This window comes from Lactuca sativa, chromosome 6, assembly GCF_002870075.4.
Source record: "Lactuca sativa cultivar Salinas chromosome 6, Lsat_Salinas_v11, whole genome shotgun sequence".
In the NCBI taxonomy this organism is placed as follows: Eukaryota; Viridiplantae; Streptophyta; class Magnoliopsida; order Asterales; family Asteraceae; genus Lactuca; species Lactuca sativa.
Window position 1 is genome coordinate 13827904 of NC_056628.2, and position 72089 is coordinate 13899992.

Sequence of the window (72089 nt, forward strand, 5' to 3'; positions counted from 1 at the left end):
TGACTATAACTAAAAGAGCGAATGGTGAAACGGATGGTTGAAAACCGAATATTTATAGCAAGTCTAGAGCATATGAAGATTAACAGGCATACAAATTGGTTGGTAGATACTGTACCCTTATCCAAGTAATGGCACATGAAGAGACGGTTATAGGGATCATCATTAGGACTAGCATAACCGTCAACACATCACGTCAGAGTTAATTAAGGGGTTTCGTGCCCCTATCTGACCATAACAACTATAATATCGCTCTTACAAAGTTTGCATCCCTACTCCATCGAATACGTAGAGATACAAACTGGGGGGGACTTAATGGGGTATAATCCGGTAATACCTTTATCCTTTCCTAAACATGCCGAACCGACATGTTCGAAGATGCCCGAATCATTAAACACCGAATTGGCATAACGACTTTCGAGGAAAAGAAAGAACCGAGGGAAGGTACAAAGTGACGTCAAAACAGTAATGGCAGTATCTCGAAACAATGAGGATACAACCTGTACGAGGATACGTGATCAAGAGATCCTGGTACAGCCACACGATAGCTGTATAATGGTATGTATAGTACCAATAGTCGTACCTTTGGGCGTTATACCATAAATGCGATAAGATGGCATGTCAGGATCGATACAGGAAGAGCTTGCCACTTCCTATACCACTATAAACAGACGTCTCGACACATCAAGAAGGTAAGTACACAAAATCTACTTCTTACTCTCGTGTATAATCCATCGAATATATAGCCTCTCGCTAACTTAACTATCGGAGAATCGTCTGATATCCCTCTTGGTCGGTTACTTACGGTTTGTTTGTAGTCTTCAGGTTAATCTTATTCCCTGTGGAGATCGGATCCTTACATGGAAGATGGAAGACGAACCTAATGACACATCAGACGTCAAACAGATGCTCATATAATTCATTAGGTAAGGTGATTCTTCCAGATGATTGTTGAACTAGGGTATCTGAGGATTGGTTAGGTCAGATTACACATATATTACCTAACAATGTTGTTTTGTAGGAATAATATTATTTATTATCATTAAATTATTATGGGCTTAAAAACCGTATTGTAACACCCGAAATCAGAAAGGTCAAGAAAGGAAAGGAAAACCATAAGTTAAAGAGGGTCGACTCGTCGAGTCTAGGGAGAAACTCGGCAAGTCGGAGCGGGATCCGGGTGTAACGTAACTGACCGACTCGGCGAGTCGGCAAGTGGACTCGACGAGTCTGGTCTGGGTTGGGAAACCCTAATTCCGGGACTTGGTACCCTATTTAAGCATCTTATTCTCTTCCCTAGGGCTCATTTGCGACCCTTATAGTACAGAACCCCAAACCCTAGCCACCATAACCGTTTTTGGAGCAATATCTACCCTTGGTGAAGTAATTTGGACCTTGGAAGAGAAGATATTCATAGTGGTGCAAGAGGAGGCATTGGATCCAGAGTTGGTGGAACTTTTTAGAGCATTGGAGGTAATGAATCGTTATCCTTGGCTTTCTCCTTTCTAGATCCATCTTTCATGGAGTTTTAGGGTTTCTTTGAGAGTATGTGATGAGAAGTGGGTGCACATGTTAGATCTGGAGTTGAAACTCCATATCTGAGCTCTATTTGGACCAAAGATGCAGAAAGCCCTGTTAGTTGATATGCAAAAGCCATTCCCCATGAGTTAAGTTCCTTTCTAGCTTGGTTTTAGTATTATGAGACAAGAAGCACGTAAAGGTAGCAACTTTATGTTGCTAATGGACTATAGGAACCCAGATCTATTGTTTGGAGCAAAGGAGTAGCTCTGTGACTCGAGATCATGAGAATACACGAAAGGACTCAGCGAGTCGGGCTAGATACCAGACTTAAATCGCATAGCAACTCGGCGAGTCACATGGGTGGACTCGGCGAGTTGGATGAAGATAGGAAAGAACTTGACGAGTTGGAGGAACAACTCGGAGAGTCTATTGAAGATTGCCTTGGACTCAGCGAGCCTGTCTTGGACTCGGCGAGTCAAGTCGCGAAACCACAAACCCTTATAGTTAAGACTCGGATCAGTGAGTTGAGTGAAGACTCAATGAGTTGGACAGGACCGAACTCGGAAATCAGTAGACTCGGCGAGTCGAGTCGAGAATGAAAGGGGTTTCTGAGCTTATGAACTCAGCGAGTCAGTAGGCTGACTCGGCGAGTAGGGTCAACGTGGAAGATTGACTGTGACCATAGTTGACTTAGTTGACCTTTGGAGGACTGTCAGACTAAGTGTCATATTGATATTGGTAGCTCGGAGAGTTAGAGGAGCAGCGGCTCAGAGGGTTGTCGGTTAGCAGACAGAGGGTTATTAGCAGAACTCAGCAGTTCAGGTGAGTTTCCTTCCAGTAGGAACGGGTCTAAGGCCACAATGCCGGCCCGTCTAGCTAGCAGTAGTTTCCGGACTTCGGTCTGATGCATTAGTTAGTATGTTTGATGCCTTCGTGGCTCAGACATGATTTATGTGTTATGTGTTCCGGGCTACGGCCCGATGCAGTATGTAGTTTATGTGTTCATGTTAGTGGATATGTTTATGCTATGCTATGTTCAGTCAGTTTCCGGATTTTGGTCTGATGCAGAGGGCAAGGCCCCAGTTAGTCCGGACTTCGGTCCGATGTAGGGGACAAGGTCTCAGTTAGTTTCTGGACTTCGGTCAGATGCAGAGGGCAAGGCCCCAGTTAGTCCGGACTTCGGTCCGATGCAGGGGACAAGGTCCCAGTCAGTTCCCGGACTTTGGTCCGATGCAGGGGGCAAGGTCGTAGTTAGTCCGGACCTCGGTCCGATGCAGTGGGCAAGGCCCATTATGTGCTTTATATGTTTGTATGGTATGTGGTAGTTTAGGGGAGCTCACTAAGCTTCGTGCTTACGGTTTTCAGTTTTTGGTTTCAGGTACTCAGTTTTCAAAAGAGGAGCTCGGAGAGGTTGCAGTGCACACACCATAGTCAGTTAGTCTGGTAATGTTTTACTCTGATAATGAGATTATGTTTTGAGTTGATACTCGGAAACTATGTTATGACTTGTGATACAGTTTTTATAAATATGGTTTTAGTAATGTTTTAAAAGAAATTTTTAGTCATGATTTTGGGTCGTTACACGTATGCATCTTACCAGGTTTTCCAAACCCGACGCACTCATTTTTATGCATTATAAGTAGTGTAACCAAGGCTTCTATAATCTAGTTAGGATGTTGAGTGGAATGAAGAGATGTGCTTATAATAAGTAGTTTTAGCACCTTTTATATTTACGTTTTAAAGTATGTTTGGATATGAAAAATGACATCCTAAAAGTTATAATAAAATGAAATAACTTTTGATATCTCAAAAATGTTTTATTTAATTGGGAATTTCCGCATCTTAATTTATTAAAAGTGTAAAGAAAATATTTTAATTGGTTCTGAAGCTGAGTCAAGACGCCCCATATTAAAGTTAACATTTTTGCTTGATAGTTGAGATTGAATAAGCTTCCTGCCAGGGTTAATTTGGAGATGAGAGGGCTTGCTATCCAATCTCTTTTGTGCCCCCTATGTGATGGTGGTGTGGAATTGGTTATTCACATTTTCTTTGCTTGTGACATAGTTTATGGTCTTACGTCTTACATTACTAGATGGTGGAATTTTCTAATACGTCTTTGTCCTCTTTTGAAGATTGCCATTATTGGTTCTCTATGCTTCGGTTATAGAATTATCTTAAAGGGTGTTTGGATGTGTTGTTTTTGACGATGTGGTGGATTATTTAGATTATATAAACAACTTCTTGTTTTTTGATAAAAAGTAGAGATTGACGGATCTTTTCGACAAGATTATTACAAAGTCGTTTTTTTGGGATAATTATAGGAAGAAGGGCTTCCATAAATTGGATTGGTTGGTTCCAAGATCTAAACATTGTTATTTTCTTAATGTTCTGGTATTGATTCTTTGTTTTCCCAACTAGTTTCTTACTAGCCTGGTGTTTTTATAATACAATTACCCTTAAAAAAGATATATAGAGAATATAGAGGTATTTGGTGTTTGTGGTGTGGTTTAAAATATAAGTGATGTTTATTTATAACGGAGAAAAATAAAAGAAATTAATTAATCAAATTCCTAAAGGTTGGTAATGGTAACAAAAGGAAGAAATGGTGTTGCGAAATCGACCATGCGGGAGGGTCACCGCACACTAGATAAGTAGACGATGCAATTTTCATCCTACAACGACAATGAGATCTTACATCACAGTGGTGGTGTACATTGGATGATGTATACCACTATACCTACGAGCCTTAAGTTGGACTTAGAACTTAAAATATGTTAGAAATTTGGGGGTTTCAGAGTGCTTGAAAAATCCGAGAATCGTGAGATCACTTTCAAATTGAAGGATTTCAGTGGTACTCCCAAAAATTCAATTGGATAAGACTCATAAAAGATGCAAGAACACAGAAGAAAATTTATTATGATTTTCTATGTACTAGAAATAATGACCAAAAAACGAGATTCAACTTCCATGTATGAAAACCACCAAAACCGTCCCAAGACAATTTTAACAACCAACACCGAACTGTCTCTAAAACTGTTATAGAATCAGGTTCTTAAAAAAGGGTAAAAAACGGGTTAATTTGAGAAAAATAGAATTTTTGATGCATTTTTAACAAAACAACGTAACCCAAATAAAAATTTCAACCAGAGGTTCTGCCCCTTGGACCCCGCTACCAGGGATGGTGCCTTCGGATTCTCGTTTGTTTAGACTTCGCCCTTAAATAACAGTTTATTTTGAATCTTGAACAAACTCAAACAAACGTCCACCCCGCACCACCAATTCTTATGTAATGTTCTTCAAGATTACATTTCATCAACAAATTAATCTATTATTTTCAAAAGAAAAGTTGCCATATAGTTGTAGTTGTAAATTTAGTTACCAAGTTAAAAAATAAAAAACCTAAAACCCTTTCATCAGGAAAAAAAAAAATAGACAAAACTTCAAAAATGGTCCCTGTGGTTTCCAGAAATATCAAGTTTAGTCCCTAAGTTCAAAAAACCTCACAGATGGTCCCTGTGGTTTCAAAACTTTTAACAAATGGTCCTTCCGGCTCACTTCGTTAGCATTTCACCGTTAACTCATTTTTTAATAAAATATTGCAGGGGTAATTTCGTCATTTCAGTTGTAACCTCTTCTCTTTAATATGAAATGATTACTTGCTTGCACATCACTACCCGTCCCTCTCCCAAGAAGATAACCAGTTACAGGTTTAGTCATCGGGTTCATTCCCATCGTAGAAGCAAGAACAGAAATTGGGATTTAGGGTTTTAAGCTGCAGAAATTGCAATGGTGCTATCAATATGGTGTTTTCGAGAAAAATTTGTAACCGTGGAGGACTTAGGAAAAACATACGGTACAATACTACAACAAAACTTGTTTTTTCTTGGTCTATTGTGTTGACGTAAGGAAATCATTGATTTTACTCTTTCTTTTTTTTGTGTTTACAGAAGGTTATGAGAACTATTTCACGTTGAAGATACACTACAGTGGTGTCTTCACCAAAGCACCTGGAAGGAAATACGTTGATGGTGTTGTAGCATATGTAGATTATGTTGACACTGATTTATTTTCAGTTCATGAGCTTGACGACATGGTTCGAGAACTAGGGTACAAAACTGAGCAAACCCTTTACTACCATTTCTGTATCCCTGAATACCCTTTGGACTATGGCTTAATGCCTTTAGGTAATGATCAAGATGTACTTAAAATGGTATCATATGTCCCTAAACACAGACTTATTAGGGTGTATATTGAAACTGGTCAGACAAGGGTAGGTAGTTATTACAAGTCTCCTTCTAAAGTTGTTATTGAAGAGTTGGAGCCTGATAGTGTGTCACCTGAAATGAATAGAAAGAAACCTTGTAGGAGAGAAGCAGGCTCATGTAGTAGAAAGCTTGATCTAAACAAGTCTATGAACCCTGATTATGAGCAGTCACAAGTGTTAGATGTTGATGAAGGCCATGATTACTCAAAGAGTATTCTACCATTTATAAGGTCACAAGGTAAACAAAGTCATGTCATTCAAAAGGAAGTGGTGAATCATGAAATTGAAACTCAAGAAGAAGTGATCACTAGTGCAGTTGAAACTGAAGAACAATTGGGAACTTACCATGTACAGGAACCAAGCTGCCAAGCTGATAATGGAGCTAATACTACAACAGTTGATGACTATGAACCATTTGTAGAGGATTACTCACTTTATGCTGATTATGATGCTGAGTTTAATGTTCAAACTTCATTTGAAAAACAACCAGAAGTGGATTATCTAGAGGGTATGGTGAGTGATGATAGTGGAGATGCTTTCTACTCTGAGAGTGGCCATGGTTCTGAGGATAGTGGAGATGATTCTGATGACAGTGAATACAATGTGGATGAGTCTAACATACAATTTGATGTAGATGTAGACATGAGTGAATTCCATAATGCTGTTGATGTAGATGAACATGGAATCTTGAACAATCATTCAAAAGATGATGGGATTGGAGTGGTTGACTTTGATAATGAGTTGGAAGTTATTGCCACTGATGATTATCAATTTGCAGGATTTCATGAAGATGATAGGAAGAGACTGCTAAAAGAGTTGAGTAAGTCAAGTACATGCTCACATGGAGAGGTTCATGTTAAACCATTTCAGATTGGTCAGGTCTTCAAAACCAAGGTTGATGTTAAAAACTACATGAACTCACATGCTGTAGCAACAAGGAGGTCTTTATACCTAGCCAAAAATGACAAAATCCGGATTAGGGTGAAATGTAAAGGTGTTGTAAGTAAGCCTTCTACAGGAGTTGATAGTGGTGGGCCCTCAACCAGAAGTAGGGCAAAGTGCAAGGGTAAAGATGTAATTGCCAATAAAGGTACATGTCCATGGGCAGTCCAAATATCGAGGGCTAATGAAAATCAGGATTGGTTGGTGAAAACAGTACAGGATGAGCATAAATGTTTGCAAACAAGGGCGGTTAAAGCTTGCACTTCCAGATACGTAGCAAACTTAATTGTTCAACAAATACAGAGTAACCCTAAAATTCCAGTGAAAGCTTTACACGAAGAGTTGTGCAAGAAACTGGAGGTAGGAATGTCATTGCAAAAGGTCGCTAGGGCAAAGTCAATGGCTGAGCGTATCATTAGTGGGGACTACCAAGTACAGTATGGATTTTTGAGGGATTATGTGTTGGAGCTACTCAACACTAATCCTGGTACAACAGTTAGGATTGATGTGTATCCAGAAACCTCCCTGTCTGTTACCACAAGAACTTTTAGAAGAATATATGTCTGTTTAGGTGCATTGAAGTTAGGATTCAAATCTGGATTAAGAGATTTTCTAGGTCTGGATGGTACTTTCATGAAGGGCCCTTACCCTGGGCAAGTGTTAACTGTTGTAGGGTTGGACTCAAACAATGGCATATACCCTGTAGCATATGCAGTGGTAGAGACAGAATCAACAAGTAGCTGGACCTGGTTCTTGGAACTGTTAGGAGAAGATCTGGATCTGGGACCAAATTCAAACTTTACCTTCATTTCAGATAGACAAAAGGTGTGTACCACCTAACTTTTTTATTACCTTTACTAAATACATTTGGTTAACTAATGTTGATTACATTGACTTTTGTTTAGGGAATAATACCAGCAATGGAGAAAGTATTCCCTAGTGCAGAACACAGGTTCTGTTTGAGGCATATCCAGGAAAACATGAAGAAGCAATGGAAAGGAAAAGACTTAAGTGACCAGCTTTGGGAGTGTGGTAGAGCAACAACAGTCAATCATTTTAACAGAGCAATGGATGAGTTGAAGAAGATCAATGCAGAGGCTCATGCTTGGGTGTCTAAGATCCCAGCAAACACTTGGGCTAAATCTCACTTTAGTGGTAAGTTTCTAGAAATTTATTGAGAATTGTTAATCTTCCCTTTTGTGTGTTTACTATATGTCTAATTGTCTTCTGTTAATATATATATATTATTCAGGAAGGGCACATACTGATTGTTTGTTGAATAACCTTTGTGAGGTATTCAATTCAAAGCTAGATGAGGGATAAACCTATTATCACTTGCTTAGAGTATATTAGAGAGTATCTCATGAAGAGGTTATGTGTGGTGCAAAAGGAAATAGATAAGTGTGAAGGACTTCTAACCCCTACTGCAACTACACTGTTTGAAAAGATTAAGGCTGATGCATCAAAGTATGTGGCTAAATACAATGGGGCAGGGAAGTACCAAGTGGCAAGCACATGGCAAGACCAATATGTGGTAAATTTGAATGATCACAGTTGCAGTTGTAGGTTTTGGGAGATTACAGGTTTCCCATGTAGACATGCTGTTTGTGCTATATGGGACAAAATTGAAAATGGTGAAAATGCCCCACATGTTGATGAATGGGTCCATCCTTGCTATAGGTTATCAACATGGAAAGCCATGTATTTCAACAAAATTGATCCATTGAATGGACGTACAATGTGGCCTAAAAGTGACTGCCCATTCACTTTACTTCCACCAAAACATAAGACACATGTTTGTATTTAAAGTACACAAAATATATAGTATACATGTGAACATGGAATGAATTCAATTTTAACTATAGTATATCAACATGTGTAGGTTGGGAGGCCTAAGAAGAAGAGAAGAAGGGGTGTTGATGAGCCAAACAGCCAAGCTGGTAGATTGAGCAGGAAATATTTGGCAGTCACTTGTTCAAAGTGTCATAACAAAGGGCACAATTCCAGAACATGTAAAGGGCAGGGAGGCAGTGGTGAAGTTGGAGGAGGCTGAAAATTGACTTTTTAGTGGTTATTAGGATGTTGGTGTTGTAGGTATTTAGAAACTTATGTAATGTGTACTTGTTTGAAGATGTGTTAAGAACTTGAAAACTTTGCATGTAATGGTGTGTATGCACTTTTTGGATCATGGTTGTGTTAAGAACTTTATAACTTTGAATGTAATGGTGTGTATGCACTTTTTGGATCATGGTTGTGTTAAGAACTTTATAACTTTGAATGTAATGGTGTGTATGCACTTTTTGGTGATGAATTAATATGTTTTGTGTACTACCCTTCACTTCACAGATCAATTAATAACAATGTACATTTGAATTGCAAATGAAAACCATCTTCAAGATGCAATTACAATACACTTAACAATTACATTTCAAAAACATTCAAGAAATTGAACAATGAACTATAACAAACTACATTCCATTACCATTACCATTACCACTGCATTACACATTAATCTGATACATAAACCAAATACAACACCACCAATTCCAAAACCACCTACATAAACTGAAAGCAAAAAAACCCTTATCCGATTAAAATAAAAAAAAACCCTGCAATGGTTACAAACCAAAAACCAAAACTCCATTACCATCCAAACCTTCAGAAGATATTTAGAGATTAAAATAATACCAAAAAAAAAACACCCATGAACAAAACAACATCAGCTGGTAGTTCCACAATTCTGCAGTTACAATGGCGACCCTCTCATCCAATCGATTCATTGATCTTATCAAACCTGGAATCACCACCAATGCCCTAGCACACATAGGGGGATCAGACCATCGAATGAAACCACATCTTTTACAGTTCCAAAATTGCCTTCCAGGGTTACGATCCGTCCATGAAGTGATCTTCGTTGCTTCATTCCCACATCTGCAAGTCACCATCTTTGAATCAGAAGCGATTGGATGTCGTGAAGGGTGCAACGGTCGAGCAACAGTGGAAAGGAGAAGAGATGATCGACTGATGAAGCTAAAGGATTTGCCCAAAAATCGGACATGCAATTTCTTTTAAAGAGAGGAGGTTACAACTGAAATGACGAAATTACCCCTGCAATATTTCATTAAAAAATGAGTTAACGGTGAAATGCTAACGGAGTGAGCCGGAAGGACCATTTGTTAAAAGTTTTGAAACCACAGGGACCATCTGTGAGGTTTTTTGAACTTAAGGACTAAACTTGATATTTCTGGAAACCACAGGGACCATTTTTGAAGTTTTGTCAAAAAAATAGCTATCATTTCATGGAAATTCCGCCTTACGACGTACCCAAGACGACTAGGGTTTCATTTTGGTACAAGATCTTCTTTCCTCCACGATTCGCCTACGGTAACCTCTTTGCTAAACCCCAAATCAAGCATTCAGAACCTCGAATCCAACCATGGCATCCCGAGAGGGAGATCCGGCGTTAGGCTATTTGACTCGGAAGGAAACGGAGGTCAAGCTTCCTCGACCAACTAGGGTTAAGAACAAAACCCCAGCTCCAATTCAAATTACAGCGGAACAGATTTTACGTGAAGCACGAGAACGTCAAGAAGCTGAAATCCGACCACCGAAGCAGAAAATCACCGATTCTACAGAGCTCGCAGACTATCGTCTCCGTAAACGTAAGGAATTCGAAGACCTGATTCGGAGAGTGCGGTGGAACAAGAGTGTGTGGGTGAAGTATGCCAAGTGGGAAGAGTCTCAGAAGGATTTCAATCGAGCTAGGTCGGTATGGGAACGAGCGCTTGATGTCGATTATAGAGACCATACAATGTGGTTGAAATATGCCGACGTTGAGATGAAGAATAAGTTCATCAATCATGCAAGGAATGTCTGGGATAGGGCAGTTACTTTGTTGCCGAGGGTGGATCAGCTGTGGTATAAGTATATTCATATGGAGGAAATGCTAGGCAATGTTGCAGGTACTTCAATCGTGTTTATTACTTTACTTCATATTGCTATGCTTAATTCCATATAATGGTATGGCTATCAGTATGTTAGCTGCATAATTTCTACATAGATAAAAACATTGAAAACTTTGCTTTAGAAACTGCTAACTCTCTTAAAAAGTTATTCATTATAAACTGTAATTGCTAGATTGGTACTCATTGATGATTACTTGTTGCACAACTTACATCGGGACTTATTCATGACTACATAGATAAAATCATTGAAAACACTTGGTTTATAGCTCTAAGCTGTAGTAATGCATCAATTAGCTAGTCCATTTATCCCTTATTATTACTGTGTATCACCCTGTTGTAAAAATTTATAGCGAAGTATGAAAGCCCATATGTTTCTTTAACTTCACTGAAATTGAAACCCTGGATTTCGATTTCAAAAACTTACACATATCATCAAACTTTTCACAGGTGCAAGACAGATATTTGAAAGGTGGATGGGGTGGGAGCCTGATCAACAAGCATGGCTTTCATACATCAAATTCGAGTTAAGATACAACGAAATTGAAAGAGCAAGATCCATCTATGAAAGATTCGTCCAATGCTTACCCAAAGTCACTGCATGGATTCGTTACGCCAAATTCGAATTCAAAAATGGCGAAATCACACGAGCAAGAAACTGTTACGAAAGAGCAGTTGAAAAACTCGCAGACGATGAAGAAGCCGAAACTCTCTTTGTTGCATTCGCTGAATTCGAAGAGAAATGCAAAGAAACAGAACGCGCGAGATGTATTTACAAATTCGCCCTTGACCACATCCCAAAGGGAAGAGCCGAAGATCTTTACAGAAAGTTTGTAGCTTTTGAGAAACAGTATGGAGATAGAGAAGGAATCGAAGACGCCATTGTTGGAAAGAGAAGGTTTCAATATGAAGAAGAAGTTAGAAAGAATCCATTGAATTATGACTCGTGGTTTGATTACATCAGACTCGAGGAGAGTGTTGGGAATAAAGGAAGGATTCGGGAAATTTACGAAAGAGCCATTGCGAATGTTCCACCTGCTGAGGAGAAAAGATATTGGCAGAGATATATTTATCTTTGGATTAATTATGCTTTGTATGAAGAGATTGATGCACAGGATGTTGGAAGAACACGCGATGTTTATAGTGAGTGTTTGAAGCTGATTCCTCATAAGAAATTTTCTTTTGCAAAAGTTTGGTTGTTGGCTGCTCAATTTGAAATCAGACAGTTGAATCTCTCTGCTGCACGCGCTGTTCTTGGAAAAGCAATTGGAATTGCTCCTAAAGATAAGGTTCGTTTTAAAATCATTGAATCAAAAGGAATTGTAATTTACTTTTTGATTTTTTTAAAAAAAAAATATATATTATTTAATAAATTTGATTAAACAGATTTTCAAGAAATACATCGAGATCGAGCTGCAATTAGGTAATATAGATCGATGTCGAAAGCTATATGAAAAATACTTAGAATGGTCACCTGAAAACTGTTACGCGTGGAGCAAATATGCTGAGCTGGAAAGATCTTTAAGTGAAACCGACCGGGCCCGCGCTATTTTCGAGCTTGCAATCGCACAACCTGCACTTGACATGCCTGAATTGCTATGGAAAGTAAGCAAAAAAAAAACACTCGGTATTAAAATATTCATAAAAATGGAATTGGATGTTTATTAAGTAACACGAGTTTGACTTTTGCAGGCGTATATTGACTTTGAAATAGCGGAAGGCGAATTTGAAAGAACAAGACAGCTGTACGAGAGGCTTTTGGATCGTACAAAGCATTTGAAGGTGTGGATTAGTTATGCAAAATTTGAAGCTTCTGCCATTGAAGAAGAAGAAGAAGATGAAGAACAACAGCAGCAACAAAAACATGATGATGAAAAGAAGAAACTTTGCATTCAACGTGCCAGAAGTAAGCGATTAACAGGCATTTTTTTGCTATTTTAAAAAATGATTATTGTAATGGTTTATTTAATTTAATTTTTTTGATCAGGTGTGTTTGAGAACGCGATTAATTACTATAGGACATCAGCCCCTGAGCTGAAAGAGGAGAGGGCTATGTTGTTAGAAGAGTGGCTGAACATGGAAAGTAGTTTTGGTGAGGTGGGTGATGTGGGATTGGTTCGGGCTAAGTTGCCTAAGAAGTTGAAGAAGAGAAGACAGATAGAAATGGATGATGGGCCTACTGGGTATGTGAAAAAAATTTGTTTCATTATTATTGTCAAAATTGGAATCATTTTCTGAAATGTTTTGTAAAATTGTAGGTATGAGGAGTATATTGATTACCTGTTTCCGGAGGAAACACAGGCGTCCAATCTTAAGATCTTGGAGCAAGCTTACAAATGGAAAAAACAGAAGATTGTTTCAGATGATGAAGAAGAAGAAGAGGATGATGATGATGATATGGATGATTAGTGTATCTCTCATTTTCTTTTCTTTTTTTGTTGGATTTTGGTTATTTTTTTAAGCACTTTTGCTTGTGTATCACATTTTGTCCCTATTATGGAATTACTAAATTTGTAATGATAGTAACTAAAATGAATATCATATTTTTTTATATAATGTGACAAGGTTAAAGATTCTTATTAGTTCCTGATGAACAAAAGATGAAATCCACAAAATACAGATAAAAGACGTATAGGAAGTTAAGTAAAACAAGTAGAACCTAAATATTGTTGAAATTAGAAGGTTAAAAAAGGAAAAAAGTAAAACAGCAGGGGGTAAAAGCATCATGTTTGAGGGAATATAATGAGTGGTAAAATCTGATTTCGTACAGAAATTAGAAAACTATAACAAAATTACAGCTGGGTCATTATTTTGACCCAATCACACAAGAACACCCACTCAGACGAATACAACAATCCGATGTACATGGAGCCATCTAATTCCGATTGCAAATTCATAAAATCAACATTCCGTGTCTGAATCTCCATCACTGTAAATCACTATTTCCTTCCCCCAATTACTCGGAATTATTCTCCGATGGCGGCATCGAAGATTCCGTCAGGTGTGGTGTCCGCATTTGCTCTCATCTTCGCCATCGCATTTCCCGCCGCCGTTCACGGCCAGCCTTTGGCTCCGGCGCCAGCACCTACCAGCGACGGTTAGTTTTCAATTTCATTATTCATTTTGTAATTGCCTTCTGCATTTTTCGCATCTGCAATTGCCTCTTGTGTTCGATCAAATGCCCCTGAAAGGATTTAGATCTTTTATTGCAAAATTATTCATCAATGGTAGCTGTCCAAGTAGTTGCCCATTCATCCCTCACACGATTAGCTAATAATATGGGCGAACCAGAAATTTTGGTTCTATAACTTTACCGATCAAGCTTTTGAGTTTTGATCTCTATGATCCACAAATCAAAATGATATAAACGAACTCAACCTAAACACATTGAATCAAAGGTTAAATACCGATTTAATGATCATGATATATAGATCATTACATTAGAACTGTCTTCTATGTTGTTAGCCATTTTTTTTTATTAGCAAAGGGAAGAATGACCAAAATGTCCCAAAGACTGTAGCTTGCAAAGATAGGAATAGGACAAACAAGTCTTTTTAGCACACTTGGTTTACATTTCGTAAAAGCATTGTTTTGATGAGTAAGTAGATTAGATGAAGATGATTGCTTGAAATCATGTTACACCCATTTTTCTTTGTTTTTGTTCACGCATATGATGCTACACATTTTGCGTTTAAAATGCATACTTGATGCTATAAAATATAAATTTGTGGATGATTTTAAACAATTCCTGTTTGGAAATTTTCATTAATGGGTGTGTTAACTTATTTGGGATTTAGGGACATCAATCGATCAGGGGATAGCATATTTGTTGATGTTGGTAGCATTGGTGCTCACATATGTCATGCACAATCTGGATTCCCCATTTACAGTTATCAGCTGAATGCAGGAAGAATTTGATTTATTATTATCATTATTGTTATTGTATGTTATTTGAGAAGAAGAGGAGATTATGACTAGTGATTTTGTAAACTCAAGTTGTCAAATCTGTTTGTAGAAATCCTTTCAATAATCGAACAACTAGAAGCCAAGAGAGAAGAGCATCAGGAGTTGTTTCTTTTTTACTTAATAAGTTAATCACTTAATTTAGACATGAATAAATGTTCGTCTTTTATTGACTCAATCTAGATAGAATAGTTTAAAGTGTTAAGACACAACTCTTTTAATCATTTCCCTTACCATTTTCTCCCACTCCCATGATTAAAATTGTCATTTAATTTTATTAAGACGGTTTACTAGGTCTAAAAAAGAAATATACTAACACTTTATTGAGACAAAAGTCATTATCTATTCACCCATTACTTATACAGAACTTACTAGGGAAAAGAAAGAAACAACCACAAGGTCTTAACTGAAGAAATGATTTCCCCTTATTATGAATCATACAAATTTGCAAAATTCAAGTAAATCTCATCAATAGTTTCTCATTTTTCATGCGTAAAGCATTGAGAATGTATGTAGCTTTAGAATATAGATCCAAAATCTTGTGTGATGAATACAAATACAATGGTTCAAACATTCATATTAATTAAAAAATCATCTCAATGAATCATGTCTAGTTAACGAAAACAAGTGTCAGCCCTGTTTTTCAGCAATGTTGTGGGTTTTTGCTTGTTTCTCTTCTGCCAGTGAGAACTTCTTCACTTTCTGCATGATAGAGGATGAAGATACATAACTTAATCATGGTGCTCAAACTTAAATCACAATGATTCGAATGTTAAATTGAATACGTTCCTATGTATTTATCAAACCCTATAGATGTTACGTCAACACTGAAAAATGATGAAACTAGGCAGAAAACACTGCGATCTAAATCCAATTTCTATTCCGAAAAACCGAAAGGGAGATCTTACCTTGTCTAGAACGCATTTTCGTAGGGAATTCAAGAGCGCGATGCATTTCTCTTGATCGAAAGATGAATTGGTGACGCAATTGAGTAATTCCAACGCTTCTTGTCCGCAAACAGCTTCAGATTTCTCCATCTTCACGGAGTTTACGAAGTTTTAGGGGTTTTCCGCTTCGAAGAACACTATACAACCGACTTAGGAGCGTAGGTGTGGGGTTTTGACTTTTGACCATACACCACAATAGGCGACCCCGGTGTAGTTTGAGTTTCCACGCACTATATTATTCTTTTCACTAGATGTATTTTAAATATATTTCTTTAAAGCATTTTATATTTTAGGATATTCACAAAAATAGTCATAAAAATGAATAATGTTTTGAGTTTCTGCAAAAAAAAAAATCATGTCCTAAATGTCCAGTTTCGGACTAAACTCTAAAGGGAAATAATGTCCAAGGATACAAAGATAAGATGAGATTTAAAGTGTTCGGGAAACTGTTATTCAAAAAACCTTTAAAAAAAATACATTTCAAATGTATTGTCTCTAACACAGATTAAACATAAAATGTATCAGTCTGACATTTCACTAAGTTGTCATGACTAATTCATGGTCAACTACTAAGTCAGCCTTGCAACATTATTCATCATCAAATCCATTGGTTTGTTCTTAACAAACATCAAAATCGAAGACAATAGTTTTTTTAAATACTCATTTGCTCTGTTACAAATGTTCCAAAAGAATTCATTTGAATGTTCACATAAAATCTGATGATGTTTCATCAAATAAAACAAATCGACTTAGGTTCACTCAATTATAAGAATCGTTTGGAACATGTTTCACTTCTGGAAACTATTTTTTGAAATGAAATCAATTTTCTTTATTTGCACAAATCAAAATAAGTTGGGACACAAAACGTAAAGAAAGTGCTTATATCAAATTCTTAAAGCATTAGATGGTATGTTGAAATCAAGTCCTCAATGGAATAAAAGAATTGTAAGGATCCAAGCCAAATTGCATGCTTTGTATAGAGGTGTATCAAAAGTAAGAACCCTAATAAATGTACTATATTTCTCTTTAATATATATCAATCAAGATCATATAAATTTGTATCCCAATAATTATCAAAGCAACTAAATGCATTAATTCAAAACACACATTAGGCTCCATCAACCAAATCTTATATTAGAACAATACAAAGAACATAAATGTTTTCTGATTATTTACGAAGTACTAATTCTTTAAGCATAATTAAAATATAATAACTTTGGGTCGATTAATTTTAATAGTATTAAAATGAATGAAACCTCATGAAAGTACTTTTTGACTTTCTTCAATAATATTTTCAATTTTTTTTAAATGTTTTACTAATTTTTCATCTATAAACATGAAACTTCCAAGAGAGATTCAGGATCTTTCTATTTCTTGTCTGCTTCTTGCATGTGTGAGTATTAATTAATTGTAGAACAGTAGAAACCACAGGGATCGGATCCAAACAGTAATTTAGTCTTGTTGTAAAAAATATGAAAAACTGGACCTAAAGTGCCGAAAATTGCAAATTATAGGAACCAAAAGTGTAATTTTTGAAAATTAAAATTTCAGGGACCAGAAGTCTAATTTCGGAAAATTAAATCTACAGGGACCAGAAATGTAATGCATTCAAATTAAAAACAGGGACAAAAAATGTTGTCCCGGAAAATTAAAACGATAAGGACCAAAAGTGTCGTTTTCTTATTTCCTGATTGCAAATTAAAAACTAGATGGACCAAAACTGTAATTCCGGAAATTTAAAACTACAGAGACCACAAATGTAATTTATGCAAGTTAAAAACTTTAGGGACCAAAAATGTTGTTCCGGAGAATTAAAACTGTAGTGTAGGGACCAAAGTGTCATTTTCTTATTTTCTGCAATGTGAAGGTTCCTTTGTTATGAATGCAGGGGAGGATATGGATCCATTTCTTTTATTTCGGTTCTTGGAACAGAGCTGGACACATCCAGATTGGTGATTATATTAGTTTTTAGAAAGAGAAATTAAATATCTTTTTATTTTTTACTCCTATAAATCCTCCTATCAAATTAAATAGTAACATGTGTCATATTAATATGGGTAAATGACACAAAAAACACTCTTTTTACACAGAAATTCGATTTTGACACTGTGTTTTTTTTTGTGTCAATTTTGACACTGTGTTTTTCAATTTGTTACAATTCTGACTACTTGACCGGTTAACCAGGTTGCATGCTGACGTGGCATGATGACGTGTCAGTTTTGATGACGTGGCATGCTGACATGATATGCTGACGTGTCAAAATTGAATTTTTTTCTCACAAAAAACACTAAGTTTTCATTTTTTTTTGATTTTGACACTACGTTTAATTTTTTCTTTCAACTTTGACACTATGTTTTTTTGTTCCAAATCGAACATCATTTTTTCCAATTTTGTTCAATGTTGACAATTTTCTATTTGAAACCGTATAAATATTTTTTTAATACATTTAAATCATATAAATATGTTTTTTGTTTCATTTAAAAACCATAGTTTTGTATAAATACATTTTTTTTACACTCAAACCATATTTTTATGTATAAATATGTATTAGCTATATAAAAATTGTATTTTATATTAATATGCAACTTTAAAATGTGTTTGAAGGTTTATAGGCGTGTAGTTGATCAAAATTTGGATATCAAGTTTGCAACCCATCAAATTTTTACATCTTATTAGAAGCTTATGGTTAGTTTGATTCTCATGATATAACTAATGCTTTGAATGTAAGAAAAAAAACACCTTGTATTTCAATAAAAATGTGGTTTTTAAACGAAAAAAATATGTTATACGGTTTAAAATGTAATAAAAAAATATATTTATACGGTTTCAAATGGAAAATAAACAAAATTGAACAAAATTCGATAAATGATGTTCGATTGGAACAAAAAAAACATAGTGTCAAAATTGAAATAAAAAATTAAACTTAGTGTCAAAATAAAAAAAAAGTGAAAACTTAGTGTTTTTTGTGGAAAAAAAAAATCAATTTTGACACGTCAGCATATCATGTCAGTATGCCACGTCATCAAAACTGACACGTCATCATGCCACGTCAGCATGTAACTTGGTTAACCGGTCAAGTGGTCAGAATTGTAACGAATTGGAAAACACAGTGTCAAAATTGACACAAAAAATAACACGGTGTCAAAATCGAATTTCTGTGTAAAAATAGTGTTTTTTGTGTCATTTACCCTATTAATATTTTAGAAAATAGAGAAATGTGAAGGATTATTATTACTTATTATTACTAGGTGTGAGACCCATGAATTACATGTGTTTATTTAAAAAAAAAATTAAATATAAAATTTTAACAATTTGAAAAGTTTGAATTTATAAGAAAAATGAGAATTTTTTTGAATTATTAAAATTAATAAGACTTTAATGTATTGAATACATTACATATATAAACCATTTATAATAAATACCTTACATATATATTACCTTACATATTACATGTGAAATTTTAATTTAATAAAATGAAAAATATAATAAAATGACAAGTGGAAAATAGAAAATTTAAAATTTTTAGAAAATGTCATGTATCCAAATGAAGGAGAAGAGAACATATGACAAAAAAAAACTTCATTTATTAGAGTAGATTTACCAGATTGTAATTAAGTTGATGGATGGTTTGTCAGAGACTTTTCTTTTGTAGAAACATTACTAATGCATAAATTAATCGTTAATATTGTCGAGTGTCCTAGTTAAAATTGTTGAAATTTCAAAATAAAAAATAAAAAATATAACCTTATTTTGACAAATAGTTAAGTAATGTGTTACTAGATAACAAACATTTTATTTGATAGACAATGCAACCACAAAGTTTAAAGATAAAGCAAAAAAGAAAAAAAAAAAAAAAAAAACATTTAACAAAATAAGATAAGGGTTGGAAGAAAAGGTGCACAAAAGCGGTCGCAAACCAGTCTAAACTGTTTTTTTTTTTTTTTTTTCGATTTGTTTTTTTTCACGTCATTATTCTTTTCAATCCGGACTTATTTTAGACAAGTTCAGTCTCTCACTCTTTATATTCAAAATTTTTGGTTCAGATTCATTTCTGTTTTTCTATGTATAACCGTTTGATCCGATAAATATATATTACTCCAATACAAAAGTCTTTAAAGAAAAATATTAATACATATATAACGAAGATGTTTTGAATTTAATTAAATAAAAGTTTTTTCCTGGTTTGGGTCGGTCTGAGAATGCCCTAATATTTTTTGAGACCTCTTTAGAAGAATTAGGTCTCTTTTGGTCTTGACCGGTCCATATCTTTGGGCAACCCGGTTTGGTTTTAGATCGGCTATGTATGCCCTTTCGGGCTTTCGGCACCTCTAGACTCGTCCGCATTGGACTGATGTTCAGTAGGCATGAGAATCAAGCCCAACAATAAATGAACTTCTTTTGCAAATTACATCTTCAGTGACCAATAGACCAAGTAACTGGAATTGGACTCGGAGCAAAACTTAAAAGTAAAATCAGTGCAACCATAAAATACACTCATTATCTCATCCAAACAAGTTTTGGTATCAAAGTCTAATCCAATCAATCTTTTAAAAACCGGTTTGAACCGGGACCCAGGAGAAAAAGCGGTTTAATTATCATCGGTTTTACGTCTATTTCTGAATCGGATTGAACTAACCGGTTTTTAGAAAAACCCGGTTGAACCGGTCAAAATAAATCAGTTAAACCGAATAAAAATACATTGAAAATAATCGTTTGCATAATAAACATTAGTGATTTTTTCAAATCTATTTAATTTTCTCTAAATAAAAACATATGGTAAATGTTATAAAGTTTTTTGATATGTTTGTATTTATCTAAAACTATATTTTTTTTCGATATTATACTTTATTCTCTTAGCGGTATTAAAATGTTTGAAAGGAAGTTTGTCCATAAGGAGTTGAGGGTTTAAATCTCAACATAAAAAAAAGTAAGACTTGGATGATATATGTGTGAATCGTTCAAGAAGAAACAGTAAAACTCGATCTCAACTCTTTTCAAATTAATTATAATCACAATCAAAAACTTTGATGAGACTATAGATTGGATCGCGAAGGAGTCGGCTGATAATCTTTTGGTGGTGTGCCCTATCGCAAAGGAGGCTATAGATTGGATCCTAAAATGGTGCGGAATACAACACCCGCAATTCATCGGTGTGAATGATTTTCTCAACTTCGCAGCTGTATGGGGCAATTGCCTAAGGAAAAAGGAGAAGGTTATGGTGGTACTGTATGCCATTCTTTGGTTCATTTGGAAGACTAGAAACAACAAGATATTTAAAAGGTTATATACCAATTCGGCTAAGATTGCGGACGAGGTTATCAATCATGCGTATTTGTGGTTTAAACATCGAACCTCGAAGGTGTGTTGTAGTGAGATTGATTGGATTTTCTCTCCTTTTAGCTAGAACTACGTATTTTCTTTGATTTTCATTTGTTGTACTCTGCCCGTGTTTTAGTCACCTATTAATCTCGTGATTTTTCTAATGATATTTGCCATTTCAAAAAAAAAAGGTATATATCAATCCCCCGGATTACAAGCTTTAGAGACTTGTACATTTTGACGACAAACATTTAAAAGCCTAGAAGTTAAAATAAGTAAATTAAATTTCCATTCGGTTGGAACTTGGATGAGCATGTACTGAGTTATGGGAACAAAGAGGGGCATCGTGTTAATGGTGGGGATGGACGACCATTATTAACCCCCCAACATATTTCCACGACACTTGCTTTTCTTTTAATAAATAGATCAAGTTCCAATGCAATCCTTATAGAAACATTTTGGAATCCAATATCGTCGTCAAAAATATGTATAATAAAAAGGGGCTTGTTTAAGTTAGGCTAAACCAAATGGTGTGGTAATTACGATTGCACGATTGCACCTAGTCAGAGCCGATTCAAACATATATGGGGTCCGGGACTAAATGAAAAAAAGACCCCTTAAAAACAAATATAATAAAGATTCAAAAAATATCAGTTATTCTTCGATATAAATACGTTCAATTAGCAATAACAAGAAATTCAAATTGTTTATCTATTGAACTAGTTTGAGTTTGAATCAACCTTAGACCTTAAAAGTCATTTAGATAAGATTTTTTTTATATATATACATTATATATCGCATAGTTTTTGGGCCCCCTGGAGACGTGGGCCCTGGGCGGTCGCCCGGGTTGCCCACCGTCTGGACCGGCCCCGCACCTACTTCATGGAGCTCGGCGTGTCATGCATAGATCGCTCTCAAGTTCTGCAAGTGAAGTAAAAATGTCGTGAATGGTGTGTTTGTGTTGTTTCTCTTTCATTTGCAAAGCATGTGGTTGAGTTTGGCTCAGGTGGGGAGGCAAAGAGGTTGAGACGGAGCTCGACATGCCCGAATCACCCTTATAAACATGACATATGGTCTATTAAATTCATATGAATTTGAATGTCCATAATTATTATATATTAACAATTATATACGGAAAAAGTATTCGAAAACAATATAATTTATATTGATATGATAAAACTGAAAAAATCTTTAAAAAAAAATGCATAAATATGTAAAATAATTTGCAAGAAAGTCATTTAAAAACATCCGCTCATAGTTTGATGGGTAAAGCAAGTGGCAGTCATTTCTTCTTTAAAGGAAATCATGAGTTTGAGTCTCAAAATGGTTTCAATCAGAGGATAACCACTGACCCCCTCTCATCCTCATGGGGTGTTTAATCTGGATCGGTCGTTAAAGATTGGTTGGTTGAGGTCATGGTTATAAAAAAAAAGCATTTAAAAAATATAATTCTACAAAAACTCATAAAATACAATATTGTAAAATAAGATGTAAATATAGTTGTAAGAAACCTAAAAACCATCTTAAAAAGGTGAGAAGAAATTGTAAATTTTTTTTTGGATAAAGTTGATAATAAGAGTTAAAACATGTGTTAAAATTATAAGAGAAAATTCAAATAAAGTCTTCGTATTTTTGGTCAGTTTACGATTTAATTTTAAATTAAATTTTGTCTACAAAAAACAAACAGATTACCAGTTAAAACTTCAAATAACCCTTCGTGACCGGTTTAACAGATTTAGCCGGTATTTCTTTTTTCATTAGTTGATCAAAATCTTGAGTTTTTTCTAAAGATTGTGTCATTTTTTACCAATTACTCTTAAATTAATTATATTATATGATCTAATTTAATATGTATCATTCCCTATCTTCTTTCTTGTGCTCCTTTTTAGGCTCAATGTGTGTTTTTGTCGTCGTCGTCAAACCCAACAACAAAAAACTCACTCACAAGCATCGTTAACTCCATCAATTTTCCAAAATCATCCTTTCATAACTCTGCAATCATCTTATAATCTCTAAATGAAGAAAGGAGAACTATAAATGTTGAGTGTCATGTGTGAGAACTACAATGCTTTGCAAAACCATTTGACTAATTATGAATCTGACACCATCAGATAGCATCACCAAAAACACCAAGAAACAGAAATCGGAAAACCCTATGAACTCATAAAAAATGAGATAGGGAGCTCCGAAAGCAGTTCAAGTGATGAAGATTCTTGTAAGAAACCTAGACAAGAACAAACCCTTAAGGCCAAGATTTTTAGGGTATGTGTCTGCATAAAAGCTTTAGATAAGAGCTTTGTAAGTCCTCTCCTGATCCATTCTATATACATTAAAGAATGTTATTTCTAGTATTTGCCAAGATTTGTAAATCTAAATGTTATATTTGTTGTAAAGAGTTGCTGAAGAATGGATATCAATGGAGGAAATATGGACAAAAAGGTTACAAGAGACAACCCTTCTCCTAGAGCGTATTTCAAATGCACTCATGCTCCAACCTACCCAGTCAAAAAGAAGGTAAGAAGCCACTGCCAACTTCTATATATATATATATATATATATATATATATATATATATATATATATATATATATATATATATATATATATATATATATATATATATATATATATATATATATATCTTCATTTCAAAACACAAATCTAAATCGAACTTCGAGTTTCTAAATTCTAATATGTTTTCGTTGTTTAATCTTGTTCGGATTAGGTTCAAAGAAGTGTCGAGGATCGGTCAATCTTGGTAGCAACTTATGAAAGAGAGCACAACCATCCAAACCAAGCTAAAAACGAGCAAGGGGGTCATGTTTGAACTGAACAGTGGCCACCACCATTATCAGTTCAATCCATGCTCGGCTTCCCTAATCTCATTTAGGCCATCGAGCTTTAAAAAACTCAACATGGTAAAAAATAATATAACTTTCAGAAAAACCCAAAATTTTGATCAGTTAATGAAAAACGACGAGATACAGACTAAATTTGTGAAACCGGCCACAAATGATCATTCAGAAGTTTTAGCCGGTAATCTGTCATTTTTTATAAACAAAATTTAATTTAAGATTAAACCGTAAACTAACCAAACTATTATGACTTTATTGGAGATTTCCCAAAGTAAAGTTAAGGTGCCGTACTTGGAGTCTAGGTGGAACGTATTTGGAATGGATCGGTTATTATGATTCGCACAAAAGAGGAACCATTATTGTTGAGGTTCGAACATCTGACCTCATGGTTGTATAAAGTAGGGATGAGATTTAGAACCGGAAAACCGGACCGGAACCGGAACCGGAACCGGAACCGTTAGAACCGGAATATATAGAATCGATTCCGGGTTTAAAAATTGGCTTTATCCGGGTTCCGGGTAATCCGGGTTTGGGTCCACCGGGTCTAAAATCCGGAACCGATTTTTGGAGACGGAACCACTTTTAGGGCTGGAACCAGTTTTTGTGAAACGTTTAAAAGATGCATATCTCATCAATTTCAACTCCGATTGACATGCGGTTTTTTCCAACATGTAGTTTAGAGTTTGTACATGATTTTAGACTATAAATTTGCCATTTCTAGTATTATATTCATTGACTTGCAGTCTTCCAAAGTCGAGATATCAAAGCTGAAAGTTTTTAGTTTTTCAGTTTTTTTGTATTCGGTGAAAGTTGTAAAACATGCATATCTAATTCGTTTGAAGTCGGATTGACATATGATTTTTTTTCAACATGTAGTTTACAGTTTGTACATGAGTTTAGACTATAATTTGGTCATTTTTGGTTTAACATTCAATGATTTACAGCCCTTCGAAGTCGGGATATCAAAACTGAAAATTTTCAACTTTTCAACTATTTGTTTTTGTACTTTGTATTATGTGAAAATGTTAAAACATGAAAATCTCATTCGTTTAAATTCGGATTGACATGCGGTTATTTCCAGAGTGTATTTTAGAGTTTGTACATGATTTTAGACTATAATTTTGGTTTCATATTTAATGAGTTACAGTCACCCAAAGTCGGGATATAAATATGAAAAATTTCAAAGTTCAACCGGCTAAGTAGTAAGTAATTACCAAAAAATTCCGATTTTTCCGGGTTTTCCGGTTCTAAACCCACTTTATCCGGTTCCAACCTACCCACTTTGATGTTTCCGGGTTTTCCGGTTCTAGACCCACTTTACCCGGAACCGAACCGGAACCGGTTCTTATATACCGGTCCGGTTTCCGGTTCAAGAAAATCTCGTTAACCGGGTTCGGGTTTTCCGGGTCCGGGTCCATCCTGTCCGGATTTGGATCCACTTTCATCCCTAGTACAAAGCATACCAAATCACTAATGCAACCATTAATCATTGTTAAGCTTCTAACTAAATAAATGTAAAATAATATTAAAATATTATTCATCGTCTAATATCACATTTTGTGAAATTGTAAGGAATATAGCAACTCATTTTTTTTTTTGTCTTATAACGACAAGAGAAAATGCATATTCTAGTAAAAAATGCTAATAAATTTTCATTTAATAACCAAAAATTTACTAATAGCTAAAAATGGCCAATTAAACGGTAGCCTAGAATAAGATGCCTACGGTTTCGTCATTATACTACGGTTTGACCTCCTATTATATATATATATATATATATATATATATATATATATATATATATATATATATATATATATATATATATATATATATATATATATATATATATATATTTTTGGATAAAACCGTAACTAAAATTACTCACATACGGTATGCTCTCAAAAAAACTATCGTTTCAGATTTGGATGAATATCATGGTCATTATATACAAAGCCATAAGTGAGACCAAAAAACCTACTGTTTCCCTCCGCCACCTAATGTTTCATTTTTTTTTGGGGGATAATGACTTAAAATAGGTAATCTATTTTTTGATTTTTACATATTTGGTCACTGATTTTTTTTTTCGTCCACATTTACCCCTTTAACTTGTTAAACTGTACATATTCAGTCCTTATGACCGGTTACTTTAGGTCAGCCGGGAAAAATGACTTAATAGAGTAATATATTTTTCATTTTGTACACATTTAGTCCTTAACATTTTTTGGTTTCAAATAAGTCCTTTTTTTTAGAGTAAATTACACGAATGGTCCCTATGGTTTGGGGTAATTTGCACGCTTGGTCCCTAACTTATTTTTTTAACTCGGAAGGTCCCTACTGTTTGTTTTTGTTACGCGCTTAATCCCTACTGTTTGTTTTTGTTACATGTTTGGTCCCTATCTTACCTAAAAAGACTATTATTTAAATAGGTAAAAATGGTGGGGTGGGTAAGGTAAGGTGAAGAGGTGACATTGGGGGTGTGTTTATTTAAATAAATCAAAAAATCAATGGCAAAATAGTCTTTTTAGGTAAGTCAGGAACCAAACGTGTAATAAAAACAAAAAGTAGGGACCTTCCGAGTTAAAAAAATTAGTTAGGGACCAAAACGTGCAAATTATCGTAAACCATAGGGACTATTCGTGTAATTTACTCGTTTTTGTACTCATTCGGTACTTATAAATGATTTCTTTAGGTTTTTCTCATGACATCTTACGTGAGACAATTATTGATGAGTTGTTTGGGGTTGTTGATGTTTATGTCTAACAGGGGCGGATCCAAGGGGATCCCGGGGTAGCCCGGGATACCCCTCAAATTTTTTTCGGTAGTGTAATTTTTGTTTACGTATCCTTAAAAAAAAATCGGTATAGTGTATATATACGCATCCCTCCACTTATAAACACAAACAAACAGTTGGTTTGCTGGTTAAGGTGTTGACTTATTGAAGTAAAGGTCCCAAGATCAATTCTCGCTTCTTACATATTCTTTGTTTATTTTTGTTTTATTTTCCCAGCTATTCTATCCCACATCGCTAAACACATGTAAACTCGGCCATTTTTTTCTATTATATAAACCTGTTGTCCTCATGTTTTATTTGATATTTACTTTGAGTCCCACATCGATTCAAGTATCAAAATATACTTCAACTTCATGTTTATATAACAAGACTTGAGGTTAGCTAAGGATTCGATTAAGATTTGGGTTTAAAACCGAAACCGAACCGGGGAAACCCAAGCACCCCAGGTAGGGCTGTGCATGGGTCGGTTTGGGTCTGTTTTGGACCCAAACCCAACCCAACCCATAAGTTGTCGGTTTCTGGTCCCAATAGGATCGGTTTTTGGTCGGTTCGATTTCTCGGGTTCCAAGGTCGGTTTGGGCGGTTTTTCGGTTTCTTGGGTTCAACCCATACCTTCACGAGTTCTAGGTTTAAACCCATGGTTTTTGGGTTTTACCTCATTTTCCATAAATGAAGCAACTAGTTAAATATTTCAAAAAACACCAAATTTAAGTTAAATACTTCAAAAAATATGAGTCTTACAACAAATAGTCTATTACAAGTTACAACTAAAGCCCGAAATAGTCTGTTACAACCAAAAAACAATCAAGTATGGGTCGGTTTCTTGGGTTTGATGGGTCGGTTTCTTGGGGCGGTTTGTCGGTTTTAAGTATGGGTTGGTTTCTCGGGTTGAATGGGTCGGTTTCCGAGTAAAAACCGAAACCGAACCCGAGTTTTCGGTTTTTAAAAAATTCAAACCCGGATCGTCGGTTTTGTTTCGGTTTCGGTTTCGTCGGTTTCTTGGTTTGGGTTTGCTCACCCCTAACCCCAGGAAAAAAATTGGGTTACCCTAAAAAAAATTGGGATACCCCTTTACTTTAATCTTGGCTCCGCCACTGATGTCCAACATGATCTCGACTGCTTGGTTGTGTAGGTCTTGTGGTTTGACTCACGTCTTGTATTTTGAATGTCGTAACTTCTTCATACAATATCAGATTAACGATCTTTATATTCACGTGTTCATTTTTTCATTAAGATTACTCCCGTTAAAATGTAATATATTTTTACTTACGATTTTATAAAAAAAACATTCATACATGCATTCATAAAAAAAAATATGGACATGAGCATACGCAAGAATACATAGTTGGTGTTACCAAGATAAAATAGGTGTTGTTGGTATTTGAAAAATAGCTATAAACGAAAAAAATCAAAAATACGAGATCGTATGGATATAAAGATCGTTCGCATGGATATAAAGATCGTTTACATGGATATAAAAATCGTTAAAATCTGAGATCGTATGAAGAAATGATAACGTTCAGAACACATGACCTAAGCAACCAAATAGTTGAGATCACGATGGACATAAACATCAAAAGGCCCAAACACTTCATTAATGAATTTCCCACGTAAGATTTCGTGAGAAAAAAACTAAAAAAAATCAGTCACAAGTATTTAACGAGTACAAAAACAAAAATAACTTATTTTGCAAAAAAAATAGATATTAAGGACTAAATGTGTACAAAAATATTAAGTACTAAATGTGTACAAAGTGAGAAATATATTACCCTATTAAGTTATTTTTACCGGCTAACCTAGAGTAACCGGTCATAAGGACTGAATGTGTACAGTTTAACAAATTAAAGGGTAAATGTGAACGAAAAAAAAAACCAGTGACTAAATATGTACAAATCGAAAAATAAATTACCTTTCAAATCATTATCCCTTTTTTTTGTTGGTTTAACTATTATATCGTACATACTTTTACTAGTATATGTAAATAGAAGGTATTTTTTTGAAGAATAAAATTTAGAACTATTTTTTTCTTTCAAATATCAGATTACGAGTTTCAAAACCGTAGTGTCTATAAAAGAAAGTATTTTTTTTGGAGCCGCCGTTGAAAAGCGTTTCACTAACTTCAAACTCTCAAGAATGAGATAAATTAAAAATTCTAATCTTATATATGGGCTAATGAGCACCCAATCCATAGATGGGTTCAAAAACTTAGCCCATTAGCCCTAAATTGTAAGTCATTACCTTTGAAACTCTCTAAACGTTAGTTTTTTTTAGTCATGTTTACTATTTGGTAGGTTATTTTTGGCTAAAGGTTAATTTTTTGGTACAAGTGAAAAATAATTAGTTAGCTATATTTGTAATTTTCTCTAACATCAACAACCACTATTATAATATTATAATAAAAAAAATAAAAAAAAAAGAAGCAAAAACCAACCAAATTAAAAGAATGCAATAAATAATAAGGGTTAGCCGGTGCTAGCTCTTTGCTATTATTACTTCTTTGCTCAAAAAAGTCAATAGTAAAAATTAAAAAAATAATAATTTAATAAGATAACAATTAGTTTTTGTGACCTTATATATAAGGATGCAACTATGGTAGTGGCAGGTTATATAAAATTGTAAGTTTAGATTTTTTGTGTAATAAATGATGATATGAGATGAGAGGATGGGAATGGGATATTGTGTGAAGACATTAATACCCTTCCTCTATCTATCCCCCAGGGGAGGCAGCATTAGAAATCGCATGCAGGTGGGTACATACATTAATAAGCATGGACCATAGTGTATCTTAAAATAACCCCAAAAAGAAAGATTTCCTACATTCTGCTCCATCACTATCCTGTCGGTACCTGAAAGTAACCCTTCTAAAATATCAGATTTTTAGATAACCAAATCTATAAAAACATGAGTAACGAATGTGTTTCCATGTCATGAAATTTCGATAATTACATCATTAGCTAGCTAGCCATTGATAATTATATATTTTCTTTACTAGTCGTGTAATCTATGTGATACAAAAGTTTATTCAAAAAAATAAACTATGAAAATCTAAACGTTTAGAAAATTTGAATTTATAAAAAAAAGAAAATTATTTATTATTAAAATTGAAGTATTTATTTAATTTTTAAATTCATATAACTAATTTAAATAAATAAAAATTTTAAAATAATTGGATTCAATTTAGAAGTATAAAAATTATAAGGAAAGTTGCATTAATGAATTGGATATCTATTTATTATATATTTATTACATTTAAATATTATATAGAATTTTATAAAATGAAAAAACAACAAAATGACATGTGGATATAATTTAATCTAAAATTACCACTAAATGACATGTGACATAATGCATTAGAAGATGACATGTGCCAAAATCATTCTTATTTATTAGGATAGATTCATAAAAAAAAAATCAAATATCCAACAAGTAACTAACAAAGTACACAGAGATTGGTAATTACGTAAAAGATAATAAATAACAGGAAAATATTCAAAAATAGTCTCTGTGTTCAAAAAAATCAAGTTCAACCCTTAACTTTTTAGACCATCAATGTTAGTCCCTTTGGTTTCCAAACTTTTAATGTTTAATCTTTCCGTCAGTTGTTTGTTGTTAAGTCTAACTGAAGTGCGAGTAAAATGGTCTTTTTCATACATCAGGCGACCATTCTTCAAGATGTATGATTTTATTAGTAATAATAAAAAATCGAAAAATAACTCCACTATCTGCAACCTCTAGCACCTCCTTCTCTTCACTCTATTAGACAATCACCACCATCCGTCACTACCCCACCCTCTAGTACCTCCTCCTCTTCACTCTATTCGACAGTCACCATCATCTGTCACTGGACTGCCACTAACCTCCGCAACCCTCTGCCATCGGGCGCCACCAGAAAAAAAAAGCATAGGTCGTGGTTCGAAATCGAACCTATGCTCTGCATGTTCAAACGTCTAACCAACCAACCGGGCATGCCACATCCAAACAACTAACAAAATAAATTCAATTTATGCACTAATGTGCCTTACCACCACTTACAACAAATTTGTTGCAATAAACACTCCACGCCACTAAGCATTAAACACAAATAAACACTAATAGCCACCGCCTTTACAGCTTCTTACAACACCTACAAACCCTCATTTGTCAAAGAGAATTAATCACCAAATAGATAACCACTACACAAGTTAAATACATGCAATCATCACTCGTTATTTCATTTGCATGCATGCATCATTTCTTAAGAAGCAAAATCAGTTTCGATTAATTATAGCTAAAAAAGATAAGATCACACATAACCCTAATTAATGTTTCATAAATACAACACCACTACCATATCAACCACCCATTAAAATTACACCATCTAAACCCCGTATATAACAGACAGATCATTCTTACTCCCGTCCACACTCTACAACAAAAATGAAATACGAAGAAATGGAGACAATGCTCAACAGCCTGATTCGCCAACACTAAATCACCCAGAGAGCAATGGCATCAATGCAACTCAAAATCATCCAAAATTATGACGTAAAGGAGGAAATCATGATTAACATCTCTACCACACCACACTATATGAAATATGTCATCTCTAGAGATGTCCTCCAGGATACAAAGAAATCTGATGCGAACATGCTGGACTGCATCTCTAACATGTAAGAGACCATGTGAAAGACTATCAGTTCCCAACCAGTTAAGCTTTTGAACATGCCCGACCGTTTGCATAAACTTAATCTATTTCGTTAGACGTTTGAACATGCTCGACCGGTTAGATGTTTGAACATTCCCAGTTGGCCGGTTAGACATTTAAGGCACATTAGTGCATGAACATAATTTGTTTCGTTAGTTGCTTGGATGTGGCATGCCCTACCATGCAACACTTGGATTTTTTAAGTTTCGTATTTAACCTCCTCAGTTAAAAGAACTGCATTTTAGTCCTTGAACTAGTATGCAGGGCGTACAGGGTGGTACGTTTAGCATACTAGTCCGACTTGGATCGCGCCTTCAGACTACGTGCGCAGGGCATACGCTTGTGTACGCATGGCATACGTGTGATTAAGTGAAACCCTAATTTTTAGGTGTTGCACCCTATTTAAACCTTGTGATAGCCTCATTAGGTCATGTTTAGACAACCTCAATCCCATCTTGTCCAGAAAGTCAAACCTTAAGTGAGATCTTGAGAGTTTGAGCCTTAAAGTGTGATTTTTTGGTGCTTTGTGAAGGAGAATAATAAGTGAACCATTTGGAGTTGTGCCTAGAGCTTGAAGATCTGAGATTTGTTTTGCTTTCCTTGGGAGGTAAAAAGCTTCCATCTTGTTAATCTGTGATGTTAGATCTAGTTTGGTGCCATTTTGTGCTTTTTGAGTCCATGGTTTGATTTTTGAGCCTCTTGCTTCACTCCAGAAGTGATTGATGGTAGATCTAGGATCCTTTTGGTTCATTTGTCCATAAAAATGCAAGCTTGAAGGTGTTTATGGACTCATGCATGTGTTAAGTCATTTGTTAAGCTCTTTTGAGCTCTGATAGTGTCATATTTATACACATTTCTAGGAAGTATTTTAATAAATTTTAAGCTATAATTTAGTTAATTGCAAAGATATTTAGTATGTATAATGTTTACATTGTATTTTGCAACCAAAAGTGGACAGTCTCGAACAAAAGGACTGAAACAGACAAAAGTTGGATACTTAGAGGTAGGGATGAGCGTGGGACGAAACCGGTACCGTCCTGTACCATTCCCGATTTTCTGAAAATCGAATTTGATCGAAAGCCAATCTCGAGTACCGAACCGAATCAACATCACCGGTACCGATACCAGTACCGGCGGTACCTATTCTCAAATTTCATGTATATGGAGTACCAAGTACCGTCCCATATTTTTACATTTGGTACGGTTCGGTACCGGTTCCGGTACGGTACCGGTACGGTACCGGTACCGGATCGGGATTTGGGACAAACTGTTCATCCCTACTTGGAGGATTGGAGCTGAAAAAGATACAAAAAGGATGTTGTTGGACAGCTTGACCCCTCGTCGGTATTTTGACTATATGTCATGACTCGTAACTCCAATTGACTAGATTCAAAATTATCTGAAAAATAGACAAAATTTTGGACAACTTTCGTTTTTGAGCCAAATGCTAATTCCCAGTTGTCATGACGTGAGTAGTATAATCTCACGACGTGAGATTAGTTCTTCTATAAGATGGCTACGCGGAATGCAGTTTCCTTTCCGAACATGAATTCTACTGATCTCACGACGTGAGACCCTAATTCTCACAACGTGAGACGCAATTTTTGGAAACTATAAATCGCCTTCGCACATTCGATTTAAAGGGGTTGGATTAAGCATATTATGGAGAGATAGCTGAATTTGGAGGTCAGAAAAGTAAGAAAAACATCATTTGGAAGGAGAGATTGTTTGAAGATTGAGAATTTCTAGATTAAAACACTTTATTCGGTTTCCATTAAATTAATATTGTCAATTTCTTATGAACTTGTGTGTTTGCTTTCAAATATGAGTAGCTAAATAAGTAGACTTTCGTTAAGTTAGATGAAACCCTAAAACTATGAGTTAGTCTCTTATTTTATGGATTTTATTAAGTTGGTTTTATGCATGTGTTTGATTGTCATTACCTATCTTGTTAAAGTTTTGATATTTGTTGCTTTAAGTCAAGTGAAGTGTAGTTTAGTAACCATTAAATTACATGAACTTGCTTACCAAGTAGTTTAGTGGACAATACATTGCTAGAGCAAGGATTGACCACATATTAGATAAGTAATAAAGGTTACAACTTTAGCCGTGTTGGAGAATATAATATTAGATAAGTAATAAAGGTTACAACTTTAGCCGTGTTGGAGAATATGATTTTGATCATAATTGTGTTTGATTAATTGTCTTGACCATAGATAATTATTTAGATATATCTTACATATCCCAATTATCATTAATAACTAATTTTGTGTTTGCTTGTGTATGGCCATTACATAGTAGTACATGGATTGGTAAAAATATTAGTAGATTGGATAAAGATTGTTGATTACATATAAATTGGTAACCAACTTTATTAATCCATAAATAAGAGATATCCGTAGGAAAAAAGTGGATATGAAACTAAACGAAAGTGTTTTTAACATCTTGATTACAATCGATTTTAGTTGAGTGCTTAAGTTAGTCTGAACTTGCAAAATCAGATAAAAACTCCACTTTAGATAATTGTTTTTAGATTAATTTTTAGTAGTCAAATTATTAGCTAAATTTGTTCCCTATGTTCGATACCCAACTTACTTACTATACTATATACTGACTAGGTACACTGCCTATAGGTGCATTAGTAGATAAGTAGTTAGATTTATAAATTTAAAGCTAGATAGGTATAAATTGTGCACATCAAGTTTTTCTCGTCGTTGTCGGGGATCGGCTAATTTAGTTTTTGATTTAGGTTAATCGATCCTTTTTGTGGGGTTAAACCTGCAAAAAGTTAATTTTTAGCATTAGTTGATTTTTCTGAATAATAAACCTCACGACATGAGCTCTAAGCCTCACGACGTGAGCGTAGAGATTTCATATTTTCTTTCGTTTTTGTTGCGACAACACGAAGTTGTATTCCTTACCACGTTGTGGTGAGCAGTCAGTAGGCCTTTTTATATAGTTTTTGTTCATTTTTACGTTTTTATTTTTTATTTTTGTTGTAGTAGTATCTGACCCATGGATCTAGCACACCTTTGATACCAACACTTGAAGATCCAGAGTCTGCCCTTCGTAAAAAGACAGATAAGAACGTAGGAGAAACCAACCCACCAAAGAAATCACCTTTCAAGGATCTTAAATAAGTTATTGAAAAGAAGAAAGACAAGAACGTAGGTGAATTGAGCAATTCCTCAAAAGACGAAAGCAAGGTTGAAAGCTTTGAGCAAAATCCTAATACTCAAGAAACCAAATACGAGTCCAAACCCGGATTAGAAAAAGAAGTGAGCGAACCTGAAGAAGAGCCAAAAGATGAGATGGCGAATGCTGCCAACATGTCCATGGAAGCATACAAGAAAAGAATCCGAGAGGACACCAATCTCGGTCTAGTGTAACTTGCAATTCCCGCTACCGCAACATTCGAGCTTAAAGGACATATTCTTGCTGCACTTAAGTAAGTACCATTTTCTGGGAAAGATCATGAGGATGCTTACAAACACCTTGATGAAGTCAATGGCATAGCTAATTACTTCAACATCCCGAATGTTCCATGAAAGACGGTGTTACTGAGAATGCTTCTAGTCACCTTTAAAGGAGCTGCTAAAGATTGGTTGAAGGCGCTTACACCCGGTACAATTACTACATGGGTGAAAATGCGTGAACAATTCTTCGAACATTTTTTCCCACCGTCTAAGGTTGCTAAACTCAAGAATTCCATAGCAAACTTTGAGCAACAACCGGGTGAGTCACTATATGAGGCATGGGAGAGATACAAGGGATTAATAAGGAATTGTACCCAAAATGATTTAAAATGAGCAACAAGAAGTATCAATCTTCTATGATGGGGTAAATGTGATGACAAGGCGACTCCTTGATTCTCAAGGACCTTTGGCAAAGAAAAATCCCGGTGAGATTACAGAGTTGATTGAAGAGTTTTCTAAGCATTCGTGTGAATACCACAATCCTCGAAATGATGGAGCAAAAGAACTTAGGAGTGACACTTCTGAGGACATGGAAACTATTTTAGCTATGCTAAATACTATGGATTGAAGAATGAAAAAATGGACCAATCCATACATGTTATTCGTGTGGGTTGTGAAAGATGCAATGGTCCACATTTGACTTAAGATTGTCATATGGACGAAAACGGGAATAAGATGGCTCAAGGTCGAACGGGACTCGATGTCGGGGGAGGCCCAATGTGAGGTAGGGGCACAAGATGTGTTATTTATGTATGGTATGTGGTATTTTAGGGAACTCACTAAGCTTTGAGCTTACGGTTTTTAGTTTATATTTCAGGTACTTCCAGATTGAAAGGGAAGAGTCCGGGATGATTGCAGAGCACACACCACCTTTTTCCACATTTCTAGATTTACTATGATATGTTTTGATGTAGTGACATACTTTAATCTCTTTGGGGTTGTATGAAAATGATAAGATTAATGTTTTTATTAAATCAAAAATGAAATTTTCCGGTCTTATTTTTGGGACGTTAGAAGTTGGTATCAGAGCCTTGATTTGAGGGATTCAGACATACTCTCGGGTGTGTCTGAACTCAAATTGAGGTTTTGGTAAAGTTTTTCAAAAGAATTTATTTTTAAGAAAAGGGTTTTCTAAAACAAGAAAGGGTGTGGTGCCTACAATCGATTGACCTCAAGTAAGTTTTCCCAGAATACCCATACATGATATCTGATATGATTTGAATTGTGAATCTATGAATCGCATGGTAGTTAGGTCTAAGGATTTGCTCAATATTTTCATGATAGAATGCTATGAGAGATGCCTTTGTACGCCTATTGTATGAGCATGTAGACTTTCATGCTAGTACTGATTAGTCAGTGATAGGATGACCTGATTAGGTTATGTTTGGTTCTGATTACTTGATGCTCAAATGCTGCCTGCTTTGTGCTTTTTTGGAGTTATAACTAGCTTCATCTAACTCGGAAGTGAATATGTTAAGTTACATATTACCAAGACTATATAATTTTAGAAGGTTATGTTTTAACTTTATTGCGCAACTCTTGTCTGAGTCCAACCGTTGTAGTGTGAGACCTCTCATTTGAAGAATTATCTGGTTTTGGTGATATGTAATTGTATTTGCGAGCTGGTTAGAGGAAGTTAGCGGGAGTTCCTTATGCAGTTGATGGCGGAGAGTGCTGTGGAGTTTACCCTCGAAAAACCTAGGATGAGATCTAGTGTTGGGAGCCTTAACTTGTTGAAGGTTAATTGTATAGATATAAGGTGACTTGGAGGATACAAGGTAATCCTTAAGGAAAGTACGGATAGATGTGGTAGGTAGTATGGGCCCGTACTACTGGAAGCAGAGGATCCGTACTCGAGTTAAGGAGAGTTGCGATGAATCCAGGAAGTTGGTAGAGTTTGTGATCCTTCGATATATTATTATGGTTTATATGATCTATTTCCAGTATGGTGACTCTGTGGGGTAGACCTGTTGGTAGTTGTGGTTCTAGGGAGGGCTCAGGCTTAGGTTCCGGAGTCGGGCAATTGGATGATCAGACGAAGGAGTTTATTTTTCTTGAGATTACACGTTGCATTCTTGATCAGACTCCTGTGATCTTTGGTATGGTCAAGGAAGTCATTCTGGAGATTTTGGATGAACGGTTGAGTTCATTTTGTTGTGATGGTGGCCTTGGTAGGGGCGCGCTCTTTGACCTTCAAGGAGTTTTGGGCATGTGGGACTCCAGACTATTTTGGGGAGAAGGACCCGATAGCGGGCATGCGGTGGTTAACGGATGTTGGTAAAGCTTTCTGCAACAACGGTTGTCTCGAGAGGGGAAATTTCAGACTTGCATCCTGTCTTCTGAAGGACATGGCACGAGATTGGTGGGAGTAGGTTAGGCGTTCCGCTGGTGATGAGGATAATGATTCCATTTCATGGGATGATTTTGTGACCAGGTTCAGGGCTGAGTTTGCACCAGTGATCGAGGTGCAACAGTTGGTGCGAGAGCTTTAGGATCTCTGCCAGACTACTGAGACGGTGGCTGAGATCACTACGATGTTTCGTGAGAGGGCACTTTTGGTTGCGCAGTATGTGGCAGCAAGGAGATGAAGAAGGCAAGGTATCACGAGATGCTGAAGAGCGCTATTCACCAGTTTGTGAGCCCATCCAGTTGCAAGACACTGGAGGACATGATAGCGAGAGCCCGAGAGAGGGAGATTGATATTTAGGTGGAGAAGAAGAGGAAGCCATATCAGGGTCAGGATTTTAGGGGATCGGGCAAGAGGCCCAAGGTTCAGGATTCGAGATCGAGAGGCCAGTAGGGCCAAAGCCGCTGTGGGAAGTGTGGCAAGACGAACGAGGGACCATGCATGGTTAGTGGTTCGGGCTACTTCAAGTGCGGACAAACGAGTCATTATAGAACTTATACTGTTACCACCACCACCCCAGGATCTTATCTATTCTTTTCATTGCAATCAGAGGTCCACAAGAAGGCCTAATGTATAAGTCTGGTTGCAGCAGGGCCGGTGTCAGCACCCACTCCTACGACTCTTCGGATCACTAACGACCGTTGGGGCAAGGCAGATGCTCCTTTGGAGAAGACCAGGGGTTTCCAGTTGACGGCCGAGGAGGCTCGCGCGACACCTGATGTGGACACGGGTATGTATCTTCACCTGATCTCCTTATTTATATTGAATTGCTTGCTTATACTTATATGTTTTATTTTAGGATCATTCCTCATTATTGGTATTTCTGCTTTGGTATTGTTTGATTCGGGGGCTACTCGATCCTTTGTATCGCTTGTTCTTGGCAAGAGGTTTGCTGGAGCTCTGAGGGAACTATATTGTCCATTAGATGTCGAGATCGCAGATGATAGATATGTTCGGGTTGATAGGGTTCATCGAGGTTGTACTCTTTAGTTGTTCGGCGAGGAGTATTAAATTGATTTGTTTCCCATCCTTTTGCATGGGCTCAAGGTTATAGAGGTATGGATTGGCTGAGCCCCAATCGGGCGGTGATCGATTGTGATCAACCATTAGTCCAGACTCGAACCCTAAGTGGGGGAGAGTTAGTGGTTCAGGGAGAGAGAGCTCAAAGTGGGTCGATGTTGTGTTCTGCAGCGATGTGACATCCCCAAAATCTCGGCCAAAAAAGACTGATTTTCATTTATGCTTTTAAAATAATTTCAGAGTAAATCCTTTTGATTTGAAAGAGTTGCGGAATTTGTTCCCAAAAACAAAGTACGATAAAATAATATTTACCAAAGCATTTCATCAAGAAATGTATTTTCATTATATAATCAAAACTCGGGATGTCATGTTCCGATACAGACCATAAAGCATAAACGATAACATTACAAGTCATTCAACAAATATATACATATACAAACTTGTAAACAAAACAACTTGTCTTTCATCCATCTTATGCCCTTGGACCACTTCCTGTAATACAAATAAACTGAGTGGGTCAGGCTTGGGAGCCTGGTGAGTATATAGGGTTTTCAACCCACAACAAATAATTATATTTAATTCCACCAACCAACAGTAACCCAATTACCCATTCCCGTTATTCTCACTTTACATCCCTAAAACAACTAACACAAGGGACCTAGTCTTAGAATATTACATCGGGGCGACAACACATGCATTCAGGGGTTTCCCGACAATATATGTCAAATAAGGAAACCATGAGGGGGATGGAGTACAACGAATGAACACCCAAGTTCATTAACACCTACAGGTGGCGAACCTGCTAGCGTTCCACAGGACTGTCTAGAAAAGTCTGTGGTCGTCATCTAAACTCACCTATATGACTGAATCAAAAACAACAACGAGGCCTCTCATTTGTTTATCACACATCAACTATCTACCCACGTTGTACCCAACATATTAGTAGATAAAAATATATATATATTTTTATACATAGTTTAAAACCAGTATATCTGTCACACCCCCGAACCAGACGGCGGAAACGTCCGGGGGCTGTCGTGACTCAATTGAATACCATAACATTGAATATATATGAAACATAACAACATTCGTCACCATTCATTAATATAGTACAACTAGTAGCGTTTACATGAAATACATTGTTTAAACATTACATTCCCAAAAATAAATTGTTCGATTCGTACATAAATAAACTGCAAGCCATCACTGAATATGATTTCCTTTGATTCACTGGTTCCCTGAGAATACAAGTATTTTGAAAAACGTCAACATATGAAATGTTGGTGAGTTCATAAGTAGTTTTTGAAATCCAATGTTTTGTATTGTTTGAAAACCACCAGAAAATCCGATATTTTCTGAAAATAGTATAGAAAAAAAAAGGTGTGAAGATCCATAGGTATGCTTGTTTGATTTTATACTTGTAAAAATTGTTCATTAAAATTGTATGCATTTCGAATCCGTATGTATTGAAAACCCTAGGAAAACCCGATGTTTTCCTAATTTCTTAAATTACATGAAGTTACATTGAAACCATTGCATAGCGTATAGTGTCAGTCCCAGGCGACGTTGGATTATTTTTGAGCATGATTAATTACTACAAACCCGCATTACACAAACGCCCAGTTTATAGCTATACTAACGATCCCGAAGGCGTCGTCCGTTTTAATCACGTTATCCAATCGCCCTGACTATGTGTAGTCCCACATCCGAAGAGAAAGAGGACACGAAGACCTCGATGACTCCATTAACCGGTTGGGGATAAAAATGTACGAGGGGTCCCAGACCCGCCTCGCATGAAATGTAGACTTTACTAGCAATACCAAAGGACCCTTGGGGACCAGTAGTATACAAGCCATTGAAAGTCCCTCTACGTTGTGCCAAGTCGGTGAAACCCAACACTTCGTAGAAAAAAAATGTCTTCGGGCCTTAAGATCAGGTCATTGGGCTAGCTAGGCCCAACAAACAAGATTTTACACTTTTGGGGCCCAAAGATGGTGCGTAGACGTCTGTGCACACTCGCATGTATATTGAATTCCCAAACGTTATTTGTATGAATCGTAGTGTCGTCGTGTTAGTAGTTTCGGATTTTTATTGGTTCGAGACCGAACCAATTCGTTTCACAACGATTTTGGTATTGTAGTGTATTGTATTTCGTCGATAGTCGCGGTGCCATTATTTGATCAAATTGCGTATATTGAATTTGCCTTGAAATCTTCCTGTTTTCAGCCCCTCATTGTTTGTAAAATTTACATTTTCAACCCTTTTATTGAATACTTCCCGGTTTGGTCCTTCAATTAATTTTCTTGACATTTTAACACCAAAAATTATTGAAATTAATATTTTTCAGCATATATTTCATAGAAAACAGTTTAAGTCCCTGAAAATGCAGTTTTCTCGGTTTTAGCCCTTCTTTTTCGCAACTTTGACAATTTTGGCCCAAATTGTAAAATTTTTGCAACTTTGGTCCTTTTTAAATTTAAAAAGCATTTTAAACCTTTGAAAAGGACTTGGAACACTTATAGTCCACTTTTTTACAGAAAAATGCAGTTTTTGGCCCTCCAAATCAGAAAATCTCGCATAATGGGCCTCATTGGGCCGAAAATGTCATTTTTAGCCCATTAAGCTTGAAATTTATGTTTTTAATCCTCTAAATGAGTATATTTCCAGAAATTGTTTTATTGAAACTGTTTTGACACACCTCATCCATCAGAATTCGTGATATGTCAATTTGGGCCCTTAATTTTGTATTTTTCACATTTTAGGTCCAAAATTTGTGTTTTTAACCCAAAGAAAATTGTTACTAAACCACTTAACCATTTTTCTTGAAACACTTTGTATTTAGAAATATATTTGAAGCTAAAATCATTTAACACAAGATATATCTCGGTTTTGAGGGGTTTTATGGCTAGATCCAACATTATAACACACAAATGCATACATATAAGCATGGAAATCATACAAGGCATACAAAACACATATAGATCTACACTTTCACTTGTATTCCCCCCCCCCCTCCCCCACAAAACTCATAAAAACAGAAAATAGGGGGTATGAAGCTCACCTTGGGTGTGGTTTCGGTTTTTGGAAGAAAAGATGGAGGAAAACTTGATGATTTTTGGCCTTAGCACCTTTCCTTGGTAGATCTCGAGTTTGAGATGGTTCTAGGATGCAAGATCACGATTTTTGCATAGATTAGGAAAGGATTTTGATAACAACAAGAATCTAAATCATAGATCTATGCATAATCTTACCTTAGATGAAGAATTTGTGGAAATTTCCTCTTGAATGCTTCCTAAAACTCGAGATTTTTGAAGAGGGGAGGAAGGAGAGTTCTTGAGTAATCTAGAGAGAATTTGAGAGATTTTTGTGGGTGTGTGTGGGTGTATGGCCGAGAGTGAGAGAGAGGAAGAAGTGAGGTGATCTTTGAAGTGATACTTGCATGGAAGAATAAGATACAATGCATGGATGTCCTTTGGGTAATAGTGAGGTGGCATCCAAAGTCAACACTTCCATTTCTCTTTGGGTTTGGGCCTTGGGCCGAGAATTGGAAAGGGAAAAGAAAATTTTGGGCCTTTTCCCCTTAAGCCCAAAATTAGAGTTAGTTAGGGTGTGTTTTATACCTAAAAGAATGTGGTAGGATTTTCATATTTTTATTGGACTAGTTTAGGTTATTCATGTATCAAGGCTTTTAGTTCATTTCATTCTAGGTCCAACATGACCTAAAATGTTGAATAAAATAAATGCGGGTCCAATTTGAATCCAATTAGGGTTCTAAACCCAAGATAGTCAAATTGGAAGCTTATTGGTCCATTTGGTCCAATAAGGAAGTTCTAGTCCAAAATGGACCTAATTAAGAACTTCTAGTGTTCCCAATTGTTTGATGACTATTTGTAGTACTTGTATGATGTATTTGATTGAAGTTTTTGATTCACATTAGCTTGAATGTATAGATTACATGACACAAAATTTCCAGTTGTGACAATATCATGTTCAATCAATACATATTCCACATAACAGATGAGACACATACACATAACACGTATTTCATAGAGAATAAATCAGATCTATGAGATAGAAGAAAGTGAATATACATTCACACATATAACAAAAAAATATACACATAACACGTATTTTATATAAAATACTTCATAATTATACATTAGAAGAAAGTAACCACACACTCACTTGATCAGAAGATGAGCGGACAACACTACGACTTATAGAAGTAGTATTCTTCGGCAAATCTGGAAGATCTTCACAAAAACCGGACTTCTCGTGGGCAGAGCTTCGGCTCGGGAATTGCACTTCTCAGGATCTTCGGGGCTTCGAGACTTGCTTCGGGGCTCGGGAATGATACCGAGGCTTCGGGATAATTATTGCACGAAAAACGATGCAAAAACGCGAGAGAAAGGGAAGAAATCAGCAAAAGAATCGGCTGCCCTCGACATCCTTTTATAGGGGGTTGGAACTTCGATTTACGCTGGGCGTAATGAGGATAGGATCGCTGACTCCCCCCCTTCGCATAATATCGGTATTTTATATTTAAATTAAATATCGAAAATATTTAATGAACTTCAAAAATTCATATCTTCCTCATACGAACTCCGTTTTCGACGTTCTTTATATCCACGTGTAGGTGAGACTACACTCTACAACTTTCATTTAGACTCCATCGGCTAATTTTGATTTTATTTTTTATTATTTATTTTTAGTAGGCCGGGACAGGAAAACTCTGTTATAAAATCATAACTTCTTCATCCGACGTCCGTTTTCGCCTATATTTTCATTGTTTCACTAAAATTAATGAGATCTTCAATTCTCGTTTAGATTGTTTCGGCTAAAAAATGCTCGATCTCAAATCGAGTATTCGGGCTGCATACTGCTAAGTCGAAACTTCGAAAAATCATAACTTCCTTGTACGAAGTCAGATTTGGGCGTTCTTTTTATGCACGCTCTCGGTTTAACAAACTCTACGAATTTCGTTTAGATCAATAAGGCTAAATATCGCTCTAACGTAAATTTCACTTTTTACGTCATTCAACGTTGCCGGTTCTGTCGCGAAACTTCGACATGTCATAACTTCTTCGTTATAACTCGGATTTCGGCATTCTTTATATCTTCGGAATCCTTTTTTCGACCACTACATCTTTATGCAAAGATATCGGGCTTATCCCACACTTCAAATTTGACGCTTATTTTATGCTTAATTCATTAAATTATAATAATTAAGAAAATAAACACATAATTCACATAATACTCAAATATTTCATCATTAATACTCCAAAAAGAGTTACAAGGGTTAACCTAGACTATTACATCAATGATAATGCCTAGCCTGGAAACGCGGACGTTACAAGCGAGGGCCATTCACTATTTTTAGTAGGGGTGTTCAGGATTTTTCGCCTATGTTATGGAAACCTAGGATAAGGTTAAGACGACCGTGGATAATGTGCCGACTATACGGTATTATCCCGATGTTTTTCCAGAGGATTTGTCTGGGGTGCCTCCGGAGAGGCAGGTGGAGTTCAAGATTGATTTGGTTCCAGTTGCGGCTCTAATAGCCAAAGCATCATATCAGTTGGCTCCTCCCGAGATGCAGGAGTTGTCTATACAGCTGCAGGAGTTGTTAGACAAGGGATTTATTCGACCGAGCAGTTCACCATGGGTAGCACCGATTTTGTTTGTGAAGAAGAAGGATGGGTCTCATCGTATGTGCATTGAATCGGGAGCTGAATAAGGTAACAATGAAGAACCATTATCCACTCCCGAGGATTGATGATCTTTTTTACAAGCTTTAGGGTGCATCTTGGTTTTCCAAGATTGATTTGCAAACGAGTTATCATCAGACGAGGGTTAAAGAGGAGGATGTGTAGAAGACAGCTTTCTGGACTCGTTATGGTCATTACAAGTTCATGGTGATGCCTTTTGGGCTCATCAAAGCTCCATCCGCGTTCATGGATCTCATGAACCGCATGTGAATGTCGATGTGTGGATCGGTATGTAATTGTATTTATCGATGATATCTTGGTTTATTCCAAAACCCAGAGCACCACGAGGAGCACTTGAGGGAAGTGCTGGAGACGTTGAGGAGGGAAAGAATTTTCACAAAGTTCTCCAAATGTGAGTTTTTGTTGTATGAGATGCAGTTTATGTTAGGTTTTGAGCATCTTAACACTCCTATGGTGTACATGCAACCCTAGAAACCTTGGATCTATGTTTTACTATGAATACATGCAAATTTGTTTTTCCAAGGTTCATAACCTATCTAGCATGGCATGGGGAACTTTAAACATAAAAGCTAGAAGAATTACATACCTTTCAATAGTGAGTTGATTCCTTGGAGCTTGAGAGCTAAGCACCAATAATGTGGATGCCTCAAATGGAAATCACAAATCACGCCATTTCAAGCATCATAAGCTCCTTTATATAGTGTGGGGAATTAGGGTTACATCTATGTAAACCCTAATACCCATGACTCTTCCTTTCCAAGGATCCATGGGTTAAAAGTTCCATGGACTATCCGTGGACTCCCATGCATTCCAAGCCCATTCTAAATGAGTATTAGCCCACACTACATAAAATACAAGAGCCCATATTTAATTAGTCATATTTTTTATCACCAAATTAATTCTAAATTAATTTATTATCAAAACTAATTAAATAATATGATTTCATATTAATATATTATAACTTATAATATATTAACAAATCATAAACATACAATTCTTAAAGGTTTAACCATACAAATAGTTCGGATGAAGTGTAACCCAAATGGACCATGCCGGTTCGGGTCAAGTATATACCAAATAAAGTTATGGACTTAGACACCTTATCCAACAGTCTCCCACTTGGATAAGTCTAATAACTATATTTTCCTATATTACTTCAGGAACCAACCGACAATCGTAGCTCTTAAAACTTTGTTGAACTATGAAGTGTCATTTTAGATAAGTGATCATATAATCCTCTGTTCTCAAGATATCAGTCGGACAAATACATGGAACTATGTCATACTTATTGTCCAGTAGTTTGTTTCCCGATTTCCGATTTGTTTGACATAGAACTAAATTGAACACATCAATTAGGTTCTGACCGGGACTGATACATATGCCAAAACAAAATCATCGAGGGGCCCAGATATCGCTTCTAATCCTCCAAGAACTAGAAGGAACAGATAAAATTCGACTCATAGACTTGTTCTACTACCTGTTGAATTATACACAAAGGCACGTTTTGTAGCATCAAGTTACTGATACGTTTTCGTGCAATCAATGCGTAACCAACTCATAGGCAACAAATTATATCTCTAGTTTTGAAGACTTGTATGATATTACCATCTCACGATCACTCGAGATAAATTCGATGAAGTGATGCAAGTGAGCGTGGGTTTATTCCAATACTCAGAACTCATGAACACTCTTGAATGTTGTAGCAACCATTGCTATGGCTAAACACCTTTAGTCATCTACAAGCCCAATTCATGACAGTCTTAATTCATACGTACTTCCGACGTATGACCGACTGTGGAAGTTAGAATAAAGTAATTTATTGTGGAAGTCAAAACATGCAAAGCTGAAACAATAGTAAATAACTGACAAAAGACAGTAATACCTTACTCATAAATAGACACACCTTATATTCATCATCAAATGTCGATTACATTTTACAAGTTTCAGAAATAGCTATCTAATCTGTAAAACTAATATCATCCTTCAAGCCGATGCGCCTCGGATGCTGTTAGTGCCTAACCCTCGTCAGTTTCTTCGTAAGGGGATCTGTAGGATTCTCTTCTGATGACACCCTCTTTGCCACAAGGAGTCCTTCTTCTATCTTGTGTCTTATGAAGTGATATTTTCTGTGAATCTGTCTAGATCTGCAATGATCTCTTGGTTCCTTGGCTAAGGCAATCGCACTATTGCTGTCACAGAAAATCTCCATAGGCTACTTAATAGCTTGAGGGCTCAATACTTACTGGATGTCCTTTGTGGATAAGGGTCTGTTATAGCCACATATCTCATACGTGCAATCACTTCAGTGGTTAATTTATGGTTAGCGGGAAGATGCCCAACAATTTTGGCAGAGTTTGTTGCATCCGCTCCTCTCACGCCTCTGCTTAAACCTGACAACGGGATTCGTCCAATTGCAGTAGGCACTATATGGAGATGTCTGGTTTCCAACGTTGCCATGAAAGGTGTGGGTAAAGAAATGGCCAAGTACCTTAATGATTTTCAGTTCGGGGTTGGTGTGTCCGGTGGTGCTGAGGATGGGTTACACAATGCCAATAGGGTGTTGAGTGAACAACATGCTGATGGGTCTCTTGTAATGTGTAACATCCCAAAAATATAGGCCAAAAATTTCATTTTTAATTACGTCATTTAAAAACCAACAGTGAAATAAAACATCTGTAATATTATGTCATGTCAAAACCAAAGTAGAAATAATCAAACATGTTATCATAAAACAATATCAGAGTGTAATCCCAAAGATCTCATGCGCGGAAAACCATAGTGTGATGCGCTGCGATCAAGCCGGCTCCTTCCTTTTGAAAACGAACTACCTGAAACCAAAACTGAAAACCGTAAGCACAAAGCTTAGTGAGTTCCCCCATCCTACCACATACCACACAATCACATAACATACATACTGCCAGGCATTTCTAGGGTGCCCGACCTACCCGGTACGGCCTTTCTGGGGTGCCGACCTACCCATGCGGCCATTCTGGGGTGCCGTCCTACCCATGTCAAGCCATTCTGGGGTGCTGACTACCCATGTCAAGCCATTCTGGGGTGCTGACTACCCTTCGGTCCTAACGACCGAACCTCGGGGACTATTTCACCCCCCACTACTACTACTATCACATATCATAACATAACATATTGTCAGACATATCTGGAGTGTCTGGACTACCCTTCGGTCCTAACAACCGAACTCGGGGACTGCTCCCCTCCTACTACCTCAAACTCATATAACAGGTCATGCTAGCATATAAACATAACATCACATACTGTCAGACGTATCTGGGGTGTCTGACTACCCTCCGGTCCTAACAACCAAACTCTACTACTATCACATATAACATATCATGCTAGCATATAACATATCAGGTAGTAGCAAACCTAGATGATATCACAGAGACAATCATCTATCATACGTCTCCTATTGGTGGGCCGACATTGTGGCCTTAGACCCACCGCTACTGGAAGGTAACTCACCTCATATTGTTGAAGTCCCGAAGACACAATCCCACACTTGCTGAAGTCCCACAGACTCGACCCCAACTGCTGGCTGACAGATTCCCGAACTGTCAACACCAAAATAACACCTAATTAATAATTGGTTCCCAATACATAACCATACGTATATTCTTTGGGTAATTACTACATTACCCCTGGCTTGGCTTATTCAAGCTCAAGGCCCAATCCATAGGCCCAAAGTCAACTAGGAAATCAAAGCCCAACACATGGCCTAATTTTCCAAATTGGGCCTAGGCCTATACATGGTCTCATTCTGAGGCCCAACATCATATAATCATTCAGGCCCAAACTATGGCCCATCTATGGCCCAATTTTCCAAATTGGGCCCAAGCCCCTTACATGGGCCTTACCCTAGGCCCATTAAATTATTCTAGTCTAATTGCTTGACTTTGGATAGCCCATTAATAACCCGATCATCAAGGCCCAAAAGGAAGCCCAATAATAAACCCAAGTGAAATTAGGGTTTCCCATAAAATGATGATTAGGGTTAAGTTTCCTACTTAACCCATTAAGGACTTAATCCATTAAGTCCATTATCGCTTAGATTAATCTTTGCCAAAGTTTATTATTTAATATCTCAAGTTATTAAATAATTATCGTGTGCTTCCTGATTAATTCTAAAAAATTAGAGTTTAATTGGCATTAGTGTTTTCCAACCCAAAGACTAACCCATTTATTAACTTGTTGGGCTTCTAGATCAATTAGGGCTTTATTGGGCCTACTAGGCCCACTAGAATGTCATTAAGCCCATTAGGGTTTTATTAGGGTCCGTTAAGGTTTTATTAAGCCCATTAAGTCTTATTAGGTCCATTAGGGCTTCCTTGGGCCCATTAGGGTTTCAAACCCTCCAAACGAATCCAAACACCATCAAAGCACACCGCCACCCGACACGGCGGCCGGTGGCGGCAGCCACCACCTCACGGTGGTGGTTTCAAATTCCTTTCTCATTATTCCTTTTTTTGTGTTACAATGTACAATACAAAACCCCAAAGAACACACGCACACCCTAATCTATTTACAAAACATATACACACCAAAAGTACACCCACCCGCGGTGGTTCACGACGGCATGAGGCGGCAGAAAAAGCTTTGGGACGACAGCCACCACCTCACGGTGGTGGCGGTGGTTTCTCTCGGTTCCCCGTCAAGTAGCAACACCCACCACACGAATCTTGAAGTAGAAATCACACACACCTACACGAACTCACAGAAGGCACACACACACACGTTTCCTTGCTTGCAAGGGGATCCAGCCGCCCACCTGGCGGCGTACGGTGGCGGTGGTGACACGAGGAAGCAGCAGCAGCGAAAAAGAAGAAGAAAAAGGAACGGTAACAACGCTGTAACAGAAGAAGAGAAGCGGCGGTACAATCAGCGCTACAACTGAGTAGCGGCGTCCACCGGAAACAGCAACGGCGACACTCCCGGGCGTGTTCCCTCCGACCTCAACTGCCCATGTCGCTCCATGGTGGCGTTCATCTTCAATAGCGGTGGTTCATGTCTTCAACGGAGTGAAATGACGCCGGTCATCTTGGTTCTTTGGCGGCTTGGTCGGTCGGAGAAGCAAGGGATAATGGGGTGGCGGCCGGCAGTAGGAGGCATAAGGGGGGAATGACGGCTGCTACATACGGGAGGGTTTAGGGTTTTGGTAGCGATGCTTTAAACGGGAATGAAGGAGTCATCGGGTTTAAATCCCGCTCCACTTAAAACTTTGCTCAATAAACAAGTTTAGTCCCTCCCCATAGGATCCTTTTCCAATCAAATCCTATATTTACCCATTAAACCCCAACATTAAAAATCCATTACAACTTAGGTACAATATTTCCAAAACAGCCCCTTTGTCTCCAAAATCACTTCAAATAAAGTCCAAAAAGTTACAATTTAATCCCTGCCTTCAATAATACTTACAAATTAAGTCTGGATTTACACTTTTAGCCCCCAACCTCTAAAAGTGTGACAATAGCTCCTCGAGATCAACACTTTGCTAAATAATTATTTGTTTTAGGGCTATGAGCCATTCATTAATTAATTTATTTATTTAATAAATAAACGGGGTTTTACATAATGTTTACAATGGATTTCTCGAATGCCTTTAACCTGGTGGATAGATCAGCATTGCTCCACGAGGTTAAGAGGATGTGCCCTTCTATTTTTTGTGGGTGAATTTCTTGTACGGGCAAGCAACAAGACTTTATATCAGAGATCAACATATATGGTCTGCCACTGAGGTGCAGCAAGGCGACCCCTTGGGCCATCTTCTTTTTTCCCTCGTTTTTCACCCGCTTGTGCACAAGATTAGAGACAAGTGTAAGCTCATTCTCTATGCTTGGTATCTGGATGATGGAACGGTCATTGGGGATTCAGAGGAGGTGGCTAGAGTGTTGAACATTATTCGGTTGAATGGTCCAGGCTTGGGTCTTGAGTTGAACATCAAGGAAACAAAGATTTTTTGGCCCTCCTGTGATGGTAGGAAGCTTCGTGCCGATTTATTCCCAACGGATATAGGGAGACCTTCTTTAGGGGTAAAGCTCCTTGGGGGAGCTGTTAGTAGAGACGTGGGGTTTATTAGCGGGTTAGACATGAAGAGAGTGATCAATGCTTTTGATTTGATGGGTCTTCTTCCACAACTATGTGACCCGCTGAGTGAGCTCCTTTTGCTTCGATCATGTATGGGCATTGCAAAACTTTTGTTTGGTTTAAGGACTTGTCAGCCGGTGCATATAGAAGAGGCAACTTTGTTCTTTGACAAAGGATTGTGTATGTCTATCGAGGATATAGTGGTACGTAGAGGCCCCTTCTTTGGAGACATTCAATGGCGTCTGGCTTCCTTACCTATTCGTTTCGGTGGTTTGGGTTTGTACTCGATATACGAGGTTTCCTCCTACGTATTTGTAGCCTCGAGGGTGCAATCTTGGGCATTACAAGACCACATCTTACGTGACAGTGGCATATCTGGTATGGACTCTGATTACCTATGTGTTATGACTCGTCTTCACGATACAATTCAGTGATTCGACTATAGCGGTTTCACTAATAAGGACAGCACCCCCTAAATCCCAAAAATCATTGGCGTGTTCCCTTTTTAGCAAAATTGTCAAAGATATGGAAGTCGACTTCGACATGACTGTTAGACAAAAAGCAGTTTTTGAGTGTCTTCGGGCACCTTATGCTCAGGATTTTCTGCTAAGCATCCCCATTGATGGCCTTGGCCATCATATCTATCATGTGGAGTATCGAACTATCCTGCGCTACAGCCTCATGATTCCTCTATTCCCAATCGATGAGATATGCCAGTTTGCAGCAAGGCATGTTTGGATACATTTGAGGAACATGCAGTTCATTGTAGAAAGCTCCCTGGTTTCAAGTATAGACATGATGTGGTTAGGGATGTTCTCTTTGATGCTTGTCGGCGGGCTGGTATTTCTGCGAAGAAAGAAGCGCCAGTGAACTTCTTGACGGACCTGCATGATAGAATATCCATTCTTAGACCGGCTGGCATTTTGGTATTTGGATGGGTAGGAGGGAAGCACGTGTGTGTGGATCTTACTGGGGTCTCTCCTCTCGTCGGTTAGAGGACCGGGGGTTTCACAGCAGGGCATGCCGTTTTGAAAGTTGTTGCGTGCAAAGTGGCAAAGCACGAGAATGCATGTATAGAAAATCAACATGTGTTTGTGCATTTTGCATTTGACACATTTGGCTTTCTTGAACCAGAGGCGGTGGAGCTCCTCAACAGATTCTAACTGGTCATGCACTCTAAAGGCATATCTCCTAGATCCACAGATGTTGTTTTCAAAAGGATTAGTGTTGCCATAAAGAAAGCGCTAGCGGCACAACTTGTTGCCCGCTTGCCTTCAATCGATATGTATTGAACTATGTTATGCTAATTATATGAACATCGTTCATTAATTGTTGCTATGAATTAAGTATTTGAATGATTGCATTATGTGTTTTATTGATCAAAAACAGAGGCATCATCGATGGTTGGATGTGGTGAAGGATTATGATCGTGAGGCTCGGGTCGAGGCTATGAAGGAAAAGCACCGAAAGAGTGAACGTATTGTGGGTCAGGTGGCTTCCTTCGATTATGATAGTCGGGGGTTGTTGACTCTTCATTGGCGGGTTTGGGTTCCGTACTGGGGTGGTGTGCGTTAGGTTCTGATACAGGAGACACACAAATCTAGGTTCTCCATTTATCCCGGGGCGACGAAGATGTATAAGGATCTTCATCGTGATTATTGGTGGCCCTGCATGAAGCGGAATGTGGCTTGGTTTGTGGAGCGATGCTTGACTTACATGTAAGTCAAAGTCAAGCATCAACGACCTCACGACAAGATGCAACCGTTGGTGTGACATCCCCATTCTAACGACCATAAAAGACCGATTTATTTATACTTATTTAAAAATCAGAGAATCCTTTTGAAGAATAATATTGCAAAATTTGTTTGCAGAAAACATGATAATGATATTATCAAATCATTTTTCGAAGAAATGTATTTTATTTATATTAAAACATTGGGATGTCATCATCAATACAAGAACATAAGCATAACGAAATATTACAAGCCTTATAGTAATTAAGCTAGTGGTCTAATACTCCTTGAATCTCTCAGCATAATGTATCTTTCATATAGCCACCTGTGATACAATAAACTGAGCGAGTCAGGTTGGTAAACCTGGTAAGTACATAGGGTTTTCAACCCACAATAACATATTTACTATGTTTAGTCATCAAACAATTAACCCAATTTACCATCCCAATTATCTTCTTTATTCTTGAGGATCTTCCCTAAGAATCATCTATTCTTCATTCATTTATTCCTAATGATTGTCCTAAGGAATAGGCACAAAGCCCATCGTTGTTGGGGTTTATCTAACATACACTAAGTCCATAGCTACCAATGTTATATATTAGGCACAACTGACAATGTTATCTATTAGACACAGCTGCTAAGGTGTCTATTAGGCACAACTGCTAGGGGTTTTAGAGTACATCTGGTGAATATGTAGTTCAAAAACACCTACATGCTGCGAGCCTGCTAGTGTTCCAATGGACTGTCTAGAATAGTCCGTGGTTGTCATCTATACTCTACTAGATGACTCGATCAACTTTAATGTCAAGGCTTCTCATCATCTTTCACCTCTCATCATATATATCATGTTTCTTAACCTATCATCCATATCATCTTTCATCTACCCCATCTTTGCCCATTATATTTATAGGTATAAAAATACATACACAGTTTAAAACAAGTTAAACATGTATAAATCGTTCATCTAACATAGATATCAGGAACACGGATAATAAACACATATACCATGTATTTATATTAAATACTTCATATCTATTTGTAAGATGAAAGTAACTATGCACTCACTTGATAAAGTGAAGACTCGAAATTCGGACAACGCTTCGCATCTAGCAACTACCTTTTCCTTTGACGAAACTTAGTATCATTATCACTAAGTCTTAGTCTAATATTTATTGCGACTGATTATTAGTATAGATTCATCATGAATTCAAAGTCTACTTTAAGATCTATCAAGTAAAGAGCAACCATGTAAGCTCATATCGGAGGTTGGGTCCGTTTGGTATACGAAGTATACTGTTTGGAAATCTCACTTTAAACACCTCACTAAATCCAACATAGATATCATCCTCGTAAGTAGATCAATCAGTATAATAATTTGGAATCACTGATAAATATTTTTTATAGGTTCATAATAACGATAATGAACTCAAACAAAAGTTATACTTAAAGTACGGTAAGCATAACTCAACTTACAGGTGGTTTAGCGAGAAATCGGACTTTGCGTGGCAGGGCTTCTAAGCCGAAAGCTCTATTTCTTGGGGCTTTCTAACGCTCTTGAGCTTCGCTACTAACACATAGGAAGTGCTAGAGAAAAGGTCTTGGGACCTTGGGGGGTTTTATAGAGAATGGAGTTGAAAGGTGTAATAAAATGAGTGAATTTTGGCTCTATTTATAGGATGTCCAGGGGCTCATCACGTCGTGAGACATGTCTCATGTCGGCTCTATTTATACGTGTGTTGTATGGCACGACCAGATGTTGTCAGAAGTACAAACAACCCCTTAGAATTCCTCATTAATGATAATGAGTTCATAGGAAACATGAGGACCCATAACTAAGATTTATGTCATTAAAATTACATGTAATTTTGTCGAATGCTTCTAAGTACTGAAAACTAAATGGTCTAAATTGAGGGTACCAATCCCGAACTGAATTGCAGGAAACGGTGTTGTTGCCATTACCGTTACGTACCGATATTTTTTTTTACCAATACCGAATTTTTCAGCACCAACATGCCAAGTTTGAAGGTGTATAAAGCAACAAATACTAAGCTAATTAACGTGATTCCATGATCTAATTTGTAGCTAACACGGAGGAGAATATACACGAAAACCATTCAGCTCATTCTACGTTCGTAAAGAGAGAGATATGATTATTCAAAGATGACAAAAAATATGCACATAGAAATAATGAGGAAAACCAGCCCGAACAACCCCTCTTCAAGGGACTGTAACTCAACAAATATTAATCCAAGTAAAGTGATTCCAAAACCTAAGTTTTAGCTAATGCAAAGGAAAAATATATAGGAAAATATTTCAGCTCATTCTAAGCTCGTATGAGAGATATATCAATTCAAATATGACAAAATATTTCCGAACCGGTCCGATATTTTGCTTCTTTTGTTGGTACCGGGCATCGAAGTTGTCACACCCCAAAACCGGAACGGCGGAAACGTTCTGGGGTGGATGACGTCATGTCAAGTATCACAACATATGCAGTATAGTAATCAAAGTACAACAACCATTGCATTAATAGTAATAGTTTTAAATAGTTTACATTGCATAGAAACATCAAAGTAATACAAGTAATAATATAGGTGCAGCTTGGTACTAAACTGTCTTCACCAAAAGCTCCTGGGATGTACCTGTCTATTTGCTGACCTGAGAATACAAGTTATTTTGAAAGCGAGTATCAACATTTTTATAAATGCTGGTGAGTTCATAAGTATTTAGTGTCATTTGTGTAAGTAAGCCTTTTATTCAAAATAACCTTATAAAAGTAGTAGTTTAGAATCTACGGTGTATTAGAGTTCTTTCCAGAAAATCCTATATTTTCTAATTAAAAGTAGTCTTCTACCAAGACTCGACAGTGTTATGTTTTAAAGAGAAATTTTCCTTGAAATACTATCATTAACCAAAATACGGTATTTGACTTTAAAGAAAGTAGGAGAATATCACTAGTAAAATACAAGGGAAAATAATATATGCCTCAGCAGAAAATACTACTGACTAAGGCAAATAAATCATAGACTCCAGGAGAGTATCGAGTGAATGACACGCCTGGCTCATTCTAACAAAAGGAGACACGGACCCAAGACGGTATCAAATGTACGATACGGCTAGCAAGGTCTAAAACAAAGAAACATAGACCCCAGACAATATCAAATGAAAGATACAGCTAGCAAGGTCTAAAACAAAGAGTAATTCTAAGAGTGTGTTTCCAGCATACAATGTTAATTATCGTTACCTTAAGGCCATGAATTATAAGGTAATCATGGAGATACTCGTAACCATACTAATCGACACTAGAGTACTTGACGCCCTGCAAGCGTCGGTGTAAATATGACATTTGTCACCCCTTGGCTTGGTAGGCCGTGGACTATAGCTAGCAGTCAGGGTGCGGGGGTGTCAGTCCCGTATAGATCTATACACACAATGCCCGCTCTCCCTACAGGAGACTTTGGTTACCAACTCGACGACGGGGAGATCCGTGTCTTGAAGATGCATCTCGTAATCTGAATTCTATTAGAGGCGCTGGACTAACGGTAGAGACTCACAACTGACTGATCGATGTAAACCTTCATGTCTATACATGTATACATGATATATAATTAATGTTTAAACGACCTTCGGACGGATATCCGATACCCACCAGACCACATCCCAACGAGGAAAAGGAAATAGGGCGAACTAGCCTTCCTAATTCCTTTAAACATCATTTATATAACTATACAGGTACAGGCATGCATTTAATGACATAGAAGCATTTAACTAAGTAGAAGCGTTTAACGAAGTTGTAGCATTAACAAAGTAGAAGCGCTTCATGAAGTGGAAGCGTTTCAGGAAGTAGAAGCGTTAATAAAGTAGAAGCGTTTCACGAAGTATAAGCGTTAATAAAGTAGAAGCGTTTCACGAAGTAGAAGCGTTTAACGAAGTAGTAGCATTTGACTAAGTAGGAGCATTTAACGAAGTAGAGGCATAACGAAGTAGTAGTATCTAACGAAGTAGAAGTATAAAAACATGGAAGAAAACTTTGATGAAAACTTTGGAAAACCTTTACACTTAAGAAAATCATGACTTGGTATTCTTTTGTAAAATAAGTTTGAAAACCTTTAGAAACCCTTGACAATCTTTCATAAACAAGTTTTGATTATAACTTTGATAAAACAATATAAGTAAAGAAAACCTTTGTTTAAAATACTGCTGTAACTGAATTTGAAGTAAAACATACAGCGCGATAGACAATTTGAGAAAAGATTTGAACAAGTAAAGACGTTTTGGAAAAACCATTTATAGTATCATACTTGGTAAAACAGTTGACAGTGTAATAAATCCTTGTGCATGCGGGTTATCAATCACATATGATTGATATGATAACTGACATGTTTTAACTTGTATCCCCCCCATAAAAGCATGTAAAAACATTTAAAAGGTTAATTTAGGGGTACAACTCACCTGTTGTAAGCGGATCGAACGAAAGTGCCGGTTGGGTGCTCGGTGTCAAGTAAAGACTTGAACACACTTAGTGACCTATTAACATATGATGCCATATGTTTACATACAATTAGTGAACATAATACTAATTAAACACGTATACGCACCCTAAAATGCGGAAAACACTTTGGTTAAGTGCTCGGAGTGTCTCGGGTAACATCTAAGGGTGTGTATGGCCTAGTTAGGGAGTTTACTCTTCAAGAGTAAACTCTTTATAGAGTTTACGACCCAAAGACCTTATCCCCATGAGTTTACGGTCGTAAACTCATGGATGGTGTGTTCTTTGATGCATTAAGGTCTTATAACACTTGTGGAATTAGGCTAGGTTCAATTCTAGGGCTTATGAAGGGTTTAAGGCCTCAAAATGGACCATTTGAGGAGTTTACGGTCCATTGACACTCCTTGAGGAGTTTACAGCCGTAAACTCCATGGTTTACGGTAGTAAACTCTTGGACACCTTCCATTCTTTGATTTCAAGGTCCTTAGCTCATTCCTAACAAGTTCTAGTGAGGGTATAAGGCTTTTTAGGGGGTTGAAGGTTCGTTTGGCATGTTTTAAGGGAGTTTACGGTCTAAGCATATGCTTGGGCCGTAAACTCTTGTTTGTCCTTCAAATGATGATGTTTGGGTGTTCCAAGTCCGAAATGGTAAGTCCCTTAGTCATATCTTAAGCCTAAATGAGGTTTGGAAGTGTTTTGGGTTTGATTTGCATGCTTAGAGGGTGTTTACGGTCTAAGCATATGCTTGGACCGTAAACCCTCTTTTAAGCCCCCAAACTTGATGATTCAAGGCTCAAACACTTCTAGGTTTAACCCAAAACTAGTTTCTAAGCCTAAAGGAGGGAGTTTTGGGCATTTTGGCACCATTTTAGGTGTTTACGGCCTAAGGAGGTTCTTAGGCCGTGAACTCCTTTTAGTTGGCTTTCTTGAGTGATTTTTGAACTATAGCAACAAGAAATGATGTTTAGAACAAGTTAGGGTAAGGGAACTTACGTTTTGGAAGCGGAAACTTGCGGTTTTGAGGTGAAATCGGACTTGAGGAGAGAGTAGAGAGAGAAAGTGGGTCTAGGTGGTAAAAGGGTTCTAAGGAGTGTCCACCCTCCCTTATATAGGGCTTGAGTGTTGTACCCGGTATACAACTACCCGATACTTTTGTTTAACGAGGTTTAAAATTTTTACCAGGTTAAATGGTCGTAATTAAAATAAACCTTTTTCCAATAAAATGGAAAGATAATTTACGAGTTTATTTTTGCTTGACGAATATTATTTAAAATATTCCAACGGGTTTAATTCCGGTCAAAAATATTTTTGGGATAAATTTGGCTAATTTTTGACGTAATTAATTTCGACGTTAAAACTAACGTGAACTTTTGGGTTGTCACAGAAGTACCCAATCTTGTTTCAACCATTTTTCTAGTACCGAGTATTGTCTCAAAACTGTAAATACGATATTGGTCCAATTCAGTACAAATGTTACTTTCGCTTACCCGTACAAGTGATACTAAGATGATAGACAAAAACCATGACAACGAGTGAGACCACTCCGACAAGTCTCATAAGTATAAGTTTTTAAAGTAAGCTGACAACGAGTGAGACCACTCTTTATAAAATAAGCGAGATAAGTGACGGATTGAAATTATAATTTTGCAATTGTCAAATAAATTCGTCAAACATATTCTTTCTATCTAATTTATAAATATTAGTTGTTTTTTAAGAACATATCAGTTAGTTAGATGTTAGAATTCCAAAATTAGAAAACTCTTTCCTCAGTTGAGTTTCAAACAAGAGACTTCTACTCTGAAAGACATTTACCTCTACAAACAAAGTTAGCCCCGGTTCGCATGACTATCTCTAAATATTATTAAAAGAGAAACTTTATGACATCATCTAAAACAATCTGAGCCATTAACTGTGTTTTCTTTATAGGTTTTACACCCTTAGATCAATTTGCTTACGTCACATTGATCAAACAAGAACTCAACCCATTTGTTTTGAAGCCTCACATGATGATTTTGAAGTTTCCAAAATCAGATTCCGTTACCAATATTAATTTTCATTCTTTATATTAGGAAATTAAATGTAGGAATTGAATGAAAATGATACTTGAATTCTTTCCAAACTTATAACTATAAAATTGGTTCCTTATTAATGTAAACCTTAAATTTAGGCTCTATTTCCATTCAAAATTGTTTTCCAAATATATTATATGTTGAAATCTCAGAAACTATTAATTTCAAATTTCAAAAGTTTCGGATATTATTATGAACCAATACACTTTCAAGGATGATATCTTCTATTTTAAGTTTAAATGAGTTTCAATTGATTACCTGCTAATTTTCATCATATTGACTTGTATATATATTTCAAACCTTTTTAATAAGCGATTTACACAAACATTCTGTCATAATTTTTCCGTAAAAAACAAAAAACAAAAAAACTTCAACTTTCCCATCAATCTGATTAGTAGAATAAGTGTATGTACTTCTTCCTTAAATCCTTTTAATCTGTAAGTTTGATACTGTTTTCAAATTTATATGTTAATACTCATTCGTATGGTTCTTTGTTGAATACTTATAATTTGGATGTATAATCTTGTTTTTTTTGTTTTTTTTTATGTTGTGTTTGGTTCTTGGTTCCATCTTTTTAATCAGTAACTATGATCCTATTTTTGAAAACAGTAAACTCAATGTTAAACTTGGATGTTATATATAATAAAATTATGATGTTACATGTGTGTATATACGTTTGTAAAAAATCAATAGACAAGACAAGAGAGAACACGACATAATATAACAGAGGAGTTGTACAAAAGACATGAACGCCCTCATTAAAAAGTTTTCTTATGTCTCCGGTAGTAACATAATAAGAATAAGAAATATACATTCTCAACAATTGATGTAAGCTTTAAAGTTAATTATAAGCATGCTGTGAAAGATGGAAATAGGCTCCCGTATTCTTTGTTGAAAAAGAATCGGTACCATACATCGGCAGGTAAGAATGCACGGTATAATAGAAGTGTGTACTCAACTAGAGTCAGCATTTGTCCTAGAAATACCAAAAACACCCCTTAGAACCTTCTGAAAAAAATCAGGTATACTCAAGAACCAAAAATGTAATCTACTCTAAACTTAAGTAAAAAACGAAAAAAAAAGAAAAATATAAATATTGTTGTTGTGCTATACTTTTTTTTAGTTTTGGTTTAAGGGCAAAATGTTCATTTTAAAAAAAACTAACAGCTAGGCTGTTAACTTAGGCAATCATAATTTACTAAAAATAAATGAAAAAACTTTTGTTTACCCCCCCCCCCCCCCCCCCCCCCCCCCCCAAGTTTTGAGGTCATGATGGTGGATTGAGCTTCATCACTTCTACCTCTAATTTGCTCTTTGCTTTGTAGTAAGGAATGTTCTTTACTACCACTGGATCATTTCTTGCACGTTCATGATTCATTGATATAATCCCTGTTGTATTTCAAATTCAATAAAAAACTGTAATTAATTAATTTCTCATTGAAGTTAATAAATTATAAATTTATCTCACTTCTTGCACATCCAAGTTTTCTCATTGCTACAACATTACGAAGTTGATCATATCACATAATTTTCTAAATAAGAAACACTAATATCAACAAAAGAAGCTATTTAATTTCGTAATAAATTTGAATTAAAAATAAGTAAATAAATAAATAAGAAGAAGAAGAGTCATGTATTACCACCGTATTTTATATTTGACCTCATCATCATATTTAAATCCTCCCATAATTTGAAGCATTGTGATTAACCAAAATGCAACAATGCTTGGATCTTTCATGCTACCAATAATATGTTGAAACACAAAAACATATGTTTTGAAGGTTTGAAGTGAGATAATTGTTACAAGAGGGAAAGGGGTAGAATTGTAATTGACATTTACCTCATAAGGGTTTTTTGTTTTTTTCATTATGCTATAAGCTTTGCATGGAGGATCGATAATTTGCAAAGTAAATAAAACTAAGGGGGTGTTTCTTTTTTCCTTCATTAAACTCTATAGTGAATGACTATATGGATAAAGTGTTCTATACATAAAGATTGTAGATAAAGATGGAAAATAAAAAGCAATGGATTATGAGAAACACAAAAAATAAGAACCAAACCTAGGAACCAACATCAAACAAAAACTCTACTTTCTTTACTTCAAAAAATCAACGTACCTGCACGCACTCAAAACTGTAGAACGAATTTCACAAAAAAAAAAAATGTTATTTCATAAAAAAAGAGCCTGAAAAAAAAAAGATGATGGTAAACCAAAGAAGACATATCAAAATCAACAAAAAACGAAGATATAAACATAAATAATGCACCTGATAAATGATTTATGTCATATTATCCCTAAAATAAAAAAGAAGCCATCAATGAATCTTAACATTGTCGATGATAGTGACAATAACTCAGATTAAGGGAAAAAAGACTTGATATGAGAGATGAAGTGGAGGGAGATGATTAGCTTCGTTGCAGATTTATTGGTTAGAGTTTCTTTATATTTAATATTGTGGGGGTTTTATGTTGTTCATTTTGAAAGAACATAAATGAGTTGTTATTTTTTGAAATAAACAGTTCTATTTCGCAATATAACAATAAAATAACAATATATTTTGAAAGTAGATTGTCAAATATTGGATTATACTTGTGTAGACCCATTTTCACGCATGGTTCGCTATATATAGTTGTTTTCCGTGTCACAAGTAAAAAATATTTGAAGGTAATTATATGTGATGAGCAAAGTCATTGAACTAATAAACCAAAAAATGTTGTCTATAAAGAGGTTCTTTAACAACTATATATATTTACCGATTTTAGTGTAATTCCTACACATTTCAATAATACCAATAACCCTGTTATTTTTATAATTGTTCTATAATTTTTATATAAATTTGTATTTTATTTATATCCGCGTTTAACGCGGATCATAATCTAGTTTGTTAATAAATAATAATCAGTGTGTTAACATAATAGAAGTATTATATAATCGCATAACTATTTGGTAAAATTAATTTTAATATTTTACAAATATTAAAATATATATTACTTTTAAAACAACCGATAAATTGATAATGTAAAATATATACCTTTGCAGAAAGATTTTTATCTTCTCTTACAAAAAAGGCCCCCCTGTAAATGAAATTCGTGAACGACACGTGGCAGATGGATGCAAGTAGGGGAGCCAACATTCCTACAAATGTGTGGTCCTTTAATTCTTCCTATTTTGTATTCCGACAAATGTATATATCAAGTTAGAAACGTATATAATATAATACTTAAAACTTTGAAATCAAATTTATATCAGAAACAGATAATGCATATATGTCTTAAATCTTAATATCCTATAATCTCTAATACTAAAAAAAATAAAAAGCATAAAGTTACATTTTTAATTTAATTCACTCGTAAAAAATAATAATAATTTACATGTTTCCTATAATAATTTAACTAAATATAAATAAATGATTAAAAAAAGAATATAATACGAAATGAAAATGGCGGGGTGAAGTAGCAAGTGGTAGTAAAGATCCACCATTAAAGTCCATATGAACAACTTGCAGTGCATTAATTGGTTGTACCGTACAAGTCTGTAAAAAAGAGAGAGAGAAAGAAAAGGTTATTGGGTTGAGGCGGCTTCACTGACTCTGAAAGGCTGCGGCCATGGCTTCCGGTCGCACACCCGTGGGTGGGGTTGGAGGACCATGGGAGCCATTCTGTATGACACGTGTCGATAAATCCTTGGTTGCTTTACCACACTCTCTCCATGTAACAAAAGCCTCCACTAAACCTTGATTCTATAACAACCTTTTTATAATTATAGATTTCATAATATTTGTAAATCTCATGTAAAATGTTTTTATTACAATAATGCTATTAATTTTTCTTTAATCAAATCTATCCATTTAGCACAGGAGCACACTATTAGATTATGTCAACAAGTGACCGGGACTATATAAGAAACACATCATCATATCATATGCCAATTTGGCATATAATAATCGATAACGGTTCTGCGAATTAGATATAAAAGCTGTAATCTTTTCATATGTATTCTGTAATATGTGAAATTCTTAAAAGATAAATATCTTATTCTTTTGAAGTAGTCTTGACATAGATTTCTATTAACATTTATTTAATTTAGACTTTGTGTTTGAGTTTAGGGTATAATTTTATCATTTTTTGTTTAATGTTAATGAGTTACAATCACTTGAAGTCGGGATATTAAAACTAAAATTTTTTTCATTTTTGCAGCTACTGCTTCAGTGACTTGTTCCATACCGGAAAAACCAGCACCGATATGCCTCCATAGGTCCAGTCCATGGTCCATACTTTCCCTCAAATCAGTCTCATCCAAGAATCAGTTCAATATGGTCTAAATGTTCACCTCTATTGGAAAATAACCTGCTAACCTACTGAAATGACAAATATGACAAAAAAAATAAAAAAACAAATGTAACATAATTTAATGAGTTTTTTTGCTTTTTTTTTGTTGTTTTCCCTATATTAAAACTATACTATACATATCTCTTATGTTGTTATCATATTTGTTCTTATTAAAGAATTATGTATAAAAATGTGATAAACGTATTTAAAGTCATATCATATTTTTCTTCGTTTATTTCTTATTTTCTTGATTAGACTCACGGAATAACATAAGATCATGAACCACATACTTGACGAGTTATCACTATCAAATTTTAGATCAAATCCAAAATTTTGTCACTTGGCCTTCCAAGTAGCAAAAATAGGTACTGAAAATGTAACATATATAATTGTAGGGGACCCGAGAGTAAGAAAGCAGAATCTAGAAGGTAAAAACAGAAAGAACATAAATCCTATTTGTAGGCCTGATGTCTCTTTCAACTGTATCTTCCTCTTTATTGCCAATATCTGACTGAAAGTTACATTGCTTCACCACCCTTTTGAATTTTGTTGCTACCAAAGAAGACTATATATCTTTAGGAAAGGACAGGGGTGTGTTTTTACTACATTTAAAACCTGAAGGACTAATTACATTCTTAAAAACAATAACAAAAACAAGTGATAGAATTTTTCTTTTGTTTGGTTGAGAAATTCTTGGTAGTTAATGTTTTACCATTTTCATTATTATATATTGTTTTCAATACGAAGGTATAAATCTTGATAACCCAAAAGCAATGATGCGGGGCACAAACTGTGACTCAAATTGAAATGTAGGGACTAAAATGATATTACAATTTATTACGGTTGTACTTATAGTTGGTGTGTTTGTAAGGAAACAAAAAAAACGCAATAGGATGAATGAGACACTTTAGAGTTATTATCCAAGACTGTGGTCCGAGTTAAGATTGCGTGGGGCAATAATGAGTCAAGAATCAAAATTCAGATGATTGAATTAAGTCGTTATCTCTAGTATTTTCATGGTAAACTCATCATCAAGCATAAAATAGTGTAATTTACAAACATTATATATATATATATATATATATATATATATATATATATATATATATATATATATGTTTAGGTTATTCTATTCTATCTAATTATTGTGCGGATATTGTATCTATGAGAAATGATAAAGAAAATATGTTGTTTGATAATATAAATACGTTCAATCTTAAATAACTATTGTCATTAACACACATTTTAACTATTTAAATCGTTTATAAGGTTATTATGCACTTATTATTATTATTCCCATTTCTGTCAGAATGTTTATTGGGTCGTATTCTGTCAGAATGAGTTCGTTCTTCAATATGTCGGCTGCTCAAGAAGTTGGACTAGCTGCTCCTCCGACCCGGAGTGGATTCTAGTTAGGATATTTTTCATACGAGTATGCCCTTATCCCGTAAGCCTGCCATCGTTGGAAGAATTTTCACAGCTAACTCTTCCCGGTCTCTACGATTGCTTGACTTAAACAAGTGACCTCCTTTCTTTCATCAGGTATGGTCCCAGACAACCTATTGTAAGACTGATCACCATGAATCACTACTCTCTAATGCTCTCTTCACTCCTTTAAGTCACTGACATTTCCTGTTCTTAGCTCGGATTAGCAGGCTTGAATCATTCAATCATATAATCATGCCTCTAGAGTGACTTAATTGTATGAGAACAAAAATAAATAATAATTAACGAAGATGCATGAAAATGACGATATTTTTGTAAGGTTGAACATATTCGCATTGCTAAACAACTTATTCTCTTAGTAATTCTCATAGCATACGATATCCGCACAATAATTAGTTAGAATACCTGAACTTAGTTATATATATATATATATGACACATACCATGAGACACATTATTCGACAATATAATTTGATAATCTAACATAACAAATATATCATGGTTTCTAGAAATTTCACAACATATAATCATATCCCACTATCAACTAGAAATTTCACAACATATTGAGGTACACATTAGATTGTGTAGTTCTCTATGTAATATTTATGTTTTAGAAAATAACAAGTATTTCGTAATAAATAAAAAACCAAATACAACTTATAATCAATATCCATTCCATAAGCTACAAGAAAATAATGTAATTATAGAAAAATGTAAAATGAGTGTCAAAAGTGTAATTTAGTAAAAATGTAGGGTCAAAGAGATGCACGCTGTATAAGTTTTAAGGATTTGTCCAATTCGACGTCGTGTTGTGTGATGAACATTGAACCCAATAAAGAACAGCTAGCTCCCCTACATGCAGAAACAAATAGGACCACTGCTTCCAAACGGGTGGTCTCTCTGCCCATGAATTTCTTGAACTTTGCACCTTCCATTTCCAACTGATATTTTTCGATGATTTTATCGAATTACTTAAATGACTATTCATTTTTTTTTTTAATTAAAATGATAAAATCATTATGTTACATGTGACTTGACCTATTTGATTATGTAATTGATTTCGGGAAAAACTTTAATTCCTTATAGAATTTTGTTGTTTACTTTCCATTCAAGAAAAAGTATAACATTTTTCGTTCTAGTTATTTTAAAAAGAATATCTTTGATCCAAAGTTTATTTATTTGTGTATTAGCACAGGTTGTATGCGTCTCAAGGGATCGAATTTAATCATTGAGAGGTCTATGTATTGATGTTGGACATGTGTAGTGAAATTTAACATTTTTAATAAAATACTATTTTTCTTAATAATTTTTATTTGTTTTAATATTGTCGTGCTTGTTATGATATGTTTTTCTATGTGATCTATTCGTAAAAAAATCTTGAATATATAAGCATAAATCTACAATTAATACACAAAGCATCAATAACAATGACCAATGGAGATGGATGCTATAAACACTGTTTTTTAAGCAATATCTATTGGATGAATATGACGGGTGAAAAAGGTTTGTGTAAAGATATTCAATTATTTGTCATCTCGTTTTCAATATAAATTACCCAATATATTTAAACACTGAAAATTTAAAGTCATACTTTTGGAGTTTTGGGTATTACTCAATCAGTAAATAATGATGTATAATCGACACTACATATAAGTTTTATCTTATTGGTTGATTGACTTGTTTGACTGTTTATGTTATTAAAATTAAAATTAAAATTAAAAAAAAAAACATCAACAATGCAAACAGTATATATTTTTGTGATATTCAAACTTGGGGCATGCAATATCTTTATGACTAAACTCAACTAAACGATTACAAATTAGAGGATTTGAATTTAAGTTTTTTCATTGGATTTTATTTACTTCGTAATAATAAATCATTTTTTAACAGGTACGTATAATGTTTGTAAACAAATTAACTACTATATGATACATCTTTCGATTCTTTTGATGTAGAGATATCAATTTTATTTTACTACTTATAATTTGTAGAGTTTAGCTTATATTATAAATCTAATGGATCATTTCTTTTTTAGAGTTATAGTTTTGAAAGTTACTTTTATGGTTTTTTTTTAAAAATAATTTTTAGGTTTTTTTTTTTTTTTTTAATTTTTATTTATTTATTTTTTAAAATGTATTTAAAGGCTGTCTGTCGGCTTCTGGATGATTTAGATGCTGATGATTTCTGTATGTTGCTCTTAGAACTTAAAATTGTTTGTGACGTTTTGAGTATTATTGAATTTTATATAGTGATTTTTTTATTGTTTTTCATGTTCATGTAGTCCAGTCATCTCATTCTGTATCATCAGCACCGCGACTGTCTTTTGTAATGACATAACAAGTCTTTAGTAAAATAAAAGTTGGACAAAAATGTTACAAATCGGTATATTTTAATCCAACTTGTGCAAAAAAATATTCATCTTAGTGTTTCCTGGTCCACGTAACATCTATATTGCTAAAAATCCTTAGTAAAAAAATATCTTGATGAAGCCAATAATGTAGGAAAGAGGAAAGTTGAAGCAAGGAATTAAAGATTGTGGGCAGGTGTCGAATGGGGAGAGTTGACTCATGCATACGACGCCTAACACCATTTCCTAAGAACCATACACCTCATCACTACAATTCCATTATATAACTCCCATGTTCATGCTTCCCAAAAGTTGAATTTTGGATTCCATAAATTAAATTATATATCGCTTTCTTTTCTCTATATAGCACACATAACTTACCCATTTAATAACACAAATAATGAAATAAAATGACGCTTTTTAATCTAGGCAATGTTTTAAAACTCATATTGACCAGGACGGTTGAACTGGTCTGACTGTCGTCTAGTGTATCAATTATGAACATGTTTGTGTGTATTTTTGAACTGGATTGAACCGGTTGGATTTCTCAAAATTCCGCTTGAACCAGTGACCTAAAACCCGCTAAAAACCTGGGTTAAAGTGTCGTATTTTATAAGCTATCTAATTTTCTCTCTATATAAAAAGTCATTTAATATAATAATATGCGGTATTGATTAAAAACACGCACAACCATGGAAAGTGTTCAATTCCATATGCAGCTTGCCACTAGATGAGTTCCTTAACCCTTGGACCTTTTTCTTTTTAGATTCATGAGCAAGTTACTCTTGCAACAAATATGAAAGGTTCGATTCTTTTCTTTTAGTAGGCAGTGAGGGGGAGGGGAATTGGAACAAAGTGACACTCTTATTGATATTTTGAATGAGGTTATCTTGTCTCTTGTTGCGGATAGATGGGCTTGGAGGTTATCTAGTTTTGGAGACTATTCTGTTGCTCCAGCTCGGGTTTTGATTGATCAAAATTGTTTGCCTACATGGTCCGTCTCTTACCCATTAAAGTGAATATTTTTGTGTGGAGGTTGCTTAGAGATCTCTTGCCTACTCGTTTATTCATTTCCAGAAGAAGGGTTGATATTCATTTCTTGCAGTGTACTATATGTGAAGATGGAGTAAACTTTGTTAATCATCTGTTCTTCTCTTGTCATTTTGCTATGGAGATCCAACATAGAGCTTTACATTGGTGGGGCTTGGATACACCTATTATGTTTTGTTTTAGAGACTAGATGCTTTGGGTATCTTTTAGTCGTATTATGAAACTTCAAAGGGAGTTTCTTGAAGTTGTTTGACTAGTTGCTTGGTGGCATATTTGGTCTCTTTGGAACAAGGTTCTCTTTAGTAATATTTTGCCAAAGAAATTTGTTATCTTTAATGATATTGTTTTGCAATCGTATTCTTGGTGTTAGAATAGGTTTAAGGGATCTTTTAGTTGGTCGGGTTGCTTCAAAACCTTAGGTCAGTTATTGTAAAATGATTCTTTTTGTGTTGTTGTTCTAGCTTCTTGCTAATTCTGTTCTTATGAAATTTATTTCGTTCTAAAAAAAGGAGCAAACACCATTACAAATAAAAATAAAGTATACATACAAGTAGTATCTGATCTTGATGGTAACAGTTTGATGAAAATGTCTTAGCCTTTGATACATATGACCTAAATTAAGATTGTTTCGTGTGTTTCAACCTCCACGGCCATTTATAATCCCTCTGTTTCCCGTCGTTGATTTTGATGCTTTTGACTATTTTTTCAAGATGAACTAAATGTGTTTGTGTAGATGACTGGGTTAATGCGAAATTTGGGTTAAGGTTTTGTATGGGTATTAGTAAAGGAAGGGGATGAGAAGGTTGACGTAAGTTATCCCAAAGATTAGGTCGAAATGCAGCCATTGATGAATCTTTTTTTTTTCGAGTTTGGACGAAAGAGCTATCGTTAGCTTTGTTGTTGTGGAAAATATTATGGTTTGCTAAGACAACTGCTATGGTAGTTCCCTTATTTTCTAACATTCACTGCCAATGGGAATATTAGGGAGGGCTCTACCTTTAGTCTACTAGTGTTGGCAAGTCTTGAGGGAGTAGCATGAATGAGTAATGTTGTAGTTTATGTAGCATTGACAAGTCTTCCTCAAAATCCATTTGCCCTGGCGGTTGACCCATGACCTGGTTACCACATCGTCTCAGCTAAAAAAAAGCAAGCTTTAAACATTGAATCTAGGTTTGTTAGAATGACCATAAAAGTCCAGGATGGATAAAGTTGTTAGAATTAATGGCTCATACATCACCATGATATATCCCATAGCATTGAAGAAAGGATGAGGTATATGTTTACGACAAACCAAAAGGGTGTAAGTCAAAGTAAGAAGAAAAAATAAGCAAAAACTAACTCTGATACTGACATCACAACAAAAGAGAAATATAGTTATATAATCACTAAGTTAAAAAATATGTAATAAAAATGACTTGGAAAGTATGAGAGGTATAACTGTCGGATTAAGGTGTCTATGATCATAACTAAATTGTTATATCATTGTAATTAAAAGCAAAGTTCTTTTTGGATTTCCCTCATAACTAGAAATAGTATAGAATGACATTTGGCGAAAGAGAAAATAATTTGTTAATTATTAATTTATTATGATTAATAAATTGATTAGAATTGATCAAAATTAATTTGGAATTAGTTTTGGGGTCAACTAAAATTAATTCGAATTGTAAGGGTTGATTTATATTTGTTTAATAGTTGGTAAATTAAGAGATTCCAGAACCTTCCATGCTTGGATGATTTTGGGGATCCCTTTATTGGATTCTAGAAGCCTCCAATTGATATAACGAAACTGGATATTCATTGATTTAAAACAGTATTATTTTATGTTCAAACTTACGGTTTCTAGAGTTTCTATGTAGTTATATAAAGGGTCATAACCCTTGCATTTTCGACAATCTCTCTCTCTTATGAAGGCATAAACGAAAATCTCCTGTCTTATTAAAAGTCTTCTAGTTTCTATGGTTTGGATGTGAGCCATTAGAGGAATCATACTTTTGGGGCTAAGCTTTCTAAAGTTCTACAAGGGAATCAAGGGTATAGTTTGTTATAACAATATCAAAGGTATGTAACCCTAACTTGTAAATTTCGATTATAGAATAAGGTTCTTATAGTTTCATTGTATGTTGTTATTAATGTGCAAAGACATAGATCCTTTAGGTTGCATGTACCCTTAAGTATTTTAAGTAAATTTTTTTCATAGACTTGTAACCTATGAATTCCATCAATAACAACAAAATATTAAACCAAAGCATGGTCCTATAAGGATGGTGTCTAGGGTCCCAAGCTACTCCACTATTCTAATACTAAGTCTTCACACCCTAACATTTAAGGTCATGTCCTTGGAAAAGGCCATATCCTTCAACACTAACCTTACATTATCTTCTCGTTTACTTGTAGGATCCTCTCCTTCTCGTACTACCTACTATTTATGTCTCTACACGACTGACATGATCCATCGATAGGTTCCTTTCAACATAATCATACGAAACACTATTATCTCAGTTCCTATTAAACATCTATTATTATCACACGTGGGATTCCATCGAAGAATGTTCCATCATAACATTCTCATTTCTGTAACTTCCTTTATTCTTATACTCATTCATCAACCAACATTCGAATACCTACAACATGGCTAACCTAATTGATACCCTATAAAATTTTCATTTAATTTCTACTAATGAATCATACAATAACAGTATAAGTTAATGGTGTACCCCATCACCTAATCTTGGACATCCTTAAGAATGTTCCATCACACTTAGGATTCCATCCAAGAATGTTCCATCACAACATTCTCATTCTTCAACTTCCTTTTTCCTCTTATACTCATTCATCAACCAACATTTGAATACATACATCTTGGATAACCTAATTGACAACCTAGAAAATCATACATTTAGATATGTGGTCTAAATGTTGGACATCCATAAGATTATCAAGATATATTCAAACCATTACTAGATAAATGCTGAAAAATTAAGTAAGAATGGCAGCTATATCCCAATCAGTAACTGCAGTTGACACCACTTTGTGTCACATTACAACTATTAGATGACTACGTTATACCTTGATGACTAAGAGGTATATCAATGTTCCTATTAATCAGGTGTTGTTGAATAAATGGCAGTGGAGGTTTTGTCATTGACTCACATGATTTGTGGGTTAAAGTTATTTGTTCAGTTCATGGTATGAAATGTAGTTTTGGTCTTGAAGATGGGTTAAGTTACAATGTACTTGGTCTAGAATAGTCAGTTTGATAATCAACCGCATAAGAGAGTCATTTAGAGTGTGTTTAGGAGTTCATTTGAAGCTTCTTATTGACTATTTGGAAAAAGCCAAGTATTCTTGGCTCTTTGAAATCGTCATTTTTATGCCTAAACGTTAGTCTTTACCAAACACATTTTTAATTTATTGGCTTTTTGAAAAAGCCAATAAGTTAATATGTCATTTTAAAAAACTCCCTTAGTTACACTCTTTTTATTGAAAAATATTGGCAACAACTCTTATACCATCCTTTTGACGAATGTTTAGCTTGGAGAGAGCCCACTTCGTGATAGATTTTCAAGACCTTATTTGTTGAAAATTGATAGAACTAGCATAATTACAGACCAGATCGTAAATTTTATATGGTGTTGGTATTGGTGTCGATAGATTAGGGTGGAGTGAAGAGGTCTGATTTTCGGATTTAACCCAATTATAACACTCATTTAGCTTTTCATTTCAACTGTATAAATGATCTTTGAGTCTTGATTCTTTGGGTGTTTTCACAGTAAATTATATCTTAAGTGAGATTAAGGTTACTCTTGATGTGAAAAGTTATGAGACTAGGCGGAATATATTTACTCAAAAGAAAGTTAATATTATGACTTAGACAACGTATTGGGATAAGGTATAGACTCGAAGAAATTTGTCTAACAGGGGTATTGATTTAGAATCTATATTATGTCCTATGTGTCAGAATCGGGTGGAGCATACTGATCACGTTATGATCCAATGTGGGGTGTTGAACGTGATTTGGTTTCAGATAGGTCGTTGGTGAGATTTACAACTTCCAATGTTTTCTACACTTAGAGAATAACTTTCATGGGTGGATACGGTGAAGATGACGACTTTACAAAGATTGTGTTTGGAATCGGTTGTTATGACTACTTTATGGGTGATGTGGAACTTCATAAATTTTTTGGTGTTTGAATATGAAAGTCAGATGAATGATTCTTTGTTTGATAAAATAGTTTATGATTGTTAATTTTTTTTTGTGCTAGTGCATAGAAACTCTAAGTTGAAAGTCAATTGTATTTCTTGATCACAATATAATGTTGGCTACTACTTCTCTACCAGTGTTTCGTTTTGTTTCTTCCATCTTGCTCATTAATATCATTAGAACCCTACACTTTGTCTTCATGACTTTGCTCACCTCAACCATCACAATAACTTGAATATCGGAGTACATTGTTGTGCCTCTACTCAAGGGATACAACAAACTATTTTCCTACCATTACAATATTCATCCCCACAATAATCTAAAATCATTAGAACCCTACACTTTGTCTTCATGACTTTGCTCACCTCGACCACCATAATAACTCGAATATCATAATACATCATTGTGCTCTACTCAAGGGATACAAGAAACTATTTTCTTATC

At 35.6% G+C, this 72089-nt stretch overlaps 2 protein-coding genes, 1 non-coding gene and 1 pseudogene across 3 annotated transcripts; 3 read left to right on the plus strand and 1 right to left on the minus strand.

The window, feature by feature from the left end:
• Positions 1-10041: 10041 nt before the first annotated feature.
• On the plus strand, positions 10042-13268 carry LOC111918776 (uncharacterized). Its single transcript, XM_023914399.3, has 6 exons — positions 10042-10686; positions 11137-11975; positions 12073-12291; positions 12379-12592; positions 12674-12869; positions 12945-13268. Exons 1-6 carry the CDS (start codon positions 10161-10163, stop codon positions 13093-13095), a joined length of 2145 nt encoding a protein of 714 aa, XP_023770167.1. The 5' UTR covers positions 10042-10160; the 3' UTR covers positions 13096-13268.
• A 199-nt stretch (positions 13269-13467) lies between these two features.
• Positions 13468-14747, plus strand: LOC111918777 (arabinogalactan protein 41). The gene is made up of 2 exons (XM_023914400.3): positions 13468-13783; positions 14484-14747. The coding sequence occupies exons 1-2, from the start codon at positions 13663-13665 to the stop codon at positions 14585-14587; spliced, it is 225 nt and encodes a 74-aa protein (XP_023770168.1). The 5' UTR covers positions 13468-13662; the 3' UTR covers positions 14588-14747.
• An 8205-nt stretch (positions 14748-22952) lies between these two features.
• Positions 22953-34637, plus strand: LOC111918820 (probable WRKY transcription factor 40; annotated as a pseudogene).
• Positions 34638-34943: 306 nt separating this feature from the next.
• Positions 34944-35050, minus strand: LOC111918826 (small nucleolar RNA R71). Its single transcript, XR_002859342.1, has one exon. It is a non-coding gene; the product is annotated as a small nucleolar RNA R71 (small nucleolar RNA).
• Between the last annotated feature and the right edge of the window lie 37039 nt (positions 35051-72089).

What these genes read in the sequence shown, in the direction of transcription:
- LOC111918776 (XM_023914399.3), top strand. Translation starts at nt 10,161, where the DNA reads ATGGCATCCCGAGAGGGAGATCCGGCGTTAGGCTATTTGACTCGGAAG. An exon ending in GAATTGCTCCTAAAGATAAG is followed by an intron (nt 11,976 to 12,072) that starts GTTCGTTTTAAA and finishes TTGATTAAACAG; the next exon opens with ATTTTCAAGAAATACATCGA. An exon ending in ATGGATGATGGGCCTACTGG is followed by an intron (nt 12,870 to 12,944) that starts GTATGTGAAAAA and finishes GTAAAATTGTAG; the next exon opens with GTATGAGGAGTATATTGATT.
- LOC111918777 (XM_023914400.3), top strand. Translation starts at nt 13,663, where the DNA reads ATGGCGGCATCGAAGATTCCGTCAGGTGTGGTGTCCGCATTTGCTCTC. An exon ending in GCCAGCACCTACCAGCGACG is followed by an intron (nt 13,784 to 14,483) that starts GTTAGTTTTCAA and finishes TTTGGGATTTAG; the next exon opens with GGACATCAATCGATCAGGGG.